The sequence below is a fragment of the Neolamprologus brichardi genome, chromosome 6 (assembly GCF_056152115.1).
Source record: "Neolamprologus brichardi isolate AB-2024 chromosome 6, ASM5615211v1, whole genome shotgun sequence".
NCBI classification, from domain to species: Eukaryota; Metazoa; Chordata; class Actinopteri; order Cichliformes; family Cichlidae; genus Neolamprologus; species Neolamprologus brichardi.
Genome location: NC_142109.1, coordinates 37,085,155 through 37,149,962, shown reverse-complemented (window position 1 = coordinate 37,149,962; position 64,808 = coordinate 37,085,155). Strand labels below are relative to the sequence as shown.

At 42.9% G+C, this 64,808-nt stretch overlaps 3 protein-coding genes across 7 annotated transcripts in view; 2 read left to right on the top strand and 1 right to left on the bottom strand.

The window, feature by feature from the left end:
• The first annotated feature begins 4,881 nt into the window (after window positions 1-4,881).
• Window positions 4,882-17,938, top strand: LOC148102661 (NLR family CARD domain-containing protein 3-like). 2 transcript variants are annotated; one of them, XM_087842255.1, is made up of 7 exons: window positions 4,882-5,155; window positions 5,249-5,305; window positions 8,764-10,612; window positions 13,971-14,144; window positions 14,716-14,889; window positions 15,075-15,121; window positions 17,394-17,938. In XM_087842255.1, exons 1-7 carry the CDS (start codon window positions 4,882-4,884, stop codon window positions 17,936-17,938), a joined length of 3,120 nt encoding a protein of 1,039 aa, XP_087698381.1. The 2 variants fall into 2 exon arrangements, with proteins under 2 accessions (XP_087698381.1, XP_087698382.1); XM_087842256.1 differs by lacking the exon at window positions 5,249-5,305.
• An 11,748-nt stretch (window positions 17,939-29,686) lies between these two features.
• LOC148102660 (NLR family CARD domain-containing protein 3-like) lies at window positions 29,687-44,662 on the top strand. 3 transcript variants are annotated; one of them, XM_087842257.1, is made up of 7 exons: window positions 29,714-29,987; window positions 30,081-30,137; window positions 36,016-37,864; window positions 40,498-40,671; window positions 41,227-41,400; window positions 41,588-41,634; window positions 43,934-44,662. In XM_087842257.1, the coding sequence occupies exons 1-7, from the start codon at window positions 29,714-29,716 to the stop codon at window positions 44,485-44,487; spliced, it is 3,129 nt and encodes a 1,042-aa protein (XP_087698383.1). In that variant the 3' UTR covers window positions 44,488-44,662. The 3 variants fall into 3 exon arrangements, with proteins under 3 accessions (XP_087698385.1, XP_087698383.1, XP_087698384.1); XM_087842259.1 differs by lacking the exon at window positions 30,081-30,137 and having other exon boundaries at window positions 29,687-29,987; XM_087842258.1 differs by lacking the exons at window positions 29,714-29,987; window positions 30,081-30,137; window positions 40,498-40,671 and having other exon boundaries at window positions 36,066-37,864.
• An 11,347-nt stretch (window positions 44,663-56,009) lies between these two features.
• LOC102781611 (NLR family CARD domain-containing protein 3-like) overlaps window positions 56,010-64,808 on the bottom strand; it is a 16,976-nt gene continuing 8,177 nt past the window's right edge. The window contains exons 5-9 of one of the 2 annotated variants that reach the window (XM_087842251.1): window positions 62,591-62,764; window positions 60,319-60,492; window positions 59,072-59,118; window positions 57,353-57,400; window positions 56,010-56,606 (exon numbers count right to left, since the gene is read on the bottom strand). In XM_087842251.1, coding sequence (XP_087698377.1) covers window positions 56,077-56,606; window positions 57,353-57,400; window positions 59,072-59,118; window positions 60,319-60,492; window positions 62,591-62,764 — 973 coding nt within the window. In that variant the 3' untranslated portion in view covers window positions 56,010-56,076. The remainder of the gene's footprint in view (window positions 56,607-57,352; window positions 57,401-59,071; window positions 59,119-60,318; window positions 60,493-62,590; window positions 62,765-64,808) is intronic. The other variant, XM_087842250.1, reaches the window with a different exon arrangement.

The following is a 64,808-nucleotide window of genomic DNA, read 5'->3' as shown; positions in this document are numbered from 1 at the left end:
ATCATAAAAATTAACTGTCATTTCCTCGGTACCAAAGCCAAGGGGAGATCTTATAACTTTTTTAAAAGCAACAGAAAATTGTTCTGTTGTAGATGGGTTAAAAACACGACAACGACGTGTTGAAATAAGAGGTGTAAAATGGCGGAGAGATAAAAGTATATCAAACACAACAGGACAGTGATCAGAAAAAACAGCATCACATATTTCCATGTTTAGGACCGGTAACCATAAAGACAGCACAAGATCCAATGTATGACCCTGTTTCTGGGTCGGCCCAGACACAAGTTGAGCAAGACTGAAGGAGTCTATCAAACTTAAAAAGTCTCTGGCCAGCGAATTGGAGGGACAACACACATGAATATTAAAATCTCCAACGATTAAGATTTGATCGTAGCTTGGCACAGTTCCAGCTAAGAAGTTTGAAAAGTCTTAAAATCCTTGTGATATTTTGGAGGTCTGTATACAGCTGCAACGAGTGTCGGGCGGGGATGCCCCAATTCAAACGCCAGAAGTTCAAAACTAGAATACGAGTCAGTTAAGAGTTGTTTGCAAGAGAGCTTCTTCCTAAAAAAACCACGCCCAGTCACCCTCGGCACATTAAGATACTCACAGTCATGCGGTAAAAGTTCAGTAAAACAACTGGACTCACCAACTCTCTGCCAAGTTTCCGTTAAAAGCATTAGATCCAGTTCCCGATCAGTAAAGAAGTCCTTAAGAATAAACGTTTTGTTTGCTAGCGATCGAGCATTAACAAGACTTAATCTCAGTGGTACAGGTGGCTCAGCGGCCGATGTGGGTGCCCGACCTATCGGCCGTAGATTCTGAGGGTTTACTCCACCTAAGCGAAGACGGGGGGGACGCTGGCGCGGGGTTATTGTCGGAAGCCCGACAACAGGTGTCAGGCAGGTGTAAGCCATGTCCAGAGAGTGCCAGTAGTTGACGCGGTTAAATCCAGTCGGGATAGGGTGAGGTATTTTTTGAAATCGTGTCCAGGTAGCCTTCATTCTCACCAATAAGCCACTGCGTTTCCCACGGCGTCTACGGCACCCTCTCAGTTGAGGTAGTGCCGGAACGGAACAGAGACAAGCTGGAACTCCTGACAGGAGCGGAGGGGAGAAGGTTCCCTGATATCCACGATTGCAATAAGGAGTTTTTAACTGAGAGGATCTTAGAGCCAGCAGCATTTGGCAATCATATACAAGCAGAGAGTTAGCATGTTTTAAAACAAAGTAAAAATAAAACACTAGTACAAACAGAATCAGACGGCAAGCCGTACACACTGGCACCATCTTGAAAGTAGTAATCAGTCCTGAATATTGCATACTCTGTATATATTCCCACGGTGACAGTGTTGTAACTACTTGCACTTTATATTCTGACTACAGCCACTCATAAGCTACATATGCACTTGTTTTACTTTACTGTTTTCTATCTCAGAGTGAAGTCTATTCTTTATTTTAGTTTTTATTTAGTCGTGTGAGAGGAACCGAGAAGTGAGAGTTTCATTGCTCTGCGTAACCACTTGTGTTTTGCGGTGTATATGAAAATAAACATCTTGAATCTTGAATGTTGAAGCTGAAGAGCAGGACAACCAATCATCAAATCAACATTTGATGATTGGTTGTCCTGCTTGGTTTGCAACTGGTTTGCAACTCTTTCAACATTTCATGAATGTTGAAAGAGTTGCAAATAGATGATCTGAATGTGACCAAACTGAGGAAAAACAAAGGTTGATGAGCTCATTTTTGTTCATGTGAGATTTGTGTGCTCAGTGTTTGTATATGATTTCAGTTCACCCAGTTTTCTGCCTTTCCTGTCTTTGTGTTCGCAGGTTCTCTTTGAGGTTTGTGACTTCTGTTTGTTGCAGTGGTGGTCGTAGTAACGGGACATGCGATTTTGTATGTAGCAGAGGTATGACCATATTTCATGCTCGTTGGCTGCAGGAAGAGGAAATGTTTATGTGTACATTTCCTGATTTGGTAATAGCACTTCTGCACCCTTTGTTTCTCACTTCTGCTGCTCAGCTCATAAACCCTGAAAGATTCAGCTGCAGGAGCATCAACGAAAGCTTCAGTCCACGTAAGTCTAAAAGACATTTCTTTTTGTTTGACAGAACAACACTGAAAATTTTATCTAACCAATCTGACACTGAGATAAAAGCAGTACCATGAGCAGGACATACACAGCAACAGGTGTCACAGGGAGAACTGGAAAAGGAAGGTTTTGTGGTTTGGATGGTTTGTGTTCTGAAGTCATAGAAGCTCCAAGATGAGCTTATCATAGGAGCCAAAGTAGCAGAACAGTCTACACATTTACATATTATTATACTGTGTAGAAAAATAGCTGTAATTAGCAAACAGTTCAAATACTTTTTTATACCCTTGGATTAAAACAGAGTCTGCACTTCATTCACACCCTGTTCAACTCCACTCAGGTCCAAATAATTACAGACAGGTCATATGCACATATGTATATTGCACTACTCAGTTTTGCACTTTGTATATGTATAAAAACACATATAAAACATTCCCCTCTTGCCTCTATGAGCGGTCGTTATTCTCCAAGCTCGGGTCCTCTACCACAGGCCTGGGAGCTTGAGGGTCCTGCAGTACCTTAGCTGTTCCCAGGACTGCACTCTTCTGGACAGAGATCTCCGATGTTGTTCCCGGGATCTGCTGGAGCCACTCGCCTAGCTTAGGAGTCACTGATCCGTGCAATTATATATACAGGATCTCACAAAAGTGAGTACACCCCACACATTTCTGTAAATATATTATATCTTTTCATGCTGCGATAAATGCACTGCCCAAGTGTCTCCTCTCCCCACTGCCTTTCAGCAGCAAGCAGGTCATCAGAGGAGGCCGTTGTCTACAATATTGCCAAAGAGTACCAAAGCACTTTAAGCACTTTTTCAGGAACTTATCTTTCTTGTAGAAATGTGCTCCACATAAAGAACTTTGTGTTGACAAGGTTGTTAGTTAATCGTTTACAAATCGATGTTGTCTGTATGGACAGCACTTAAAAAGAATAAGTGAACATGTAAAACAGCGTGGTTAAGCAATGCGGTTGAAAAACTTGAACACCTAAGAAAAAAGGCAACCTCCGGATACGATGATGAGCACGTTCAGTCGACTTCTCTGGTCGACCACGGCGAGGTCCTGTTAAACTGCTGTGTGGCCACCATGCTGCAGCTTGTTTTCAGCGTGGTGGCGTCATTCTTACAGCCTCGGCCATCTTTATGTAGAGTATCAGTTCTTCTTTTCAAATCCTCAGAGAGTTCTTTGCCATGTTAAACTTCCAGTGACCAGTATGGCTGTATCCCAATTCAGGGTCTGCAGCCTTAACAGTCCACAAGGGCCGCGTACTCAAAGACTGCTAAGGCCGGAAGTGCGAGGCTTGTGAAATGGGACGGTGTAGCCTCCGTCGGCCCAGGTTGCCTAGCAACCATGATAGTAACAGCTGGAAACGTTTCATACAGCTTTGTTTGACAGAAATGAAGGAGAACATCTTTTGTTCGTTTGTTTGTTTGTTTCTACATGAGCTTTGATCATTCTCTGATTAAGCTCAGCTATTGAACGGTGTAAATTTTAAAGTAAAGGCTTTAAAACCAAGTTAGTACAAACGTCACTAATGTCACATAACTTTGCCGACATGTGGCCAACAGGAATGTTTTAATGTTCTTCGTTATTAAACATTTGCACATAAATAAGTGACATAATATTCAGTACTTACTTAAAGTTTACTCTTCATCCGCTGTTTATTTTCGGCAAAATTATCCACACCCACCGCCGCGCTATGCATTCTGGGATATGTTGGGCCACGAAGTCTACACCGCCACGTCCTTAAAAATCAGGGAAATGAAGGACGCATTTGAGGGCCGCATTTCGAGCAGCCTTCGAATTGGGACAGCCTTCGTCGCGTCGCTGTGACGTAATCGGCCTTAAAATGCGGCCTTTAAGGCTGCAGACCCTGAATTGGGATACAGCCCATAAGAGAGCAGTAACACCAAATTCAACACACCTGTTCCACATTTGCACCCGAGACCTTTTAACACTAATGAGTCACATGACACCAGGGAGGGAAATGGCTAATTGGGAACAGTTTGGATTTTTACTTAGAGGTGCACTCACTCACTTTTGTTGCCAGCAGTTTAGGCATGAATGGCTGTGTATTGAATTATTTAGAGGGCACAGTAAATACAAGCTGTACATTGACTACTTTGCATTATAGTTTTTATTTTCAGCTTTTGCTGACAGAGCGGGTAAAAGTATGTCCATATCTGAGTATATATCCATCCATCATCTGCTTGTCCTTTTCAGGGTTGTGGGGGGTCTGGAGCCTATCCCAGCTGTCTTAGGGTGAGAGGCTGGGTACACCCTGGACAGGTTGCCAGTTGGCTTTCATCCCTGTTAAACTTAACAGCTTTACCTTTAGCTAGAAGACACAATGTGTGACAAACTTCACATTGCAAACACTGAGGCTGTTGTAATTTGGTGCATTATAAGTAAAACTGAACCGACTCACTGCCAGCAGAGCAAGCCGAGCTGTCACTGTGGCAGGACAGGGATTGAAGTGCCTGTCAGGACAAATACTCCACGCTCCCATGTGCATAGTTGTGAAGGGATTTCAAGGCTGTATAAGCAAACTCGATGAATACGTTATAGACGCATAAAATAAACTGTTTTATCGCATATTATTTTAAGCAAAAATGGACTTCAGAAACCAAGAACTAGGAAATCTAAGTAATAATGAGCACGAACTAAAATCATCTGTGAAATCCAAAAGACAGAACCATGAGTCCACACCACCAAAATTAAAACTCAAAATGTTTATTCGAACACCAACAACAAATATATTCTCCTCCTTTAGCAGGGATCAGGGATGACGTCAGAGGACCTGTTAAGTACTCTGGAGGATTTGGGAGATGAAGAGTTTAACAAATTCAAGTGGCTCCTACATCAAGCTGACGTCCTTCAAAGCTTCCCAACCATCAAAAAGAGTCGATTGGAGACAACAAACAGGTGGGACACTGTCGACCTGATGGTGCAAACCTACAGGCTTCCTGGAGCTGTGGAGGTGGCTAAGAAGATTTTAGAGAGGATAAGCAGGAATGACCTGCTGCAGAGTCTGAGTGCCAGCAGCTCAGGACGAGAAGGTAAGTTACAAGAAAACCAAACATGACGTCACTGCAGTCTGAAAATGTTTCGCAGGTTAAATCAGTCTAACGCTCAAAATCACTGCATGTCAGTGGACGTCAGCAACTGTGGGGAGACTTCACAGAAGAGAGGATTTCCTCAGACTGAAGGCAAGTAGCCATGATTTTATTCCATTTTATTTTACTTGTTTGTAGAGTTTGTCATTTTGACGAATAACAAAATAGACTAACATACATTAATCATTTGCTTGTTTTCTTATCTTGGTCTCATAGATTTAGTATTTATTGTGTACTCTTTAGCTTCTGTCATAAATCACCCCTGACATTTGTCTCCGCCCACTCCACCCTGCCTGGACTGTCCTCTTCTCCTCTTGTGCACACTCTGTTGCTTTGGATGGTTGACCCAAAGTACTTAAACTCATCCACCTTCACTACCTCTGCTCCTTCATGTTGACCTCTGCACCAGCCTCATCCACACATGCCTGTCTTACTTCTACTGATTTTCATTCCCCTGCTCTCCAGATCATACCTCCACCTCTCCATGCTCTACTCCACCTGCAATCAAGAAGCTCAGAGCTGATCCCTGATGTAATCCCACCCCCACCTTGAACCCACCTGTTAATCTTACCACACACCTCACCTGTCCTCACATGTCCTGCACCACCTCCACACACTTCTCTAACCCTCCTGACTTCCTCGTGCAGAACCACACCTCTTTTCTCAGCAGCCAATCACATGCTTTCTCTGATCCACAAAGAAAGTGAAGCTCCTTCTGAGCTTCTCTAAACGTCTCCGTCAACACTCTCAGAGCAAACGTCACATTTGTAGAGCTCTTTGTCAGCATGAAGCCACACTGCTGCTCACTGATCTTCACCCCTTCTTAACCAAGCCTCAACAACTCTTTCTCATATCTTCATGGTGGGGCTCATCAGCTTTATCCCTCTGTAGTTACTGCAACTCTGCACATCACCTTTGTTCGAGAAAATCAGTACCAGCACATTTCTTCTTCTTTGGCTCTCGGAGGAGGCGGACGCACTTTTTCTCCTCTCCCTTATCTTCCCTGCTCATGTCCTTGTCTTGTCTCATGTTATTTATTACTTTTCCCTGGAACACTCTCTCACAGTCTGTTCTCTAAAACCTAAAAGAGGAATTATGGATTGGATCAACTGGTCCCTGAATGCAATTGACACCCCTTTCTCAACAAGAAGTTTGGGCTTGGGTGAGCCTGAGTGCTGAAGATATCTACCTATTCGGAACCATGGTAACAGGGTTCTGGCTGATCGGAGCTGGCTTGGCCCTGACTTAAGAATTAAGAAAGCGGAACCCCCACAAGGCTGCCCCCTGGGATTAGAATGATGGGAGAGGCGTGAGTTTCTCAAAATGGGCTCATTGAGTCGGCATGGATAAGATCTTGGAGAGGCTACGGCTGCTGTGAATACTCAGAATAAGATCTCTGACTGCAAACTGGATACATCTCGGAAAGGGCTAGCTCGGAATAACATCTCTGAGCGCAAATTGGATGACATCTCGGGGAGGCACACTGCCGTGAGTTCTCAGAATCGGCTCCTTGAGCACAAGAAATGACAATATCACAGAACGCAAGTATGGCGAAGCTCGCGGCTCTCCAACGGGAGATTGAGAGACCAGTGTTGGACTGTAGAACTGCTTTGAAATTCATATGAGCTGTTCGCACTAAAGTAAAAACTACCATCATAATGTGGCTATCCCTTTGGCGCCAGCTGCAAGGCCGGAGCTGAACAAAACACCCTGATAACGACTGTGTTGAGTCTGTTCCTTCCCATTCCATGCAAGGCCACCTGGGTTGGCTGGACGACTGTTTACTTAGCCTGGCAGGGCGGAGGACACTGTCTCAGCTGAACTATAGACACACACACACATACATATACTGATACTGATAAGCACTCACCGACGCATCACCCTCCCTACCCCGGATCCAACGCCACCTCCAACGCTTACCTCCCCTCTGATGTGGACATCGGGTCAGTTGGAGGTGCAGTCGAAGATTGCAGTGGTCCCAGATCAGATGTTCACACTGGAACTCTTTCCCATGTTGCTGTCTGTGTTTATTGTGCTATGGTGTGTTGATATCTGTGCATTCCTGTATTATCCTTCTGTGTTACACATTTCGATGTTTTTTTCCTCGCTACCTAGCCTGACCTGTCTCCCCAATGTGATGTTTGTGTATTGTATGTACGGTCGGCAAGGTCTGTCATCTCGGTTGTGGGCAAAAGACCTGCAACTGACAAATAAAGGCTATCTCACCATTATCTCTTTATCTCATCTCATCTTCTCCATTCTTCAGGCAAGACTGCTTTAAACTCTGTGGATAAAGAATCCACTGCCCTTTCTTCTAGACATTTCCATACCTCCACTCGTTGTCAGGGTCCTGGGTCCCCTGACCCAGCATGTTTAGTTCTTTGTGCTTTTTGTATTATTGTACTTGTGTGAGTTATTCTATGGTTTCTAGTTTCGATCCCTTGCCCTTCATGTTTCTCTGTGTCCCCTCTGTTCTGTGTAAGTCTGTGTCTGCATGTTTGAGTTTACCTCTATGTCTTTCGGTTCTTAGAGTCCTCTACCTTATGGTTTGTCTCTGTGTTTCTTAGTTGCTGTCTCCACCGTGTCAAGTTCGCGTCTCTATGTCGTACTTCCTGTTTTACTTTGAAGGTCCGTGTCTTATGTGAATGCGTCCTGCTTTCCTTGTCTCGTCAGTCCTGATTTCTCCCAGCTGTGCCCTCCTTCTGTGTCTCATTCCCCTCGTTACTTTCCAGTGTATTTAAACCCTGTGTTTCTCTGAGTCAGTGTCGTGTTACCTGCTGCACACGCTTCCCAGCCTGGTCTGTCTCTTACCATTGGGTACAAGTCCTTTTCTCCATCCTTAGTGTCCAACCTCACATGCAGCTCACCCTAAGCCTTTGCCACCTCTCTCTGTCTCAACCCCTTCCTGAACTCTGCAACTCTTTTTTTATTTAACATCCAGCATTTGATCTTTGCTTCTCCTTCACTCACTAGATATCCGTCATCCACCATCCAAACCTCCCCTAACACCACCTTGCAGGATCTCTTTCACATTTAGATGAAATCCACCACTTCATCCAGGTTTCACCAGGCTTCCTCTTTCTCCTCTAAACTCCAACCTGTGAGGCATACAAACTGACAACAATCAACACAGCCCCTTCCATTTCCAGCTTCAAACTCATGATCCTCTCTTTACCTCCACAAAACTATTCACATACTCTTCCTTCAAGATTACACCTATTCCAGTTTTCTTCCTTCTACACCAAAGTGGAACATCTGGAATTTACCTCCAGTGTTAGCCTAATCTGAAAAGTAGAGAGGATGTCACAAAGTAGGAGCAAGTTATGTAGGAAAATGGCTTGGCAGCTCTGCCACCATTGTACTTTTGGAAACCACAAGTAAGCCTGTTTCTCAAAGTACTCTAGTGGAATAGTGAAAGGTCTTTGCGATATAATGGGTCCTGATTATTGAAGACTTTTTATGTGCACGGAAAGATTGAAATAACTTAAATTCTAGAATTGTTTAATGGTAGATATACACCTTACACTTTCCATGTTGCATATTTGACACAGATGTGATGGTTCCAGTACCAGAGCCTCACCCCATCACATCTTACCAACAGATGCTCCAATCAAACTTCCAGGACAAGTTTATGTGCGCACAAGAAGGTTGGGCAGAAGATAAACAGCGTCTGGTTGATATCTACACAGAGCTGTACATCACAGCTGGGTATGATGTACATATCAACACACAGCATGAGGTTTGGCAGATTGAGAAAGTATGGAAGCCAGCAGAACCAGACAAACCTATTAGACCCACAGACATGTTCAAACATCCCTCTGGAAAATACAGACCCATCAAAACAGTGATGACCAATGGAATCGCAGGAATTGGAAAAACTTTCCTTGTTCACAAGTTTGTTTTGGACTGGGCTGAACAAAGATCCAATCAAGATGTGCATCTGATTTTCCCCTTCACCTTCCGTCAGCTGAATCCTCTGAAGGGAGAAAAGTTCAGTTTGGCAGAGCTCATTCATGAATGCATCCCAGAAACTGTAGGCATCCCACAGGAGGCTCTTAATTACATCTTTACAGATGTTCAGTCATCAGGAATCACCAACTATGACAAGAGTAAATTCAAACTTCTGTTTGTGTTTGATGGGCTGGATGAGAGCCGCCTTCATCTCGACCTTCATTCTGAAGACATTCACTCTGTCGATGTCACAAAGGCAACTAAAACAGATGTCCTGCTGAGGAAACTCATCAATGGGAAACTGCTACGCTCAGCTCGCATCTGGGTAACCACACGGCCTGCAGCGGCCAGTCAGATCCCTCGAGAGTTTATCAGCAGTACAACAGAGGTCAGGGGGTTCACCGACCCACAGAAAGAGGAGTACTTCAGGAAGAGAGTCAAAGGTAAGGAGGAGGCTGACAAACTCATCTCCCATATCGTGACATCACGAAGCCTCCACATCATGTGCCACATCCCAGTCTTCTGCTGGATCACTGCAACAGTTCTGGAGGATGTGCTGGAAACCAGAGAGGGAGGAGAGCTGCCCAAGACTCTGACTGAGATGTACGCAGAGTTCCTGGTGTTTCAGATTGATCGGACAAAAGAAAAGTATGGCCCAGAGAAGAGCATTCAATACATTAAGTCATTAGCAAAACTGGCCTTTGAGCAGCTGGAAAAGGGCAACCTGATCTTCTATGAGAAAGATCTGAGACAGAGCGGCATTGATTTCAGTGAAGCCTCGGTGTGCTCAGGAGTGTTCACAGAGATCTTCAAAGAAGATCGAGGAAGGAAAGGGAAAGACAAGATGTTCAGCTTCGTCCATCTGAGCGTTCAGGAGTTTCTGGCTGCTCTTTATGTGAGGATGTCGCTTATAAATAGCAACAAAAATGTGATGCTTTCACCACCACTGTCTCTGAAAATCCTTCGACTGCTTTTAAGTAAAACATCTTCAAAGAAGATCCACAGGATTTCGATTGACAGGGCCTTACAGAGTCCAAACGGACACCTGGACTTATTCCTTCGCTTCCTCTTGGGTCTTTCACTGCAGACCAATCAGGATAAACTACAGGACCTGCTAATGAAAATAGACAGTAGTTCAGAGACCATTCAGAAAACAGTCCAATATATCAAGAAGAAAATCAGTGAGAATGTGTCTGCAGAGAGGAGCATTAATCTGTTCCACTGTTTGAACGAACTGAAGGACTGTTCTCTAGTGGAGGAGATCCAACAGTATCTGAGTTCTGGACGTCTGTCCACAGATATACTCACTCCAGCTCAGTGGTCAGCTCTGGGCTTCATCTTACTATCATCAGAAGAAGATCTAGATGTGTTTGACCTGAAGAAATACTCTGCTTCAGAGGAAGCTCTTCTCAGGTTACTTCCAGTGGTGAAAGCCTCCAAAAAAGCTCTGTAGGTGCACAGATACAAAAGATTATATTGAAAAATAATTGGAACTCCAGACTCTATGATCCTACAGTAGGTGTAACTACCAAACCATTTTGGGTAGTGTTAGATTTAGCTTACCTCATGCTTAACATGTACAGATGCAGGAACCCAAGAATTTTACCTTTACGGGCAATCCGTTTGGCGCACTTGGTGTCCTGCTTTAGGATTTCAGTTTGAATATACCATATTTTTTCCACTTATCCAGGGCTGGGATGCAGGGGGCAACAGCCTAAGCAGACAAGCCCAGACCTCCCTCTCCCCAACCACCTCCTCCAGCTTGTCAAGGGAAGCAAAAAGGCATTCTCTGGCCAGCCGAGAGATATAATCTCTTCAGCATGTCCTCGGCCTGCCCTGGGGTCTCCTGCTGGTGGGAAATGCCTAGAACACCTCACCCAGGAGGCATCCTTGTCAGATCCCCGAACCCTGACCGGTAATTCAAGAGCTTCGCTTTTAGTCTTAGCTCTTCACCACAGTAGACCAATACAGTGTCTACATCACTGCAGCCGCAGCACCAATCCGTCTGTCAATCTGCTGCTCATTCTTTATTAAGACTCAAATGGTAAATGGTAAATGGCCTGTATTTGTATAGCGCTTTTACTAGTCCCGCCTAGGGACCCCAAAGCGCTTTACACATCCAGTCATCCACCCATTCACTCTCACATTCACACACTGGTGGAGGCAAGCTACAGTTGTAGCCACAGCTGCCCTGGGGCAGACTGACAGAAGCGAGGCTGCCATATCGCGCCATCGGCCCTTCTGGCCAACACCAGTAGGCGGTAGGTGAAGTGTCTTGCCCAAGGACACAACGACCGAGACTGTCCGAGCCGGGGCTCAAACCGGCAACCTTCCGATTACAAGGCGAACTCCCAACTCTTGAGCCACGATCGCCCCAAGACTCAAGATACTTAAACTCCTGTACTTGGGGCAGTAACTTGTCCCTGATTCGTAATGGGCACTCTACCCTTTTCCTGCTGAGGACCATGGGCTCAAACTTGCAAGCCATAACCCACCACCTGATGAAGCCAACAGAACCACATTATCAGAGATGAGATTCTGAGGCTGCCCAAGTGGAAGCCTTCTCTCACTTGGCTATGCCTAGAAATTCTGTCCATAAAAGTTATCAACAGAACCGCTGACAAAGGGTACCTGCTGGGAACAAGTCCGACTTACTGCTTACTTACTCCAGGTCCAGAAAACACATGTAGACTGGCTGGGTGAACTCCCATGCACATTCAACTATCCTTGAGAGGGCAAAGAGCTGGTTCAGTGCTCCGTGACTGGGATGAGTTGTTTAACTGCCTTAGTGACCTCACCCCTGGTGATGGACGAGTTGTCCCCATCATCCCAAGATTATGCTTTCTCCAAAGAAGACATATCAGTGGGATCAAGGAGGTCCACAAAGTTTTCCTTCCACCATTTGACAATCTACTTATAATAATAATGGATTGCATTTATCACTTTTCTAGACACTCAAAGCACTTTACAATTCCACTATTTATTCACACACTGGTGGAGGAAAACCACAATTATAGTCACAGCTGCCCTGGGGCAGACTGACAGAAGCGAGGCTGCCATATCGCACCATTGGCCCCTCTGGCCAACACCAGTAGGCGGTAGGTGAAGTGTCTCGCCCAAGGACACAGGACCAGGACAGACAGATATGGGGATCGAACCGGCAATCTTCCTGTTACAAGATGAGCTTCCCAACCCCCTGAACCACAGTCGCCCACTTAGACGAAGTCGGCAGCACTCCACTTGTATTACACACAGATCAGGTGGTGCACCACTTTCCCCTCCTGAGCCCCCCGATGGCTTGCCAGAATTTCGAGGCAATCGAAAAGGCTTTTTTGATGGCTTATAAAAACTCCTCTGAGGTTTCATTTCAGCCAGTGCCAGAGTCATGTTCTCGGTACCTATCCTCTCGGTACCTACTGACTGCCTCCAAATTTCCACAGGCTAATCAAGCCCGATAGGACTCCTTCAGCCGGGGTTCCCTTCACTACCATCCCTTGTCCACCATCAGGTTTGGGGGTCACCACCTTGACAGGCACCAATCACCTTGCAACCGCAGCTCAGTGCAGCAGATTCAGCAATGAAGGTGCTGAACATGGTCCATTCAGACTCAATGTCCCCAGTCTCCCTCAGAAAGCTACCAAATCTCTGCCAGAGGTGGGACTTGAAGATCTTGTGGACAGGGGCCTCTTCTAGGCATTCCCAGTGCACCCTTACTACATGTTTAGGTGCTTCAGCAGAGCTCAGCACCTCTCTTTACCCAAGGGTACAGAACGTATGGCCGTAGGCCTGATGATACAATTACAAAATTGATCATTGACCTGTGGCCTATGGTATCCTGGTGCCACGAGTACTTCTGGACACCCTTATGTTTAAACATGGTGTTTGTTATTGCGAAACTGTGGTTTACGCAGAAGTCCAATAACATAGCACCATTCGGTCTCACTGTTGTTGCCCATATGAGTGGGGAAATTTCCCAGTGAGATGACAGAGTCCCCAGGTAGAGCACCCTCAAGCACCCCACCCACTCCAAGAAGGCTGGGTACTCAAAACTGTCGTCTGGTGAATAAGTACAGATGAATAACAAATCCTCTCGTCCACTGGGAAAAACTCCAACATACAGGTGCAAGTCGAGGGGATACTGAGATACCCACCCCAGCCTACCGCCTCTGACCAATGGTAACACCAGACTGAGAGAGAGTCCAGTCCCTCTCCAGGAGACTGGTTCTGGAGCTCAAGCTGTGTTTTGAGGTGAACCCGACTATATCTTGCCGGTGCCTCTCAACCTAGCATAGGCTCCTTTACCATCAGAGGGGTAACGCTAGTCTTGGTAGCCGAGGATCAGTCTGCCAGGATCTCTACGCCTGGCCGCCGCCCAGCACACATTTCACCCAACTCCTCTGGTGCCTCGTGTCGGTGGTGGGCCTACAGGGGGTGGGCCAATGCCCCGGCTTTGGGCTGAGCCCGGCCAGGCTGCAATTCATTTAGGGGTCTATTCATCAAAGGCTTTGTTTATAGTTTTGTATTGAAATTAAACAATCATGAAATGGTTCAACAAACCAGCATGTAGTCATGCTAAAAATAAAGTACAACAGTTAATTCTAAAGTTTTATATTTTAAAGCATAAATATTGAATATTGATACTTCTAATGAATAGGTGCAAAATACAAGTTTAACACTTGGAATTAACCTTTTATCTGCTGGGAAAAATTAGGGAACAGATATCACTGGGCCACAAAACTTCTTTCCACTCAATATGGATCTGATTGTATTTGATGTACAGGTCAATTTATCACTAACTCTCCTCCAGGTTGAGTGGCTGTAATCTGTCAAAAAGAAGCTGCGAAGCTCTGTCCTCAGTTGTCAGCTCACAGTCATCTAATCTGAGAGAGTTGGACCTGAGTAACAATGACCTAGAAGATTCAGGAGTTAAACTCCTTTCTGCTGGACTGGCAAGTCTACAGTGTAGGCTGGAAACTCTCAGGTCTGTATTAAATGTTGCTTTACATACAGTTAATTCAATTCTATTTCTATAATAAAAACACTTGAGCATTCTTTAAACTAAAAGGTAAACACCCTACACTAAGAGCAATTAATGTCTCTTTAATGATAATTCTTATATGGTGTAAGACTGTATCTTAAAATAACAAGAATTTTAATTCAGTTGAGCACCTCATTATTACAGACTGGTTTTTTCTTTGTTTTTTCTTTGTTTTTTAAGTAAACAAGTCCACATAAAAGCATACTAAAGTAATACTAGCATACTACAATTCTCTCTGGCTTTGGTTGAGCACCCTTTTCCTAGCTGTTTTGCTCAATGTGGCAAGCCATTGCAGAAATTTACTTGTGTTTGCTAACATGCCCTAACATGTGTTTTCCATTAAATCAATATCAGTCTCAATAATAAATGGTAATTTGACATATTAAAAATGTTAGCAATGAGCTGATTTCAGCATACAGCATAAAACAGTGTAAAACAATGGCAGACCAAAGCAAATCATCTTTAAGTGTTTTGGCTATTTGTTGTCTATCATTCTATGTGCTATTTGACCCAGGCTGTCCGGCTGTATCGTCACAGAGGACGGCTGTACTTATTTAGCTTCAGCTCTAAAATCCAACCACTTCCGTTTGAGAGAACTGGACCTGAGCTACAATGTTCTGGACGACTCATCAGTAAAGCTGTTCTCTGCTGGAGTGGAGGACTCCGACTGGAGACTAGACACTCTCAGGTATGAAGAGAAGACATGAGCACAGAAACACTTTCTGTGGCGTATTGACAAACAGGGGAAGTGTTTCAGAGTATGTTCTAGTTGCAACCCAAACTAAAAAAATCTAGATGTACATTTCCTTCTGTTAATAATGGCAGACGTGTAAGTGGAAAGAATTTTTTTCTTCCTTTTTCTTCCTCTCCAAGGCTGGAACATGGTGGGCAGCAGAGACTAAAACCCGGCCTGAGGAAGTGTGAGTGTGTTTACTGCGTCTGGTATTGTTCCGGTTTATTTTAAAAATGCTGCTATTCTCCCACTTTTAAAAAAACCTCAGCTAGACCCCTCTCTTTGGAGCAGCTACAGACCTATCTCTAAATTACCGTTAATTGCTAAGCTTCTAGAAAAGGTTGTGGCTAAGCAATTTATAGTGGCTCTGGACAAACATAACATTTGTGATAAGTTTCAGTCCGGCTTCACATGTGACACCATTGCTATTTCAGCTACACTGGCTTCCTGTTGAATTTAGAGTACATTTTAAGATCCTGGTCTTGACATTTAGAGCCTTGCATGGACTGGCACCAGCCTACATCTCCGATCTGCTACAGCCCGATGTCCCCAGCAGGTCCCTGAGGTCATCTGATCAGGGCTTACTTGCTATAAAACAGACTAAGATGAGAACTAAGGGTGACAGAGCTTTTGCCACTGTGGCCCCGAGACTGTGGACTCTCTCCCTCATGCATTAAGAACTGTGGACTCAGTAGTTGTTTTTTAAAAGAAAACAACTCAAAACTCACAGTTTTAAAACTGTTTTTGGTTGAATTTCTGGCTGTTTTATATTGTCTGTTTTACCCTTTTATTATTTGTTATCTTATGTGCAGCACTTTGTGACTGTCTAGAAAGGTGCTATAGAAATAAATTTTATTATTATTATTATTATTACTTCATAATGAGATAGCAAAGGCATGTTGAAAGGTAATTCAGTTCAATTTCCTTAAAAGAGAAAATACCACCGAACCACAACAACTGTATTTAATACACAAAGGTAAAGACCCTACAGTATTCCGGAGAAAACTTCAACAATCAAGTGAAGCAAAGAGAACCAAAAAGCAAAGATGAGATCTTGAGGCCATCAAGTCAAATATGCGTCACTCTTTAGCTGCACCCTAAAGTGCTGTCCAAAATTCTGAACAGAATTGGGAACAAGTTTGACTTGTTGGTGCCAATGCAAACCAAGTTTTATGATTTTATGGGAAGTGAATAGTCTGTAACCCCCTAAAGGACGCCTCAAGTAATGCTACCAAATGCCTTCATCAAGTCCATAAAAGACATGTAGACTGGTAGGGTAAACTTTCACAGTATTCAGTATTCTACAACAAGGATTAGGATGACTCCAAGGCTTGACTAACTGTCCTCTCTAGGACTCTGGGTTAGGGCTTACCAGAAAGCGGACAAATGTGGTCCTTCTGATGTTGAATAGGTACTGGAACATGGTGAAGAGTGGAACAACCACCCCAATCTGCAGGTCAAGAGCTACTGTCCCTGACTTCCATGTGATGCTGCATAAAATCCATTTAGAAACTTCGGACAAATTTCATCTACCCGAAGAACCTGGCCATCAAACATTATTTGATTAGAAATCTATACTCCATCTCCTCAATACTGCTTCCTCTATATCGTGTGTCAACAGTATTCAGGATATCCTCAAAATACTTTCTTCACTACCGACTACCAATTCAGGTCTTCTGAATTATACTTCATATCGTCCCTCAATGGGGACCAAAGACTGAATAAAATTTACCCTGATTTGAATTAGAACCTTTTTTTAATCCATGTTGTTTCACAGTGAAATTGCAACTGTATTCATGTACCCCAAAAAGCTGACCATCTGGACATAGTATTTTCATCGGTTCTTCACTCATCCTGACTGCAGGCTTCCCCAACCTTATAAACAGTACTTTTGCACAATGACTGAAATTAGCAATGAACAATGGGCTGTGAGGCCTTGATCATTAATATGCAAATTGTCATGACCATTGATCAAAGACTGCAATCACAGCATTGTATGATGGTAAAAGATGTATCCTTAGGCCCCCTCCTCGATTCAGAGATGGTCTTTCCCTTGTCTTTCACCATCTTACAATGCTGTGATTGCAGCCATCCCCCAACTCTCTGTGAATGTTACTTATGGACATTTGGAGTTTCAGTAAATGTACTGTTTATATGATTGAAACCTGCAGCCAGCTGACACTGAAGAAGTCACCTGGATGATGACGAAAGTTTCTCCCACTGAAAACGTCCAGATGAACAGAATCAACCTTTGGAGATTTACTTACCTGGATGTTTGAGCATGCATCAAGAAATATATGAATGTAGAAGTGATCAAGTCAGTATTTCTACAGAGTACTGGACAAAAGAAAATAGCCAAACTTTATTGTTGCCAAATTTATATCAGGTAAAATTGTGGTTTTATAGATGGAGCACTGATAGCACCGTGTGAAATAATAAAGGATTCTTCTCTCTTTCAGATTCCTGTGAACTCACACTGGACCCCAACACAGCAAACAGAAACCTCATCTTGTTCGACAACAACACTAAAGTGGCATTTGTGGATGATGAGCAGCCATATCCTGATCACCCAGAGAGGTTTAATGACTGGAAACAGATTCTGTGTAGAAATGGGCTGACTGGTCGCTGTTACTGGGAGGTTGAGTGGGAAGGTTGGGTTTACATAGCAGTGAGTTACAGAGGAATCAGGAGGACAGGAGCCAGCAAAGACTGCTGGTTTGGATGGAACAATCAGTCGTGGAGTCTGAGATGCTCTGAAGATGGTTACTTTGCTTGGCACAATAGCACTAGAACAGACCTCTCTACCTCTTCCTCCTCCTCCACCTCCTCCACCTCAAACAGAGTAGCAATGTATGTAGACTGTCCTGCTGGGACTCTGTCCTTCTACAGAGTCTCCTCAAACTCCCTGATCCATCTCCACACCTTCAGCACCACATTCACTGAGACTCTTTATCCTGGATTTGGGCTATTTAGATCTTCCTCATTGTCTCTGTGTTCACTTTAGGACGAAGACTTGCAGAAACAATGACACAGATTTATCAAATCAAATCATTTTATTTATATAGCACTTTTCACAGGATAAAAACCACAAAGTGCTTCACAGTAATATAAAACAGAAATACATAAAATACATTAATAATAAAACACAGCACAAAATCTAATTCAGGCAAATACTTTACATTAAAAAATCCTTTTTCCAACCAGCACCAATAATTTTGCTTTAGACCAGAAGATTCCACACACTGACTGTGAGTAACACTTTAGACTGACCATTATTAACAAATGGAAAAGGAATAATTTCTACAATGTTGGTTGTACTAAAGATGGTTGAATGGAGGCAGGCAGCTTGAAGTGAGTTTTACAAAGTAATCTGTTCTCTAGCTTATGTCCTTTGCATAGGTCTATATTACCATAATGCAAATGCTTTGTATCATATTTATCTGTTCCCATTCATTTTACAACCAGTGACAGAATTTGTTGACAATAAATTTCATTTCCTGTGTGATTCAGCAATAAAATGATCATTGCTCCAATGTTTTCAGTTTATTTCAATTTTATTTATATAGCACCAAATCATACGAGTTGCCTCAAGGTGCTTTATATTGTAAGGTAGACACTACAATAATACATACAGAGAAAAACCCAACAATCATATGAGTAAGCACTTTGGAAACAGTGGGAAAGAAAATTTTCCTCTTAACAGTGAGAATCCTCCAGCAGAACCAGGTTTGACGACCACCTGCTACGACCAGTAGAGGGAAGGAAGACAGGACAAAGACATGCTGTGGAGAGCCAGAGATTAACAATAACAATAATAATGATAAGGCTATTACAGTTTGAAGCCTAATCTTGAAAGTAGAGATAGTGTCTGTCTCCTGAATCCAAACTGGAAGCTGGTTCCACAGAAGAGGGGCCTGAAAACTGAAGGCTCTGCCTCCCATTCTACTTTTAAATACTCTAGGAACAACACATATAAATAAATATATATATATATATATATATATATATATATATATATATATATATATATATTTTTTTTTTTTTTTTTTTTTTCTTCTTTTCTTTTCTTTTCTTTTTCCCCACTCGCCCCTGTGGTATAAATATAACACTCAGAAGAACTCATCATCACAAAATGAGCTGAATGAAAACAAAGAACAACAAGATGGCAGAAGAGAAGTGACGGACACATTACTAGCATTTTTAGTTATTTTCCAACGGCTGGCCAAGGCTGTGAGTCTTTGCTTGGCAGTTCCTCAGGTGTGGACAGCCTGCTGTGCTTCTTAGGCACCTTCGACACTGCACCTTTCTGCAGCTCAGATAGTTGGCTAACTCCCCTCTGCGCTACCTCGATCTTGGCCTCTAGTCTCCTAGACGTACTCTCCTTATTGCTGTTTATCTTACAGCCAAGTGTCCCACTGATCACTGCTGCCATGATGTAGATCAGCTGGTTGGTTGCGCAGTAGGCATTGTCCATAGTGCTGAATTCACTGCTTCTAGTAGAGTTCACCTCGTCTTCGTAACCGGCTATGGATGGTCCAAAGAACAAATAGTACAATTATACCTAAAATTGCATTTACATGGTGTAGTGCAGGCCGAATGAAAGTCAAACTAATTTGTTTCAAAAGCTAAGAGTGTAAACAAGTGTGTTTTTAAACAAGATTTGAACGATTGAATTGACTCTGAAGTACAGATTTCGACTGGGAGATTATTGCAGAGTCTAGGAGCAGCGACGGCAAATGCACGATCACCTCTGGTTTGATTGATAAAAGCTGTTTTTTAGCACAGTGGATCCACTAAAGTTAAAAGATTAAAACTAATAAAACAAGTTTTAAAAGGAGACTTTTTCATTTGATTACGTTTTATATGATGATTATGCAGAAAAAGTAGAATTGGACTGAAAGATCTATCGCTTTATCACCTATTCAGGTTGTAATTCATGTTTTTAAAAAGTAACTAAGTAACTAATTACTTTTGAAAATAAGTAATCAGTAAAGTAATGGGATTAGTAATCAGTAATTAGTTACTGATTACTTTTTTCAAGTAACTTGACCAACACTGGTGGTGGGACATTAACACTGACTCGTTTACCTTCAAGGTAGCTTCAACGACAAACCCTACACCTGTAATTAGAAGTATCTTCAACCTCTTGGGACCAGCATCGCTGTGACGATCAAAAGCAGATTCTTGTTTCGTAAAATGTCAAATGGAGTCCAAGACTGGGATGCTTCTCTCCCTCAAGAGGAAATGGACACATGGTAAACATGGAAAATGTCCCTCCAAGATCTGAGTAGCCACAGAGTACACTGAACTGTGTGTCTTTAGTGACACCTCAAGCTGGGCTGTTGCAGTGGCATACTTGAAAACAGTCAATGCCGATGGACAATGCAAAGTGGGATTTGTGCTTGGAAAAGCAAAACTTGTACCACAACCAGAACCATGATGCTAGCGATATAATTTGCATATCAAAGGATTGGTAAAACGACTGTTTATCATTAGTAGCAGCTAAGAATAACTGTCATGCATGTTTTCTAGCAGTAGCCATTTCTTTTGGTGCATTTATTTCACATGTCAAGGAGCTAAAGCATCTTTTATTTCCTTGTTTGTTTTTAGTTTCACTTTTTCATCGAGCTAATCAAGCCACAGTTGTAAAGAGTTGTAAGCTGTGGAGAAGATCGTAATAAAGGAGCAAGACACTCAGTTTCCAGGCTCATGAAAATTGAGTTTGGCTTGCTGTTGACCTGCGTTAACATACACAGTGTATCCAACACGTACTGATAACAGTACAGGCACACAGCATCATAAAGGACCACACCCACCCACAGCAAGAACAGTCCACAGGCCATCAGGCTACCGAATCACTGTCATAGGCTACGTTCACACTGCAGGCAAAAGCACATCAAATCCGACTTCTTTGACCCTCTGCGACCATCTATCCGATCATGGTGTGACAGTGTGAACGGCAAGAATCCGATATTTTCAAATCTGATCTGGGTCACTTTCGTATGTGGTGCTGAATCCGATACATATCTGATGTTTTAGAAAGCGACTGCTGTTTGATGGTCATGTCGCATTAAATCCTTTGAAGCAGCGCTCCTCTAAAACAGGAATAAGGATCATTATTAGGTTATTTACATTATTATGTAAATAACAAAATAACTTAAAGCAAAAACTGGGAAACGTAAAGTCCGAAGTCTTTATATTAAGGTCATCAGTCAAACAATACTGTTGCTCTGGGTCTAAACAGAGCGCGTTGTGTGTGACGTCTTCTTTTGCGCATGCGGCCGCTTTGAGCGTTCACACTAGAGCGCGTTTGCTGTCGCATTTTATTTGTAGTGTGAACGAGCAGACAAAAAAATCGGATTTGATCAAAAAATCGGAATTGAGCATCAAGACCTGCAGAGTGAACGTAGCTTTATTGTCAAACTGTGAGTGTCTTTGACCTGTAAATTTGCAGTTTTATACATTTGCATATAACAAATGTTACGTTCCCCTGAGGGGTCTAGGCGGTGAGGGGGAAGTAACAAAAAGGGTCAGAAAAAGGAGTCAAGGAGGCAAAAGGGTTAAATTAAATAGTTTTATTAAAGTAGCTCAACTAAAAGAGACGGACAAGCCGCTATTACCATTTAAGGAAAACAAACAAAACTCAAGCGTTGGTCAATAAAGTAAAAAGTAAGTCAAAAAAAGAGAGCAGCTCACTAGCTGCAACCACACAAACACACAGCTCGCTAGCTGCAACCACACAAACACACAGCTCGCTAGCTGCAACCACACAGCTCGCTAGCTGCAACCACACAGCTCGCTAGCTGCAACCACACTAATGGCACTCTGGCCCAGAGCTCACCTTTCTCTGGGCTTAAATCTCCTTAATTACTGACGAGAGTCAGCTGCACAGAAGGGAAAGGTGGCAGCTCAGGCAGGAGAGGTGGTGCGACACGCCCACACAGGCACCTTCAGGAGGACGCCCTGCTAGGGCCGTAACACAATTTTCTAAATATAAACATTTTAATATTGCATACTCTGTATATATTCCCACGGTGACAGTGTTGTAACTACTTGCACTTTATATTCTGACTACAGCCACTCATAAGCTACATATGCACTTTTTATGTAGTTGTGTGAGAGGAACCGAGAAGTGAGAGTTTCATTGCTCTGCGTAACCACTTATGTTTTGCGGTGTCTATGAAAATAAACATCTTGAATCTTGAATGTTGAAGCTGAAGAGCAGGACAACCAATCATCAAATCAACATTTGATGATTGGTTGTCCTGCTTGGTTTGCAACTGGTTTGCAACTCTTTCAACATTCATCAAATCAACATTTGATGAATGTTGAAAGAGTTGCAAATAGATGATCTGAATGTGACCAAACTGAGGAAAAACAAAGGCTGATGAGCTCATTTTTGTTCATGTGAGATTTGTGCGCTCAGTGTTTGTATATGATTTCAGTTCACCCAGTTTTCTCCCTTTCCTGTCTTTGTGTTCGCAGGTTCTCTTTGAGGTTTGTGACTTCTGTTTGTTGCAGTGGTGGTCGTAGTAACAGGACATGCGATTTTGTATGTAGCAGAGGTATGACCATATTTCATGCTCGTTGGCTGCAGGAAGAGGAAATGTTTATGTGTACATTTCCTGATTTGGTAATAGCACTTCTGCACCCTTTGTTTCTCACTTCTGCTGCTCAGCTCATAAACCCTGAAAGATTCAGCTGCAGGAGCATCAACGAAAGCTTCAGTCCACGTAAGTCTAAAAGACATTTCTTTTTGTTTGACAGAACAACACTGAAAATTTTATCTAACCAATCTGACACTGAGATAAAAGCAGTACCATGAGCAGGACATACACAGCAACAGGTGTCACAGGGAGAACTGGAAAAGGAAGGTTTTGTGGTTTGGATGGTTTGTGTTCTGAAGTCATAGAAGCTCCAAGATGAGCTTATCATAGGAACCAAAGTAGCAGAACAGTCTACACATTTACATATTATTATACTGTGTAGAAAAATAGCTGTAATTAGCAAACAGTTCAAATACTTTTTTATACCCTTGAATTAAAACAGAGTCTGCACTTCATTCACACCCTGCACTCAGAAAAATTATGGTTCTTAAATGGTTCTTCAGATGTCTTCATGGTTCTTTAAAGAACCATCATACGCCAAAGAACCTTTTTATTTTGTGGATGGTTCTTCAGCTATTACAAATGGTTCTTTAAAGAACAAAAGGTTCTTCATCCTTAGCAATCTAAGTTTGATGGTGTAAATGGCATAAATATTTATTCACTATAACGAGGCTGTGAATTATACTGTGTGTTTTCTTTGTGTGCATGTGTGTGCGAAGGGGGAGGGCGGGATACCTGGCAATTACCCTTTAAGAGGAGATGGTAGGAAACTGAATATTCAAATAAAAGTTAGAAATATTTGCTTACTGGTTATACTGCTTATGCTTATACTGGTGGCAGGGGTGGGGGGTGAAAGCCTAAAGACCCTAACCCCCCACCCCCCCCCACCCCCCCCCACCCCCCCACACACACCCCTAACCCTGCAAACCCATTATGAATGTGGTGAGTTAACAAACAGTAGACACAATACACACATTCAAATACTGTACTTTAGTTTTAAATTTTAATAAAGCATTACTATTTTCTACTCCAAGGCATTACTTTTGAGATTATTATATATTTTTGAAAATATAGCATAATGATAATACTAGTTATTGTAAACTTTACAAACCACCCAGCAGTATGTAAAGTCAAATTATAAAATACAAGTAAATAACAATTGCAGAACAGAATGTCAGTGTAATGAACACACACTTCGTTTTGACAAAGCGCACTGCTTAGGTAAATGATCTGAGTAGTTGTTCATCACTGAGCAATTTGTTAATATGTGTTTCGAGCCAAATAAATGACAGGGAGAGAGAGTGACGTCAGAACACGTCATACTATAACCTCCCGGGAGCGGACGGAGGGGGTCAGTCGTTGGGATGCGCATGCGCAGACAGAGTGCGCGAGCGGCGGGCCTTGACCTTTCGGGGGAAAAAACTCTTTCTCACGGACGGTGACAGCAAAACGGATAACAGTCTTTAGTACCTGCTGGACTTTGAAGCTCTGGATTCTGGAACTGTTGGAAAAGGTAAAACATTTTCATTAAAACCTTATTACTGTTTTGTTTTTGTTACTCGTCATTGTAGCTTGCTGTTAATGTTGTGCTAACAGTAGCGATTAGCTAGATACATTAGCTGTTGACGTCAGCGCAGTTTAGTATCCGGTGTACAGAAACTGTTTTCCTAACAAAACCGCTGTTATAATTAAGTGAAGGTGCTCCCAGCTAATTTGAACCTTTGGCTTCTAAAATATGTGGTTCAATTGCGTGCTGCGTACATAACCTAATGTCAGCTAGACCGAAATTAAAATTTAATATATTGTTAAAGTCACTAAAATGGCGCCTGAAGCCTGTTGTGGCGTGAGCTCTGAGCCGTACATTAAATACTCACATGAACCTGTACTTTGAATTCTGTAGGAGCTGTATAAAACACAGCTATGCATAAGTGTTTTGAATGAATAATTAGATTAGATAACTCTTTATTGTCTAATCTAATTATATAGAAATGTGAATAGAAATGAATAGAAATGTGACATGAGAAGGTGTGTCTTTGACTGTTCCTGCATAACTTATTTTCGGACTAGTTGACAAGTTATGCTCCGGTCATTTGATGTTTCCAAGATAGATGTTCTTTTGTAATATAGTTAATTTTTCTTTGTATATTTCATTTATCCACCATCATACATCATACATACAAGCTAAGAAGAGGTCGTTATACTAACAAGAGGTATCAACGCTGGGCCAAAGTTCAGCACGTGGTTAAAGTTTGTAATCCAGCCGGGGTGTAAATATCACTCAGCAGCCAGAGCTGAAGCAGGCAGCATCAACACATAAATCTACCCAGCTTAAATCACAAGACCACCTCTGACCAAAAAGCTGTAGATTTTTCTCGTTTGCACAAATTAATCCAGATTCACATTAATTGTGTTCACAGCTCCAACAAAATGAGGAAGAGGAGGGAGAAACACAATTAGGTTGAATTACAATTGGATGGAAGTCGAGGACAAGAAGAAGGAAGCTTAGGATGAGGAGGAAGAGAAGCAGCAGGAGCATCTTTAGGGATCCCTATGATGTCATTGAGGTTTGTTTCATTAATATGGTCCTCTCACAAAGAAAGATGACTTGTTTTAGTTCACCTACTTCCTGTATTAAATAGTGATGTGCAAAATGTTGTGAAAAACCACAGAGCAGGCACATATAGTGCATCTGCAGGTAAATGAACATCAAATCTCTAAAACAGACTGAAATCTGTATATTTATCACCCTTATGATAAAACTCATGTCAGCCATTGGTTTATGAACTTTGTATTTTGAAGCCTCAACATTTGCTTTATTGCTGTTGCTATGTTGGGACCATATTAAGATGAGGGATCAGAATCTGGAGTCATGCACACTGTTGTTTCATTTAGTGTGAATCCATAAGATTCATACAGCAGATCAAAGTTGTGCCTTGAAAACAGGAAAGTCGTCTGCATAGAGGAGAACTTTAATAGCAGGCTTGTACAAAGTGAGGCTTTGTGCTCACATTTGCTGCAAACACTCGTTTTACTTCTGTCACCCTGTTTTGATGCAGAATTCACTTGAAATCAGGCAAGAACTGGACTTATTTTTTATAATGTGTTCTTGTGAATTGATTGTGTATCGCATATGTTTGATTTGACTTTCTGCGAGACAACAGTCGTCCGCTGGCCAAAAAAGTTTTCCAAATACCTCCACGTTATCAAGCCTGGATTTAGAAAAGAATAGCAAAAAAATCTGCACCTCCTGCTTCAGATGCAATTTGTGTTTCTGTGTTCAGAGGCGAGAGGGGAGACCTCGGCTCATCCAGCTGGAGAGCCTGACCAGGAGGAATCGAACATTAACTCAGCTCTTCCAGGGCACCCTGCAGACTCGGCTGTTGGCATCGACGAGGGATGACATGAACGCCAAACTGGAGTCCATCACAGGTCAACTGCAGGTATGCGAGTCAGACCTGAGGACGGTTTCACTTTTCTCTCTTCTTTATAATTGACTCTTTTCTCTCTCTCAGCTCCTTGTCTCAGAGTGGGAGGGATTTGAAGCACAAAGGGAGGAGCTTGTCGTTTGGTTGGCTGATATGGATGTCCGCCTAAGTGAGGTTGACCAGCTGACAGGAAACACCAGTGAAAACCTGAAACAACTGCAGGTGTGGGCTTGTTTTGATATGACATATATTTGATATGAAACATACGTCAGATACATTATCCTAAACTGGACTAACAAAGGACCATGAGTACAACATGAAACGTACATTACATAGCGTAAGGCTGAATTTCATTGATCATTTTAATCATAAACTTGTTGAAATATTTTTACTGAACATGCAAACATCTGCTGATGAAAATGTGTTTATTTATTGGTCTGTTATGAAGCTATTGCTATTTCTAATGCGTTTGATCACTTTCTGATGTTTTATTAATTAAACAATACATGTATTAATTGTTGTGTTATCTGTACATATAGTATTTATATATATTTATTTATAGTATAGCAAATATATTTAATTATTACTGTTTAAAACACTAATATGTGACATGTATTAGTAGTGATGTTGTGCTGATGGTTAAAAAGACTTTTTGTCTTTTGGTAACTACAAAATGACAATAAACCATTAATATATGTCTACGCTGTGCTCGTATTTATTTTACCCTACTCAAATTCAATTTATGATGCATTTTATTTTGAAAGATTTAAAATGTTTTTTTAAAGAATCATTTGAAGGACCAAAGGTTCTTTGAAAAACCATTAAAGGTGCCCCAAAGAACCATTTCTTGATGGTTCTTTGGGGCACCTTTAAAGGTTCTTCAATGAACCACTGAAAGAAATGGTTCTTCAAAGAACCATTGTTTGAAAGGTTCTTTGTGGCACCAAAAAAGGTTCTTCTATGGCATCAGTCTAAAGAAGCACTTTTGGTTCCAGTTGGCACCTTTATTTTTCTGAGTGTGTTCAACTCCACTCAGGTCCAAATAATTACCGACAGGTCATATGCACATATGTATATTGCACTACTCAGTTTTGCACTTTGTACATGTATAAAACATCCCCCTCTTGCCTCTATGAGCGGTCGTTATTCTCCAAGCTCGGATCCTCTACCAGAGGCCTGGGAGCTTGAGGGTCCTGCAGTACCTTAGCTGTTCCCGGGACTGCGCTCTTCTGGACAGAGATCTCTGATGTTGTTCCCGGGATCTGCTGGAGCCACTCGCCTAGCTTAGGAGTCACTGATCCGTGCAATTATATATACAGGATCTCACAAAAGTGAGTACACCCCACACATTTCTGTAAATATATTATATCTTTTCATGCTACGATAAATGCACTGCCCAAGTGTCTCCTCTCCCCGCTGCCTTTCAGCGGCAAGCAGGTCATCAGAGGAGGCCGTTGTCTACAATATTGCCAAAGAGTACCAAAGCACTTTAAGCACTTTTTCAGGAACTTATCTTTCTTGTAGAAATGTGCTCCACATAAAGAACTTTGTGTTGACAAGGTTGTTAGTTAATCGTTTACAAATCGAAGTTGTCTGTATGCACAGCACTTAAAAAAAATAAGTGAACATGTAAAACAGCGTGGTTAAGCAATGCGGTTGAAAAACTTGAACACCTAAGAAAAAAGGCAACCTCCGGATATGATGCTGAGCACGTTCAGTCGACTTCTCTGGTCGACCACGGCGAGGTCCTGTTAAACTGCTGTGTGGCCACCGTGCTGCAGCTTGTTTTCAGCGTGGTGGCGTCATTCTTACAGCCTCGGCCATCTTTATGTAGAGTATCAGTTCTTCTTTTCAAATCCTCAGAGAGTTCTTTGCCATGTTAAACTTGCAGTGACCAGTATGGCTGTATCCCAATTCAGGGTCTGCAGCCTTAACGGTCCACAAGGGCCGCGTACTCAAAGACCGCTAAGGCCGGAAGTGCGAGTCTTGTGAAATGGGACGGTGTAGCCTCCGTCGGCCCAGGTTGTCTAGCAACCATGATACTAACAGCTGGAAACGTTTCATACAGCTTTGTTTGACAGAAATGAAGGAGAACATCTTTTGTTCGTTTGTTTGTTTGTTTCTACATGAGCTTTGATCATTCTCTGATTAAGCTCAGCTATTGAACGGCGTATATTTTAAAGTAAAGGCTTTAAAACCAAGTTAGTACAAACGTCACTAATGTCACATAACTTTGCCGACATGTGGCCAACAGGAATGTTTTAATGTTCTTTGTTATTAAACATTTGCACATAAATAAGTGACATAATATTCAGTACTTACTTAAAGTTTACTCTTCATCCGCTGTTTATTTTCGGCAAAATTATCCACACCCACCGCCGCGCTATGCATTCTGGGATATGTTGGGCCACGAAGTCTACACCGCCACGTCCTTAAAATTCAGGGAAATGAAGGACGCATTTGAGGGCCGCACACAGCAGCCTTTGAATTGGGACAGCCTTCGTCGTGTCGCTGTGACATAATCGGCCTTAAAATGCGGCCTTTAAGGATGCAGACCCTGAATTGGGATACAGCCTATAAGAGAGCAGTAACACCAAATTCAACACACCTGTTCCACATTTGCACCTGAGACCATTTAACACTAACGAGTCACATGACACCAGGGAGGGAAATGGCTAATTGGGAACAGTTTGGATTTTTACTTAGAGGTGCACTCACTCACTTTTGTTGCCAGCAGTTTAGGCATGAATGGCTGTGTATTGAATTATTTAGAGGGGACAGTAAATACAAGCTGTACATTGACTACTTTGCATTATAGTTTTTATTTTCAGCTTTTGCTGACAGAGCGGGTAAAAGTATGTCCATATCTGAGTATATATCCATCCATCCATCATCTGCTTATCCTTTTCATGGTTGTGGGGGGTCTGGAGCCTATCCCAGCTGTCTTAGGGTGAGGGGCTGGGTACACCCTGGACAGGTTGCCAGTTGGCTCTCATCCCTGTTAAACTTAACAGCTTTACCTTTAGCTAGAAGACACAATGTGTGACAAACTTCACATTGCAAACACTGAGGCTGTTGTAATTTGGTGCATTATAAGTAAAACTGAACCGACTCACTGCCAGCAGAGCAAGCCGAGCTGTCACTGTGGCAGGACAGGGATTGAAGTGCCTGTCAGGACAAATGCTCCACGCTCCCATGTGCATAGTTGTGAAGGGATTTCAAGGCTGTATAAGCAAACTCGATGAATACGTTATAGACACATAAAATAAACTGTTTTATCGCATATTATTTTAAGCAAAAGTGGACTTCAGAAACCAAGAACTAGGAAATCTAAGTAATAATGAGCACGAACTAAAATCATCTGTGAAATCCAAAAGACAGAACCATGAGTCCACACCACCAAAATTAAAACTCAAAATGTTTATTCTCTTTTTTTTTTTTTTTTTTTTTTTTTTTTTTGTTTTTTTTTGCCTGTCCCGTTTGGCTCTTTTGCCATCAGAATTATTGTCTAAAGGCGAAGAAAGATGCCCAACGGATTTTCTTTACCAAATTGACCATCCCAGCTTTGCCGTAATGGTCCATTTGATTCACCTTTTATTCTTTATTTTATTTTCATTTGCTGAATACGGGACAGACTTGACTGGGGGAAAGAAAAGGGAGAAAGAAAGAGGGAAAGAAAAACAGTTGAGAAGAGGTTTATTCTCAACCAACAACAAGCATATTCTCCTCCTTTAGCAGGGATCAGGGATGACGTCAGAGGACCTGTTAAGTACTCTGGAGGATTTGGGAGATGAAGAGTTTAACAAATTCAAGTGGCTCCTACATCAAGCTGACGTCCTTCAAAGCTTCCCAACCATCAAAAAGAGTCGATTGGAGACAACAAACAGGTGGGACACTGTCGACCTGATGGTGCAAACCTACAGGCTTCCTGGAGCTGTGGAGGTGGCTAAGAAGATTTTAGAGAGGATAAGCAGGAATGACCTGCTGCAGAGTCTGAGTGCCAGCAGCTCAGGACGAGAAGGTAAGTTACAAGAAAACCAAACATGACGTCACTGCAGTCTGAAAATGTTTCGCAGGTTAAATCAGTCTAACGCTCAAAATCACTGCATGTCAGTGGACGTCAGCAACTGTGGGGAGACTTCACAGAAGAGAGGATTTCCTCAGACTGAAGGCAAGTAGCCATGATTTTATTCCATTTTATTTTACTTGTTTGTAGAGTTTGTCATTTTGACGAATAACAAAATAGACTAACATACATTAATCATTTGCTTGTTTTCTTATCTTGGTCTCATAGATTTAGTATTTATTGTGTACTCTTTAGCTTCTGTCATAAATCACCCCTGACATTTGTCTCCGCCCACTCCACCCTGCCTGGACTGTCCTCTTCTCCTCTTGTGCACACTCTGTTGCTTTGGATGGTTGACCCAAAGTACTTAAACTCATCCACCTTCACTACCTCTGCTCCTTCATGTTGACCTCTGCACCAGCCTCATCCACACATGCCTGTCTTACTTCTACTGATTTTCATTCCCCTGCTCTCCAGATCATACCTCCACCTCTCCATGCTCTACTCCACCTGCAATCAAGAAGCTCAGAGCTGATCCCTGATGTAATCCCACCCCCACCTTGAACCCACCTGTTAATCTTACCACACACCTCACCTGTCCTCACATGTCCTGCACCACCTCCACACACTTCTCTAACCCTCCTGACTTCCTCGTGCAGAACCACACCTCTTTTCTCAGCAGCCAATCACATGCTTTCTCTGATCCACAAAGAAAGTGAAGCTCCTTCTGAGCTTCTCTAAACGTCTCCGTCAACACTCTCAGAGCAAACGTCACATTTGTAGAGCTCTTTGTCAGCATGAAGCCACACTGCTGCTCACTGATCTTCACCCCTTCTTAACCAAGCCTCAACAACTCTTTCTCATATCTTCATGGTGGGGCTCATCAGCTTTATCCCTCTGTAGTTACTGCAACTCTGCACATCACCTTTGTTCGAGAAAATCAGTACCAGCACATTTCTTCTTCTTTGGCTCTCGGAGGAGGCGGACGCACTTTTTCTCCTCTCCCTTATCTTCCCTGCTCATGTCCTTGTCTTGTCTCATGTTATTTATTACTTTTCCCTGGAACACTCTCTCACAGTCTGTTCTCTAAAACCTAAAAGAGGAATTATGGATTGGATCAACTGGTCCCTGAATGCAATTGACACCCCTTTCTCAACAAGAAGTTTGGGCTTGGGTGAGCCTGAGTGCTGAAGATATCTACCTATTCGGAACCATGGTAACAGGGTTCTGGCTGATCGGAGCTGGCTTGGCCCTGACTTAAGAATTAAGAAAGCGGAACCCCCACAAGGCTGCCCCCTGGGATTAGAATGATGGGAGAGGCGTGAGTTTCTCAAAATGGGCTCATTGAGTCGGCATGGATAAGATCTTGGAGAGGCTACGGCTGCTGTGAATACTCAGAATAAGATCTCTGACTGCAAACTGGATACATCTCGGAAAGGGCTAGCTCGGAATAACATCTCTGAGCGCAAATTGGATGACATCTCGGGGAGGCACACTGCCGTGAGTTCTCAGAATCGGCTCCTTGAGCACAAGAAATGACAATATCACAGAACGCAAGTATGGCGAAGCTCGCGGCTCTCCAACGGGAGATTGAGAGACCAGTGTTGGACTGTAGAACTGCTTTGAAATTCATATGAGCTGTTCGCACTAAAGTAAAAACTACCATCATAATGTGGCTATCCCTTTGGCGCCAGCTGCAAGGCCGGAGCTGAACAAAACACCCTGATAACGACTGTGTTGAGTCTGTTCCTTCCCATTCCATGCAAGGCCACCTGGGTTGGCTGGACGACTGTTTACTTAGCCTGGCAGGGCGGAGGACACTGTCTCAGCTGAACTATAGACACACACACACATACATATACTGATACTGATAAGCACTCACCGACGCATCACCCTCCCTACCCCGGATCCAACGCCACCTCCAACGCTTACCTCCCCTCTGATGTGGACATCGGGTCAGTTGGAGGTGCAGTCGAAGATTGCAGTGGTCCCAGATCAGATGTTCACACTGGAACTCTTTCCCATGTTGCTGTCTGTGTTTATTGTGCTATGGTGTGTTGATATCTGTGCATTCCTGTATTATCCTTCTGTGTTACACATTTCGATGTTTTTTTCCTCGCTACCTAGCCTGACCTGTCTCCCCAATGTGATGTTTGTGTATTGTATGTACGGTCGGCAAGGTCTGTCATCTCGGTTGTGGGCAAAAGACCTGCAACTGACAAATAAAGGCTATCTCACCATTATCTCTTTATCTCATCTCATCTTCTCCATTCTTCAGGCAAGACTGCTTTAAACTCTGTGGATAAAGAATCCACTGCCCTTTCTTCTAGACATTTCCATACCTCCACTCGTTGTCAGGGTCCTGGGTCCCCTGACCCAGCATGTTTAGTTCTTTGTGCTTTTTGTATTATTGTACTTGTGTGAGTTATTCTATGGTTTCTAGTTTCGATCCCTTGCCCTTCATGTTTCTCTGTGTCCCCTCTGTTCTGTGTAAGTCTGTGTCTGCATGTTTGAGTTTACCTCTATGTCTTTCGGTTCTTAGAGTCCTCTACCTTATGGTTTGTCTCTGTGTTTCTTAGTTGCTGTCTCCACCGTGTCAAGTTCGCGTCTCTATGTCGTACTTCCTGTTTTACTTTGAAGGTCCGTGTCTTATGTGAATGCGTCCTGCTTTCCTTGTCTCGTCAGTCCTGATTTCTCCCAGCTGTGCCCTCCTTCTGTGTCTCATTCCCCTCGTTACTTTCCAGTGTATTTAAACCCTGTGTTTCTCTGAGTCAGTGTCGCGTCGTCCCTCATGCTGTGTGGATCTCCCTTGCCTGCATTTTGGGTCCAACTCCTGCCTGCGGCACAGCGATTCATGACAGAACGATGCGACCACAACATGGACCCAGCAGACTTACCTGGGGAGAGCGATCTGATACGTGTCCAACGCCTAGTCGAGTGGATAACCCACACTTCTAATACAAGGGCAAAGATTGTGGGGATAAATGCTATCGAAGCAATCCTCGAAGGAAATTCCCATCTCCGCCAGGTCAGAGGATGTTTGGACTTATTGGCCAATTTGAATGAAGCCCAGGAGGCGGCGCGAGCTCGGGAAATATCGGACTTGGCCCAGCAGCAACAGACAACAGCCACCCCGGAGCAGCCGCGTCAGCCTCACCGGCTGGATGTGGTTTTGCCCGGCCCGTCGGAGCCGTCTGCGGGGAAGAAACGACGATCGCACCGCTGGCGCACCACCCCACAGCCGGACGTTCGGACTTCTACATCGCCGGCTGTAGTGAGTGAAGAGTCTTTTTCTGTGTCAAACCGTGGGACTATTCGTTCAGGGGTTGTGCTTTGTGCTATGGATAGTAATGTGAACAGCTTATTAGCTGCCCAGCCTCCTGGAGCTCTCTTAGCTGCCCAGCCTCCTGGAGCTCTCTTAGCTGCCCAGCTACGAGCTGCGTCTCCTATGTCCCCGCTAGCACAGTCATTAACTCCACCACAAGCTCCATTTTCACCTCTACCATCACTTCAGTCTCCCTCAGTTTGGTCTGCCGCTCAGTCGCCCTTAGCTCCATCATCCACACTACCACCTGTTTCTCTTCCACCACAACCATCACTACACTCAGCCATTCAGGCTGCTACTCAGTCAGTCATTCAACCCATAGCCCTGCCATTAATGCACTCTGTAGCTGAGCCATTAGCCGCCCGGCCCACAGCCAAGTCAGCCACTCCTCCACCCATTACACCTCCACCACAACCCCCAGTGCAGTCTCCAGTGTCCCCAGTGCAGTCTCCAGTGTCCCCAGTGCAGTCTCCCTTAGCACAGTCATCTGCTCAACCACCAGCTCCGCTTTCTCCCCAACTGTCACTACTACGTCTAGTTCAGTTTCCTGTGCAGTCACCCCTAGTTCATTCCCCTGTGAAGTCATCAGCTTCACCACCTACTCCACTCTCACCACCACCGTTACTACAGACATCAGTTCAGCCCCGTGCCAGTGCAGACGCCCTCAAATCAGTCTCCCGTGCAGTCATCTACTTCACCACCATTAGTAGCTCAGCTCCCCGTCTTTCCAGTAGTTCAGCTCACACCTGAACCACTGCAACCTCAACATCCACGCCGCCTACAGCATCAGCTTTTGCTTCCGCCATGCCTGGTCCGGCCGCCGAGCCTTCGTCCACCACGCCTGGTCCAGCCTCTGAGCCTTCGTCCTCCACGCTTGGTCCAGCGATTGTTACACCCCCGTCCAAGGTACGTTCAGCACCTCGGCATCGTCGGCCAGTTTCTGGGCCTCTAGCCGGACGTCATCGCTGTCGTGGGCAGCCCCCGGACCGCCTGAGTCGCCGCCGTTGCCCTCCGCACGGTCGGCCCCCTGAACTGTCTGTACGTCGTCGCCGCCGTTGCTTTCCGCACGGCCGGCCCCCTGAACTGTCTCTACGTCGTCGCCACCGTTGCTTTCCGCGCGGCCGGCCTCGAGACCAGCTCTGTCCCCTGTGCCACCCACCTGGTCGGCCCCCCGACCGTTTGACTTCTGAACTCTTGTGCCGGCGACCTCCGGGTCGGCCCCCTGAACTGTTGGGGGGGGGGTACTGTCAGGGTCAGACTGCTTTAAACTCTGTGGATAAAGAGTCCACTGCCCTTTCTTCTAGACATTTCCATACCTCCACTCGTTGTCAGGGACCTGGGTCCCCTGACCCAGCATGTTTAGTTCTTTGTGCTTTTTGTATTATTGTACTTGTGTGAGTTATTCTATGGTTTCTAGTTTTGATCCCTTGCCCTTCATGTTTCTCTGTGTCCCCTCTGTTCTGTGTAAGTCTGTGTCTGCATGTTTGAGTTTACCTCTATGTCTTTCGGTTCTTAGAGTCCTCTACCTTATGGTTTGTCTCTGTGTTTCTTAGTTGCTGTCTCCACCGTGTCAAGTTTGTGTCTCTATGTCGTACTTCCTGTTTTACTTTGAAGGTCCGTGTCTTATGTGAATGCGTCCTGCTTTCCTTGTCTCGTCAGTCCTGATTTCTCCCAGCTGTGCCCTCCTTCTGTGTCTCATTCCCCTCGTTACTTCCCAGTGTATTTAAACCCTGTGTTTCTCTGAGTCAGTGTCGCGTCGTCCCTCATGCTGTGTGGATCTCCCTTGCCTGCATTTTGGGTCCAACTCCTGCCTGCGGCACAGCGATTCATGACACTCGTCTTCTTTACTAATCCTGCTTACTAACTGCCCTCCATCCATCCTCCTCAGTGTTCTCCTTCCATATTTCCTGCACAGTCGTATTACTCATAGGTACATTTCCATCCTTAATCACCTTTACCTGCTGCACACGCTTCCCAGCCTGGTCTGTCTCTTACCATTGGGTACAAGTCCTTTTCTCCATCCTTAGTGTCCAACCTCACATGCAGCTCACCATAAGCCTTTGCCACCTCTCTCTGTCTCAACCCCTTCCTGAACTCTGCAACTCTTTTTTAACACCACCTTTCAGGATCTCTTTCACATTTAGATGAAATCCACCACTTCATCCAGGTTTCACCAGGCTTCCTCTTTCTCCTCTAAACTCCAACTTGTGAGGCATACAAACTGACAACAATCGACACAGCCCCTTCCATTTCCAGCTTCAAACTCATGATCCTCTCTTTACCTCCACAAAACTATTCACAGACTCTTCCTTCAAGATTACACCTATTCCAGTTTTCTTCCTTCTACACCAAAGTAGAACATCTGGAATTTACCTCCAGTGTTAGCCTAATCTGAAAAGTAGAGAGGATGTCACAAAGTAGGAGCAAGTTATGTAGGAAAATGGCTTGGCAGCTCTGCCACCATTGTACTTTTGGAAACCACAAGTAAGCCTGTTTCTCAAAGTACTCTAGTGGAATAGTGAAAGGTCTTTGCGATATAGTGGGTCCTGATTATTGAAGACTTTTTATGTGCATGGAAAGATTGAAATAACTTAATTTCTAGATTTGTTTAATGGTAGATATACACCTTACACTTTCCATGTTGCATATTTGACACAGATGTGACGGTTCCAGTACCAGAGCCTCGCCCCATCACATCTTACCAACAGATGCTTCAATCAAACTTCCAGGACAAGTTTATGTGCGCACAAGAAGGTTGGGCAGAAGATAAACAGCGTCTGGTTGATATCTACACAGAGCTGTACATCACAGCTGGGTATGATGTACATATCAACACACAGCATGAGGTTTGGCAGATTGAAAAGGCATGGAAGCCAGCAGAGCCAGAGAAACCTATTAGACCCACAGACATGTTTAAACATCCCTCTGGAAAATACAGACCCATCAAAATAGTGATGACCAATGGAATCGCAGGAATTGGAAAAACTTTCCTTGTTCACAAGTTTGTTTTGGACTGGGCTGAACAAAGATCCAATCAAGATGTACATCTGATTTTCCCCTTCACCTTCCGTCAGCTGAATCCTCTGAAGGGAGAAAAGTTCAGTTTGGCAGAGCTCATTCATGAATGCATCCCAGAAACTGTAGGCATCCCACAGGAGGCTCTTAATTACATCTTTACAGATGTTCAGTCATCAGGAATCACCAACTATGACAAGAGTAAATTCAAACTTCTGTTTGTGTTTGATGGGCTGGATGAGAGCCGCCTTCATCTCGACCTTCATTCTGAAGACATTCGCTCTGTCGATGTAACAAAGGCAACTAAAACAGATGTCCTGCTGAGGAAACTCATCAATGGGAAACTGCTACGCTCTGCTCGCATCTGGGTAACCACACGGCCTGCAGCAGCCAATCAGATCCCTCGAGAGTTTATCACCAGTACGACAGAGGTCAGGGGGTTCACCGACCCACAGAAAGAGGAGTACTTCAGGAAGAGAGTCAATGGTAAGGAGGAGGCTGACAAACTCATCTCCCATATCGTGACATCACGAAGCCTCCACATCATGTGCCACATCCCAGTCTTCTGCTGGATCACTGCAACAGTTCTGGAGGATGTGCTGGAAACCAGAGAGGGAGGAGAGCTGCCCAAGACTCTGACTGAGATGTACGCAGAGTTCCTGGTGTTTCAGATTGACCGGACAAAAGAAAAGTATGGCCCAGAGAAGAGCATTCAATACATTAAGTCATTAGCAAAACTGGCCTTTGAGCAGCTGGAAAAGGGCAACCTGATCTTCTATGAGAAAGATCTGAGACAGAGCGGCATTGATTTCAGTGAAGCCTCGGTGTGCTCAGGAGTGTTCACAGAGATCTTCAAAGAAGATCGAGGAAGGAAAGGGAAAGACAAGATGTTCAGCTTCGTCCATCTGAGCGTTCAGGAGTTTCTGGCCACTCTTTATGTGAGCATGTCGCTTATAAATAGCAACAAAAATGTGATGCTTTCACCACAGCCCTCAATGCGCAATCTTCAACTGCTTTTAAGTAAAACATCTTCAAAGAAGATCCACAGGATTTCGATTGACAGGGCCTTACAGAGTCCAAACGGACACCTGGACTTATTCCTTCGCTTCCTCTTGGGTCTTTCACTGCAGACCAATCAGGATAAACTACAGGACGTGCTGAGAAAAACAGGCTGTAGTTCAGAGACCATTCAGAAAACAGTCCAATATATCAAGAAGAAAATCAGTGAGAATGTGTCTGCAGAGAGGAGCATTAATCTGTTCCACTGTTTGAACGAACTGAAGGACTGTTCTCTAGTGGAGGAGATCCAACAGTATCTGAGTTCTGGACGTCTGTCCACAGATATACTCACTCCAGCTCAGTGGTCAGCTCTGGGCTTCATCTTACTATCATCAGAAGAAGATCTAGATGTGTTTGACCTGAAGAAATACTCTCCTTCAGAGGAAGCTCTTCTCAGGTTACTTCCAGTGGTGAAAGCCTCCAAAAAAGCTCTGTAGGTGCACAGATACAAAAGATTATATTGAAAAATAATTGGAACTCCAAACTCTATGATCCTACAGTAGGTGTAACTACCAAACCATTTTGGGTAGTGTTAGATTTAGCTTACCTCATGCTTAATATGTACAGATGCAGGAACCCAAGAATTTTACCTTTACGAGTAATCCGTTTGACGCACTTGGTGTCCTGCTTTAGGATTTCAGTTTGAATATACCATATTTTTTCCACTTATCCAGGGTTGGGATGCAGGGGGCAACAGCCTAAGCAGACAAGCCCAGACCTCCCTCTCCCCAACCACCTCCTCCAGCTTGTCAAGGGGAGCACAAAGGCATTCTCTGGCCAGCCGAGAGATATAATCTCTTCAGCATGTCCTCGGCCTGCCCTGGGGTCTCCTGCTGATGGGAAGTGCCTAGAACACCTCACCCAGGAGGCATCCTTGTCAGATCCCCGAACCCTGACCGGTAATTCAAGAGCTTCGCTTTTACTCTTAGCTCTCTCTTCACCACAGTAGACCAATACAGTGTCTACATCACTGCAGCCGCAGCACCAATCCGTCTGTCAATCTGCTGCTCATTCTTTATTAAGACTCAAGATACTTAAACTCCTCTACTTGGGGCAGTAACTTTTCCCTGAGTTGTCCCCATCGTCCCAAGATTATGCTTTCTCCAAAGAAGACATGTCAGTGGGATCAAGGAGGTCCACAAAATTTTCCTTCCACCATTTGACAATCTACTTATAATAATAATGGATTGCATTTATATAGCACTTTTCTAGACACTCAAAGTGCTTTACAATTCCACTATTTATTCACACACTGGTGGAGGAAAACCACAATTATAGTCACAGCTGCCCTGGGACAGACTGACAGAAGCGAGGCTGCCATATCGCGCCATTGGCCCCTCTGGCCAACACCAGTAGGTGGTAGGGTGAAGTGTCTCGCCCAAGGACACAACGACCAGGACAGACAGAGATGGGGATTGAACTGGCAACCTTCCTGTTACAAGATGAGCTTCCCAACCCCCTGAACCACAGTCGCCCACTTAGACGAAGTCGGCAGCACTCCACTTGTATTACACACAGATCAGGTAGTGCACCGCTTTCCCCTCCTGAGACCCCCGATGGCTTGCCAGAATTTCGAGGCAATCAAAAAGGCTTTTTTGATGGCTTATAAAAACTCCTCTGAGGTTTTATTTCAGCCAGTGCCAGAATCATGTTCTCGGTACCTATCCTCTCGGTACCTACTGACTGCCTCCAAATTCCCACAGGCTAATCAAGCCCGATAGGACTCCTTCAGCCGGGGTTCCCTTCACTACCATCCCTTGTCCACCATCAGGTTTGGGGGTCACCACCTTGACAGGCACCAATCACCTTGCAACCGCAGCTCAGTGCAGCAGATCCAGCAATGGAGGTGCTGAACATGGTCCATTCAGACTGTCCCCAGTCTCCCTCAGAAAGCTACCAAATCTCTGCCAGAGGTGGGACTTGAAGATCTTGTGGACAGGGGCCTCTTTTAGGCATTCCCAGTGCACCCTTACTACATGTTTAGGTGCTTCAGCAGAGCTCAGAACCTTTCTTTACCCAAGGGTCCAGAACGTATGGCCGTAGACCTGATGATACAATTACAAAATTGATCATTGACCTGTGGCCTATGGTATCCTGGTGCCACGAGTACTTCTGGACACCCTTATGTTTAAACATGGTGTTTGTTATTGCGAAACTGTGGTTTACGCAGAAGTCCAATAACACAGCACCATTCGGTCTCACTGTTGTTGCCCATATGAGTGGGGGAATTTCCCAGTGAGATGACCGAGTCCCCACGTAGAGCACCCTCAAGCACCCCACCCACTCCAAGAAGGCTGGGTACTCAAAACTGTCATTTGGTGAATAAGTACAGACGAATAACAAATCCTCTCGTCCACTGGGAAAAACTCCAACATACAGGTGCAAGTCGAGGGGATACTGAGATACCCACCCCAGCCTACCGCCTCTCACCAATGGTAACACCAGACTGAGAGAGAGTCCAGTCCCTCTCCAGGAGACTGGTTCTGGAGCTCAAGCTGTGTTTTGAGGTGAGCCCGACTATATCTTGCCGGTGCCTCTCAACCTAGCATAGGCTCCTTTACCATCAGAGGGGTAACGCTAGTCTTGGTAGCCAAGGATCAGTCTGCTGGGATCTCTATGCCTGGCCGCCGCCCAGCACACATTTCACCCAACCCCTCTGGTGCCTCGTGTCGGTGGTGGGCCTACAGGGGGTGGGCCAATGCCCTGACTTTGGGCTGAGCCTGGCCAGGCTGCAATTCATTTAGGGGTCTATTCATCAAAGGCTTTGTTTATAGTTTTGTATTGAAATTAAACAATCATGAAATGGTTCAACAAACCAACATGCAGTCATGCTAAAAATAAAGTACATCAGTTAATTCTAAAGTTTTATATTTTAGAGCATAAATGTTGAATATTGATACTTCTAATGAATAGGTGCCAAATAAAAGTTTAACACCTGGAATTAACCTTTTATCTGCTGGGAAAAATTAGGGAACAGATATCACTGGGCCACAAAACTTCTTTCCACTCAATATGGATCTGATTGTATTTGATGTACAGGTCAATTTATCACTAACTCTCCTCCAGGTTGAGTGGCTGTAATCTGTCAAAAAGAAGCTGTGAAGCTCTGGCCTCAGTTGTCAGCTCACAGTCATCTAATCTGAGAGAGTTGGACCTGAGTAACAATGACCTAGAAGATTCAGGAGTTAAACTCCTTTCTGCTGGACTGGCAAGTCTACAGTGTAGACTGGAAACTCTCAGGTCTGTATTAAATGTTGCTTTACATACAGTTAATTCAATTTTATTTCTATAATAAAAACACTTGAGCATTCTTTAAACTAAAAGGTAAATACCATACACTAATAGCAATCAATGTCTCTTTAATGATAATTCTTATATGATGTAAGACTGTATCTTAAAATAACAAGAATTTTAATTCAGTTGAGCACCTCGTTATTACAGACTGTTTTTTTTTTTTTAAGTAAACAAGTCGACATAAAAGCATACTAAAGTAACAATAGCATACTACACTTCTCTCTGGCTTTGGTTGAGCACCCTTTTCCTAGCTGTTTTGCTCAATGTGGCAAGCCATTGCAGAAATTTACTTGTGTTTGCTAACATGCCCTAACATGTGTTTTCCATTAAATCAATATCAGTCTCAATAATAAATGGTAATTTGACATATTAAAAATGTTAGCAATGAGCTAATTTCAGCATACAGCATAAAACAGTGTAAAACAATGGCAGACCAAAGCAAATCATCTTTAAGTGTTTTGGCTATTTGTTGTCTATCATTCTATGTGCTATTTGACCCAGGCTGTCCGGCTGTATCGTCACAGAGGACGGCTGTACTTATTTAGCTTCAGCTCTAAAATCCAACCACTTCCGTTTGAGAGAACTGGACCTGAGCTACAATGTTCTGGACGACTCATCAGTAAAGCTGTTCTCTGCTGGAGTGGAGGACTCCGACTGGAGACTAGACACTCTCAGGTATGAAGAGAAGACATGAGCACAGAAACACTTTCTGTGGCGTATTGACAAACAGGGGAAGTGTTTCAGAGTATGTTCTTGTTTCAACCCAAACTAAAAAAAATCTAGATGTACATTTCCTTCTGTTAATAATGGCAGACGTGTAAGTGAAAAGAATTTTTTTCTTCCTTTTTCTTCCTTTTCCAAGGCTGGAACATGGTGGGCAGCAGAGACTAAAACCTGGCATGAGGAAGTGTGAGTGTGTTTACTGCGTCTGGTATTGTTCCGGTTTATTTTAAAAATGCTGCTATTCTCCCACTTTTAAAAAAACCTCAGCTAGACCCCTCTCTTTGGAGCAGCTACAGACCTACCTAAATTACAGTTAATTGCTAAGCTTCTGAAAAGGTTGTGGCTAAGCAACTTATAGTGGCTCTGGACAAACATAACATTTGTGATAAGTTTCAGTCCGGCTTCACATGTAACATCATTGCTATTTCAGCTACACTGGCTTCCTGTTGAACTTAGAGTACATTTTAAGATCCTGGTCTTGACATTTAGAGCCTTGCATGGACTGGCACCACCCTACATCTCCGATCTGCTACAGCCCGATGTCCCCAACAGGTCCCTGAGGTCATCTGATCAGGGCTTACTTGCCATAAAACAGACTAAGATGAGAACTAAGGGTGACAGAGCTTTTGCCTCTGTGGCCCTGAGACTCTGAACTCTCTCCCTGATACATTAAGAACTGTGGACTGAGTAGTTGTTTTTAACAAAACAACTCAAAACTCATCTTTTTAAAACTGTTTTTGGTTGAATTTCTGGCTGTTTTATATTGTCTGTTTTACCCTTTTATTATTTGTTATCTTATGTGCAGCACTTTGTGACTGTCTAGAAAGGTGCTATAGAAATAAAATTTTATTATTATTATTATTACTATTATTATTATTATTATTTCATAATGAGATAGCAAAGGCATGTTGAAAGGTAATTCAGTTCAATTTCATTAAAAAAGAAAATACCACCGAACCACAACAACTGTGTTTTATACACAAAGGTAAAGACCCTACAGTATTCCGGAGAAAACTTCAACAATCAAGTGAAGCAAAGAGAACCAAAAAGCAAAGATGAGATCTTGAGGCCATCAAGTCAAATATGCGTCACTCTTTAGCTGCACCCTGAAGTGCTGTCCAAAATTCTGAACAGAATTGGGAACAAGTTTGACTTGTTGGTGCCAATGCAAACCAAGTTTTATGATTTTATGGGAAGTGAATAGTCTGTAACCCCCTAAAGGACGCCTCAAGTAATGCTACCAAATGCCTTTATGAAGTCCATAAAAGACATGTAGACTAGTTGGGTAAACTTCCACAGTATTCAGTATTCTACAACAAGGATTAGGATGACTCCAAGGCTTGACTAACTGTCCTCTCTAGGACTCTGGGTTAGGGCTTACCAGAAAGCGGAAGAATGTGGTCCCTCTGATGTTGAATAGGTACTGGAACATGGTGAAGAGTGGAACAACCACCCCAATCTGCAGGTCAAGAGCTACTGTCCCTGACTTCCATGTGATGCTGCAGAGGTGTGACAGCTGCATAAAATCCATTTAGAAACTTCGGACAAATTTCATCTACCCGAAGAACCTGGCCATCAAACATTATTTGATTAGAAATCTATACTCCATCTCCTCAATACTGCTTCCTCTATATCGTGTGTCAACAGTATTCAGGATATCCTCAAAATACTTTCTTCACTACCGACTACCAATTCAGGTCTTCTGAATTATACTTCATATCGTCCCTCAATGGGGACCAAAGACTGAATAAAATTTACCCTGATTTGAATTAGAACCTTTTTTTAATCCATGTTGTTTCACAGTGAAATTGCAACTGTATTCATGTACCCCAAAAAGCTGACCATCTGGACGTAGTGTGTTCATCGGTTCGTCACTCATCCTGACTGCAGGCTTCCCCAACCTTATAAACAGTACTTTTGCACAATGACTTAAATCAGCAATGAACACTGGGCTGTGAGGTCTTGATCATTAATATGCAAATTGTCATGACCATTGATCAAAGACTGCAATCACAGCATTGTATGATGGTAAAAGATGTATCCTTAGGCCCCCTCCTCGATTCAGAGATGGTCTTTCCCTTGTCTTTCACCATCTTACAATGCTGTGATTGCAGCCATCCCCCAACTCTCATGGACATTGATCAGTGGTTGTTGATAGTTTCAGTAAATGTACTGTTTATATGATTGAAACCTGCAGCCAGCTGACACTGAAGAAGTCACCTGGATGATGACGAAAGTTTCTCCCACTGAAAACGTCCAGATGAACAGAATCAACCTTTTGGGATTTACTTACCTGGATGATTGAGCGTGCATCAAGAAATATATGAATGTAGAAGTGATCAAGTCAGTATTTCTACAGAGTACTGGACAAAAGAAAATAGCCAAACTTTATTGTTGCCAAATTTATATCAGGTAAAATTGTGGTTTTATAGATGGAGTACTGATAGCACCGTGTCAAATAATAAAGGATTCTTCTTTCTCTCAGATTCCTGTGAACTCACACTGGACCCAAACACAGCAAACAGAAACCTCATCTTGTTCGACAACAACACTAAAGTGGCATTTGTGGATGATGAGCAGCCATATCCTGATCACCCAGAGAGGTTTAATGACTGGAAACAGATTCTGTGTAGAAATGGGCTGACTGGTCGCTGTTACTGGGAGGTTGAGTGGGAAGGTTGGGTTTACATAGCAGTGAGTTACAGAGGAATCAGGAGGACAGGAGCCAGCAAAGGCTGCTGGTTTGGATGGAATAATCAGTCGTGGAGTCTGAGATGCTCTGAAGATGGTTACTTTGCTTGGCACAATAACACTAGAACAGACCTCTCTACCTCTTCCTCCTCTTCCACCTCCTCCACCTCCTCCACCTCAAACAGAGTAGCAGTGTATGTAGACTGTCCTGCTGGGACTCTGTCCTTCTACAGAGTCTCCTCAAACTCCTTGATCCATCTCCACACCTTCAGCACCACATTCACTGAGACTCTTTATCCTGGATTTAGGGTATTTTCATCTTCCTCATTGTCTCTGTGTTCACTTTAGGACGAAGACTTGCAGAAACAATGACACAGATTTATTCAGGCAAATACTTTACATTAAAAAAATCATTTTTCCAAACAGCACCAATAATTTTGCTTTAGACCAGAAGATTCCACACACTGACTGTGAGTAACACTTTAGACTGACCATTATTAACAAATGGAAAAGGAATAATTTCTACAATGTTGGTTGTACTAAAGATGGTTGAATGGAGGCAGGAAGCTTGAAGTGAGTTTTACAAAGTAATCTGTTCTCTAGCTTATGTCCTTTGCATAGGTCTATATTACCATAATGCAAATGCTTTGTATCATATTTATCTGTTTCCATTCATTTTACAACCAGTGACAGAATTTGTTGACAATAAATTTCATTTCCTGTGTGATTCAGCAATAAAATGATCATTGCTCAAATGTTTTCAGTTTATTTCAATTTTATTTATATAGTACCAAATCACACGAGTTGCCTCAAGGTGCTTTATATTGTAAGGTAGACCCTTCAATAATACATACAGAGAAAAACCCAACAATCATATGACCCCATATGAACAAGCACTTTGGAAACAGTGAGAAAGAAAATTTTCCTCTTAACAGTGAGAATCCTCCAGCAGAACCAGGTTTGACGACCACCTGCTACGACCAGTTGCGGTGAGGGAAGGAAGACAGGACAAAGACATGCTGTGGAGAGCCAGAGATTAACAATAACAATAATAATGATACAGTTTGAAGCCTAATCTTGAAAGTAGAGATAGTGTCTGTCTCCTGAATCCAAACTGGAAGCTGGTTCCACAGAAGAGGGGCCTGAAAACTGAAGGCTCTGCCTCCCATTCTACTTTTAAATACTCGAGGAACAACATATATATAATTTTTTTTCTTCTTTTCTTTTCTTTTTTCTTTTTCCCCACTCGCCACTGCGGGCGTCAATACTTGAAGCTCGGGTCCTCTACCAGAGGCCTGGGAGCTTGAGAGTCCTGCAGTATCTTAGCTGTTCCCAGGACTGCGCTCTTCTGGACAGAGAGCTCCGATGTTGTTCCCGGGATCTGCTGGAGCCACTCGCCTAGCTTTGGAGTCACCGCACCTAGTGCTCCGATTACCACGGGGACCACCGTCACCTTCACCCTCCACATCTTCTCCAGCTCTTCTCTGAGCCCTTGGTATTTCTCCAGCTTCTCGTGTTCCTTCTTCCTGATGTTGCTGTCATTCGGAACCGCTACATCGATCACTACTGATCGTCGGTGGCGCTGTCACTTGGTGTTCGCTCGCTCGCTCTGTGGTATAGTATCGCTTCCTGTTCCTGCTCAAACACAGTGGTGTTTCTGAGTAGCTTATTTGCTTAGCAGTTTAATTAACAACTTTTAAATACATTCTTTTTTCACAGTATAATCTTCACGTGCTTCATCCAAAGCACACTTTCTGTGTACTCACTACCTAATTTATAGTATTCACTCACTGTCTCTGTACTGTTTCGCTAGCTTAGCTCGTAGCCGACCCGTTAGCACCATGGCTACTTCACCTGTCCTTTCTGCACTTTCTTGCTCATTGTGTCAGATGTTTAGTTACTCCTCGGCCTCCTTTAGCAGTAATGATATCTGTAACAAATGTAGCATATTTGCAGCTCTGGAGGCCAGGATTACTGAACTGGAGACTTGGCTTTGCACCCTTCTCTCACCCTCAGCTAGCCAGGCCCCTGTAGCTGGTGCAGCCGAAGATAGCGTAGGCCCCGCTAGCTGTTCCCCGGCAGACCCCAAGCAGCTGGGGAAAGACGGCTGGATAACGGTGAGGAGGAAGCGTAGTCCTAAACAGAAGCCCCAGGTACACCACCAACCCGTTCATTTGTCTAACCGTTTTTCCCCACTCGGTGACACACCCGCTGGGGGTCAAACTCTGGTAATTGGTGATTCTGTTCTCAGACATGTGAAGCTAGAGACACCGGCAACCATAGTCAATTGTCTTCCAGGGGCCAGAGCAGGCGACATTGAAGGAAATTTAAAACTGCTGGCTAAGGGTAAACGTAAATTTAGTAAAATCATAATTCACGTCGGCAGTAATGACACCCAGTTACGCCAATCGGAGGTCACTAAAATCAATATTGAATCGGTGTGCAACTTTGCCAAAACAATGTCGGACTCTGTAGTTTTCTCTGGTCCCCTCCCCAATCAGACCAGGAGTGACATGTTTAGCCGCATGTTCTCCTTAAATTGCTGGCTGTCTGAGTGGTGTCCCAGAAACGATGTGGGCTTCATAGATAATTGGCAAACCTTCTGGAGGAAACCTGGTCTTGTTAGGAGAGATGGCATCCATCCCACTTTGGATGGAGCAGCTCTCATTTCTAGAAATATGGACAAATTTATTAAACCCCTCAAAATATGACTATCCAGAGTTGGGACCAGGAAGCAGAGTTGCAGTCTTACACGCCTCTCTGCAGCTTCTCTCCTCCTGCTACCCCCCCAAAAACCCATCTCCATAGAGACTGTGTCTGCTTCCAAAAAGACAAAAAACAAACTAAAAACCAGCAACAAACAACTTAAACATTTACAAAGAAAGAACAATACAGTATCCACATCTGAACCAAAGAGTAAAACAGTGAAGTGTGGATTATTAAATATTAGGTCTCTCTCCTCCAAGTCTCTGTTAGTACATGACTTAATAATTGATCAACAAATTGATTTACTCTGCCTTACAGAAACCTGGTTGCAGCAGGATGATTATGTTAGTTTAAATGAATCAACACCCCCGAGTCATTCTAACTACCAGAAATCTCGAAGCACAGGTCGAGGGGGCGGTGTGGCAGCAATTTTTCACACCAGTCTATTAATTTATGAAAGACCAAGACAGACTTTTAATTCATTTGAAAGCCTGATGCTTAACATTGTCCACCCCAGCAGTGGAACTCAGAAACCAGTCTTACTTGTTATCATCTATCGTCCACCTGGGCCTTACACAGAGTTTCTGTCTGATTTCTCAGACTTTATATCTGATTTAGTTCTGAGCTCAGATAAAATAATTATTGTGGGTGATTTTAACATCCATGTAGATGCTAAAAATGACAGCCTCAACATGGCATTTAATCTGTTGTTAGACTCAATTGGTTTCTCTCAAAATGTAAAAGAACCCACCCACCACTTTAATCACACTCTAGATCTTGTTTTAACATATGGCATAGAAACTGAACATTTAACAGTGTTTCCTGAAAACCCTCTCCTGTCTGACCATTTCTTGATAACATTTACATTTATAATAATTGATTACGCAGCAGTGGAGAGTGGACTTTATCAAAGTAGATGTCTTTCTGAAAGCGCTGTAACTAAGTTTAAGAATATAATCCAGCCACTGTTATCATCGTCAATGCCCTGTACCAACACAGAGCAGAGCAGCTATCTGAACGCTACCCCAAATGAGGTCGATTATCTTGTTAATAATTTCACCTCCTCACTACGTACGACTCTGGATACTGTAGCTCCAGTGAAAACTAAGGTCTCTAATCAGAAGTACCCGACCCCGTGGTATAATTCTCAAACACGTACCCTAAAGCAGATGACTCGTAATCTGGAGAGGAAATGGCGTGTCACAAATTTAAAGGATCATCATTTAGCCTGGAGAAATAGTTTGTTGCTTTATAAGAAAGCCCTCCGCAAAGCCAGAACAGCTTACTACTCATCACTGATTGAAGAAAATAAGAACAACCCCAGGTTTCTCTTCAGCACTGTAGCCAGGCTGACAAAAAGTCAGAGCTCTTTTGAGCCAACCATCCCTTTAACGTTAACTAGTGATGACTTCATGAACTTCTTCACAAATAAAATTTTTATCATTAGAGAAAAAATTACCAATAATCATCCCACAGATGTAATATTATCTACAGTTACTCTTAGTACCATTGATGTTAAGTTAGACTCTTTTTCTCCAATCGATCTTTCTGAGTTAACTTCAATAATTACTTCCTCCAAACCATCAACGTGTCTTTTAGACCCCATTCCTACAAAACTGCTCAAAGAAGTCTTGCCATTGATTAATTCTTCGATCTTATATATGATCAACCTATCTCTAATAATCAGCTATGTACCACAGGCCTTCAAGGTGGCTGCAGTTAAACCTTTACTCAAAAAGCCATCTCTAGACCCAGCAGTCTTAGCTAATTATAGGCCAATCTCCAACCTTCCTTTCATATCAAAAATCCTTGAAAGAGTAGTTGTCAAACAGCTAACAGATCATCTGCAGAGGAATGGTTTATTTGAAGAGTTTCAGTCAGGTTTCAGAGCTCATCACAGCACAGAAACAGCTTTAGTGAAGGTTACAAATGATCTTCTTATGGCCTCTGACAGTGGTCTCATCTCTGTGCTTGTCCTTCTTGACCTTAGTGCAGCGTTCGATACTGTTGACCATAATATTCTATTAGAGCGATTAGAACATGCTGTAGGTATTACAGGTATTGCACTGCAGTGGTTTGTATCATATCTATCTAATAGACTCCAATTTGTGCATGTAAATGGAGAGTCCTCTTCACACACTGAGGTTAATTATGGAGTTCCACAGGGTTCAGTGCTAGGACCAATTCTGTTTACATTATACATGCTTCCCCTAGGCAGCATCATTAGAAGACATAGCATACATTTTCACTGCTATGCAGATGACACCCAGCTCTATCTGTCCATGAAGCCAGATAACACACACCAATTAGTTAAACTGCAGGAATGTCTTAAAGACATAAAGACTTGGATGGCCACTAACTTTCTGCTTCTTAACTCAGATAAAACTGAGGTCATTGTACTCGGCGCTGAAAAGCTTAGAAATATGGTATCTAACCAGATTCTTACTCTGGATGGCATTACCTTGGCCTCCAGTAACACTGTGAGGAACCTTGGAGTCATTTTTGACCAGGATATGTCCTTCAACGCACATATTAAACAAATATGTAAGACTGCGTTCTTCCATTTGCGCAACATCTCTAAAATTAGAAATATCCTGTCTCAGAGTGACGCTGAAAAACTAGTTCATGCATTTATTACTTCCAGGCTGGACTACTGCAATTCATTATTATCAGGATGTCCAAAAAACTCACTGAAAAGCCTTCAGTTAATCCAAAATGCTGCAGCAAGAGTACTGACAGGGACTAGAAAGAGAGAGCATATTTCTCCTGTTTTGGCTTCCCTTCATTGGCTTCTTGTTAAATCCAGAATTGAATTCAAAATCCTGCTCCTCACAATAATGGTCTTAAATAATCAGGCCCCATCTTATCTTAATGACCTTGTAGTACCATATTACCCTATTAGAGCACTTCGCTCTCGCTCTGCAGGCCTACTTGTTGTTCCTAGAGTATTTAAAAGTAGAATGGGAGGGAGAGCCTTCAGTTTTCAGGCCCCTCTTCTGTGGAGCCAGCTTCCAGTTTGGATTCGGGAGACAGACACTATCTCTACTTTTAAGATTAGGCTTAAAACTTTCCTTTTTTCTAAAGCATATAGTTAGGGCTGGACCAGGTGACCCTGAATCCTCCCTTAGTTATGCTGCAATAGACGTAGGCTGCCGGGGGATTCCCATGATGCATTGAGTTTTTCCTTTCCAGTCACCTTTCTCGCTCACTATGTGTTAACAGACCTCTCTGCATTGAATCATATCTGTTATTAACCTCTGTCTCTCTTCCACAGCATGTCTTTATCCTGTCTTCCTTCTCTCACCCCAACCGGTCGCAGCAGATGGCCGCCCCTCCCTGAGCCTGGTTCTGCCGGAGGTTTCTTCCTGTTAAAAGGGAGTTTTTCCTTCCCACTGTCGCCAAAGTGCTTGCTCATAGGGGGGTCATATGATTGTTGGGTTTTTCTCTGTATCTATGAAGCGCCTTGAGGCGACATTTGTTGTGATTTGGCGCTATATAAATAAAATTGAATTGAATTGAATTGAATTGAACTACGGCCGTCTTCTCATGTGTGTCTAGCACCACTATGTCCGGTTGGTTAGCCACCACCACCCGGACATAGTGGTGCTAGACAAACCACTATATATATATATATATATATATATATATATATATATATATATATATATATATATATATTAGGGGTGCAACGATACTCGTATCGATATTGAACCGTTTATACAGTGCTTTCGGTTCGGTACGCATATGTATCAAACAATACAAAATTTTAAATTTATTTTATCAACTTTCCTTCTGACGATGCTGTCTGTGTTGAGCGCTCAGTGGATCTGCGCTCGACAGTTCAGCCTAGGCAGAGTAGTCGAACGCAGATTCACCGAGTGCAGGACAAGCTAGCAGACAGAAGTTAAGCTCTCCTTGCAACATGGCAAATTGAACCTCCCCCACCCTCATTCAGATCTGGCCTTTGGAACTATTTTGGTCTTCATGTGACGTATGACCCTGAAGGTAAGCGCGTCATGGACTAAAGTAAAACAGTATGTTGGATGTGCCAGCAATGCTCAATTACATGGGTGGGAACTAGCTCGTTAGCGCAGTTAGCTCGTTAACATGTTGGCCGTCCAGCCCCACGCACGGGGCAATCCGCGGTAGCTCGTTAACGGAGATTTGCCGTGTTGTGGCGTTAACGTCATTTCAGATTAACGCTGACAGCACTAGTGGGAACACAACGAATATGACTGCGCATTTACACCGACATCATCCTCGTGCAAAGACAAGTGGAAGCAGACAAAAACAACAAGCACGCATGCTACAAACTTTACCCGAGTCATTTAGACAGCCGTTAGCACATGATTCTCCTTATGGGGACCTGATATGTTTAATATGCTGCTGAGAATATAGCCCAGAAGAAGCGTATAGTATAGCTTTTATTTTGGAAAGAGACATTTCTCTGTAATAAACTCTCTTTTCCAAAGATGAGTGATTCCTCAATCAGGTAGATTTATTTTTTATTACTTTGTTGTTTCAGCAACATTAAATTTAAAAACTGTACTTTTGAGTTAAAATATATATTTATAATTTTAATAAATGACAAATTAAAAAAGCATGAACATTTTTTTGTATGGAAAAAATATCGAACCGTGACACCAAAGTATCGAACCGAACCGTGAATTTTGTGTATCATTGCACCCCTAATATATATATATATATATATATATATATATATATATATATATATATATATATATATATATATATATATATATATATATAGTGGTTTGTCTACTGTGCCTTTCTGTCCCATGTTTCAGGTTCCTATGTTCTGTCTCCCCAGTTGCTGTTAAGTTTACATGTCTAGAGTTCAGTCATTGTGTTTCCTGTTTTACTTTGAAGGTCCGTGTCTCATGTCAGTGTTTGCTTCCCTTGTCTCGTCCAGCCTGATTACTCCCAGCTGTGCTCTCCTTCTGTCTCTCCTGCCTGCACACAGCCGAAACATGACATTTACAGAACAATCAGCTGCTTTTCAATAAGATGCCACACAAATTATTTGTGCCACTCCAAAAACACAATTTCTGTCCACTATAAAGGAGAACATCACAGCCTGATACCTGCAGGTCTGACAGCAGCAGGTGTGTCACTCCTGTTTCTATCTGGAGACCGCAGTCACCTCATTGTTCTGACACACAACACAAAACTGTCCACAACACTACACACTAACTACACAAGACAACACATTAACTACACCAAACACGCTAAACGTCACAAATCTCTCACATCTCAAAACTCGCTCTTGTCATGGTTCCGGGACTTCTTTTTTTTTTTTTTTTAACTCAATTTTTATTATAATTTACAACATTGTCAATGTTCAGAAGTAGGACAGTTACAGGAACCGCAATGCAGAAATGTAGATTAAAATAAGAACTGCAATTAGGAAGCAGAAAACAAAAATGGAAAGCAAAACAAAACCCAAGCAAGCAAACAAACAGACAGACAACAACAAAAACAAAAACTTTATGTAATATTAAATAACATGTGACAAACTCAGCCATAAATGAACAAAATGAAACAGACCTATGCTAAATTATTGAAACAGTAAAGCATGTTAGGGTCGCCAACGTGCAGTAAACAATTCTCTCTGAATCCGCAGAGCAGATGTTATTTCCTCCATCTGGTAAATTTCTCTGACTTTATCAATCCACATATTATATGAAGGTGGGTCAAGATTCAGCCTTTTAATAGTGATACACTTTAGTGCTGCTGTGAGCAAGATTCTTAAGAGAAAAACCATTTGGTAAGACTCCTAAAATGGCTAGCTGTTGGTCTTTTGTTAATGGTTGCTGGAAAACTGTATTGAGAACTTTAAACATGTCATTCCAACGTGAGCAGAGTTTTGGGCATGACCAGAATATATGTGAGTGGGTTCCTAAATAAGTACCACAATTTTGCAAGCAGGTGTCAGGATTTGTAGGCTTCGTTATCTCCGGGGCTCTAAAATATCTCATGACCACCTTCGATTTAGATTCTCTCCAAAGCCCAGAATTAGTCACCAGATGGGCTTCACCGAACACCTCTTCCCAGGTGTCCTCTGAGATTTGAGTGCCAGTCTCAGCTTCCCACCTCGCCTTAATATCCAAAGTTGCATTTGTATTGAAACTCAGAAATGCGTTCTAAAAATTACTGATTAACTTTGGGGAGGAATTACTTTGAAATATTTTTAGGAATATTTCCTCGATGGCTGAGGCTCCAAAACTTGCCTCCATTCTTTACGTTTTGTCAAAAAGCTTCTTAGCTGCAGAAATCTAAAAAAGTCAGAAGAAGGAAGCTGAAACTGACCTCAACTGTTCAAATGAGCTCAGGTCCTCACAACATGACACAGTTTATGAAGCCCACTATGTGACCATGCTCTGAAGCCAGAGTCTTCCACAGTAGGAGAAAAACCCTGCAGGGAGGAGAGGCTTGATAACATTGAAATTTCTTTTGGACGACCAAATGATTGTTTGATTCTACGCCAAATCTTTAGTGTGACCCTCGTCCGTTCCCCCATGTGCACATTTTTAATTAAAATGTTAGAAAAAAGCAGGGAGTCCAACGATCTTTCGCACATTGTCTTCTCAATGTTTAGCCACCGAGTTTCAGACAAATCCCGCACCCATACAGTCAGCTCATCTGAGCTGCCCAGAAATAATATTTCAGGTTTGGAACAGCCAATCCCCCTGCAGGTTTGACCGTTTTAATGTCTGCAACTTGATCCTTGGGTCTTCTACCTGCTTTGTGTTTTCCTGTATTTTTGTCATTTGGCGTATTATGTTTTAGGTCCAGTGTTTATTCTAAAGGTCCCGAGGTTATTCTGTTTAGATGTCGTTTATTAGGTTTCCCCTCGTGTCTTTACCCCCTGTGTCTCACTCAGTGTATCTGTGAGTTCTTATGCCTTGTTTTCCCTCCTTGTGTTTTATTCCATGCCTGTCTGTTCTCTCTCTGTACTTCCTGTGTTACTCTGATAGTCTCCCATCAGTGTACGTGTTTGCTCCGGCCCTGTCTCGTTATGATTATCTGTATCAGCTGTGTTCCCTCGTTCATGGCCGTGTGTTTCTCTGTGTACTAGTTTATAGTTTCCCAGTTTAGTTGTATGGTTTTGCTCTCCAGCAGTAAAGCTGTGAATTTTGATTTCATTCCTGCCTCCCTGAGTTTGCGATTGGGTCGTCATCCTGCACACAGCCGCATTATGACAGCTCTCTCTCTTGCCGTCACTCCTAAAACTTCCTCTTCCTAAACAACCAAATGTCATGTTGCCATATCATTTTTTTTGATTGGTCGACATGGTGCATTTTTCCACCAACATGAAACGGTTGTTTTATTTTTGACTTTTTTTTTTTTTGCTCATAAGCAGAGAGTGCTTGCTGGTTTTACGTGACCACACTGAGTCGGGTTTTCTCTGTTCAGTACTGGGGATAAAAGAATCGGGTTTAATACTAACTAAAGTAGGTGAAGAAACAGGTGAGACACTTTCTAAATCAGCAGGTCGAGCAGGAACAGATGATGCAGCTGCTGAAGGAGAAAAGCATGATCGTCGCTCACCAGCCACACTTCCTCAGTAAAGAGTGTCAGGACAAAAAGCTGTTTCCTCTTCAGTAGCTGATTATGTTTCACTGCTTAGGACCAAACAGATGGAAAAACTTTCAGAGAGAGATGAAGACAAATCAACATGGATGTGAACATATTCAAATTCAAGCTAAAACTTGGCACATCGTCTTTAATGGACCTTTATCTAAAATCTGATTATTACCCAAAATGTGTCTTTGTTCTATTCTAAGATATAATAAAATCTATTTAAATGTTCAGTTTATCTTCAACAACAGGAACTTCATTAAGATCTTTATTATTCAATGAAAAATCAAAAAGCACAATTTTATATATAAAATAACTTGTATTTATTTGAAAAATATATTTAGATTCATATCCAGGTGCACATAGCTCGATGTGTTTAATAAGGAGAAAGTAACTAGCTTTATATTGATCTTGTTGTTGTTTACAGATAGTATATGCTGCTTTTGGCTTTCATACAAAATGTTCAGGTTAACCACCAAAAGGATCTGACGAGTTTAAAATATATATTTTTAAAAAGCAGGTTTGATGACCAGGTGTTAGGTTTCAATCACTGTCTAAAGTAGGGGTGGGCAATTCCAGGCCTCGAGGGCCGGTGTCCTGCAGGTTTTAGATCTCACCTTGGGTCAACACACCTGAATCACATGATGAGTTCGTTACCAGGCCTCTGGAGAACTTTGGCTGTATCCCAATTCAGGGTCTGCAGCCTTAAAGGCCGCATTTTAAGTGCGATTACGTCACACCGACGCGACGAAGGCTGTCCCAATGCGAAGGCTGCTCGAAATGCGGCCCTCAAATGCGTCCTTCATTTCCCTGAATTTTAAGGACGTGGCGGTGTAGACTTCGTGGCCCAACATATCCCAGAATGCATAGCGCGGCGGTGGGTGTGGATAATTTTGCCGAAAAACAACGGCGGATGAGGGGCGCCGGAAGAGTAAACTTTAAGTAAGTACTGAATATTATGTCACTTATTTATGTGCAAATGTTTAATAACGAAGATCATTAAAACATTACTGTTGGCCACATGTCGGCAAAGTCATGTGACATTAGTGACGTTTGTACTAACTTGGTTTTAAAGCCTTTACTTTAAAATATACGCCGTTCAATAGCTGAGCTTAATCTTACAGAGAATGATCAAAGCTCATGTAGAAACAAACAAACAAATGAACAAAAGATTTTTCTCCTTCATTTCTGTCAAACAAAGCTGTATGAAACGTTTCCAGCTGTTAGTATCATGGTTGCTAGGCAACCTGGGCAGCGCTACGGAGGCTAGACCGTCCCATTTCACAAGCCTCGCACTTCCGGCCTTAGCGGTCTTTGAGTACGCGGCCCTTGAGGACCGTTGAGGCTGCAGACCCTGAATTGGGATACAGCCTTCAGGACATGTTGAGGAGCTAATTTAATAATTTAAATCAGCTGTGTTGGTTCAAGGACACATCTAAAACCTGCAGGGACACCAGCCCTCGAGGCCTGGAGTTGCCCACCCCTGGTCTAAAGACATGCGTGTACCTGTTTGGCTGCTCAAATCACTCTATGTAAAACACATGTGATACAAACTGCTCGTGGAAGTCTGTCTATACAGCAGCCACAAACATCTCCGGTTTGGGGAAACGAGGAGATTTTATTCCACAGTTAACACAGAGACACTGTGGAACCGGCAAGCCAGAACCCAAATCCAGGATACAGCGGCTCGGTGAATGTGGTGGTGAAGGTGTGGAGGTGGAGGAGTGAGTCAGAGGTTGCTTTGTAGAAGGACAGCGTGCCTGCAGGCCAGTCCAAGTATACTGCTACTCTGTTAAAGATGAAGGAGAAGGGGACTGAGGAGAGCACAGTTCTTCTCCTGTCGTGCCAGACGGAGTAACCATCAACAGGAGAGCAGAAGATACTCCACGACTGGTTATTCCATCCAAACCAGCATTCGGCACCCTTTCCTCTCCTTCGGATTCCTTTGTAACTCACTGCTACATAAGCTCCTCCTCTCCACTCGACCTCCCAGTAACAGCGACCAGTCAGACCGTTTGTGCACAGCAGCTGACAGCAGTCAAACCTCTCTGGATGATCAGGGTATGGTTGCTTCCGCCTCAGCCCTTTCATCACCGTGTTGTAATACACCACGACATTCCTGTTCACCGTGTTTGTGTCCAGTGTGAGCTCGCAGGAATCTGAGGGAGAAAAAACACAGCAGGAGTTTATTATCTGTCACTTGGTAGCTTCACCTGCTGCTTGATGCAGCGACTGTTCACCAGGTAAAACCTGAATCCGTTTGGAGTTACCTGAAGACACACCAGCTGTTGATTTAAACGGCACAGTCGATGAATTGTTTCCCTTTTTTTTCAAAAACTTTATTGAGCAACAGTATACAGGAAGTGCATACAGTATGGAACATAATTAACATATCAGGGGGTGCAACATAAAAAGTTACATTCATTCAAATAATTTGTAATTAGTGCAAAAAGTAATTGTTTTTATAGCCTTTTTATTAAGTGATCCACTGATCAATTTTTATGTAAGATTATCATTATAGTTGTGTTTAAAACTAGGCTTACTGTATTTGCATTTGTGGAAATAAAATTTAGCTAAGATAACTAACAAATTTATTATAAAGTTCTTCTTTTTTTGCCTTCGAAACACACATGGGTTTCCATTACAACCCAGTGTAGGTGCTTGTTGTCATAGCGATGCATCTGCGCGTCCCGTGATGTAATCATTTTGCGACACAAACGCTACAACAAAGGTAGACGTGAAAGCTCAGGCTCGTTGATCACAGCATTGTTTTTGGGGCCATTTCCCTCGTTGTCAGGTTTCAGATGTTGTGGTTTTATTTTCGTGAACGAGACGCTCTCACGACTCATTGAGTGACATCATTGACCAGCCAATCACAGAGTCTAATGATGTCACATTTTAGTACCTGCTCGGGTCGCTTGGAACCCCGCCCACCAAAACTGAGTCATAGGTACTAATGGAAAAGATGCAATAAAATCAGTACATTACACTATAATACATTAAATCAATAAAGATATGGTTTTCATGCTGTACAGGGAGGAGAACAGCATTAAGCTACAAGAGGTGTTTTCTGTATACGTCTAATATGATTTGAACAGTTGTCACTGGTATAAAACATATTACACTCAGGAAGAAGCTGCACAACTACCTGACTGAGCTATGAATATGTGTAGGGTATATATACTTCTTCCACTCCTTTTCAAGCACCTGATGCACTAGAAGACAATATTTTCCTTCCTTTATATATGCTCTATCTTGTATATATGTACGCATATGCTTGAAATAAATGATCAATGAAAGCTCCGATTATTTTAGGAGTTTGTCAAAAAACAACAAACCAAAGGTTCCAGCTCAGCTGCTGGAGTGAAGGTGAAGCAGAGCTCACGCAGGTACAGCCTCCTGTGCCACCATTCACCTGACAATGTTTGATTTAATTTAAGGCAAACTTCAAGTTTTATTGAAATTGAATTTGTGGTTTTGTTTTGTTGGACACCTACAGACTCGGATTAATTTGGTTGTAGAGCGTCTCATCTGTATGTTTGCCACTTCACACTCAGCTGTGAACCAGTTTCAGCTGGGGGCCACCACCTGACCGTGCAGTCAGCAGGAAAATCTGCCCATAGAAATTATGAACAGTGTCAAAGGACAGAATCCCGGTGAAAATGAGTCCGACTCATTTCCAGTGATGCACACCAAGCTCGGGTGTGTAGCACAGGGACTGAACGGCTCCTAAACACAGAGGATAGAGATTTGGCTCCAGCGTTCTACAAAAAGGATTAAAATCGTTCCTCCTGAATCCAAAGTGTTACTAATGGATTCAATTCAATTTTTTTATATGGCACCAAATCACAACAACAATCGCCTCAAGGCACTTTATATAGTACAGTAGAGCCTACAATGATACAGAGAAAAACCCAACAATCATATGACCCCCTATGAGCAAGCACTTTGGCGACAGTGGGAAGGAAAAACTCCCTTTTAACAGGAAGAAACCTCCGGCAGAACCAGACTCAGGGAGGGGCGGGGCCATCTGCTGTGATTGGTTGGGGTGAGAGAAGGAAGACAGGATAAAGACATGCTGTGGAAGAGAGACAGAGATTAATAACAGATATGATTCAGTGCAGAGAGGTCTGTTAACACATAGTGAGTGAAGAAGAAACACCCAGTGCATCATGGGAATCCCCGGCAGCCTACGTCTACTGCAGCATAACTAAGGGAGGATCCAGGGTCACCTGGTCCAGCCCTAACTATATGCTTTAGCAGAAAGAAAAGTTTGAAGCCTAATCTTGAAAGTAGAGATAGTGTCTGTCTCCTGAATCCAAACTGGAAGCTGGTTCCACAGAAGAAGGGCCTGAAAACTGAAGGCTCTGCCTCCCATTCTACTTTTAAATACTCTAGGAACAACAAGTAGGCCTGCAGAGCGAGAGCGAAGTGCTCTAATAGGGTGATATGGTACTACAAGGTCATTAAGATAAGATGGGGCCTGATTTGGAGGTAGAAAGGGGTGTCTGGACTCCTCTGCTTAGGCTGCTGACCGCTGCAATCACACCGCAGAAGAAGAAGAAGATGGACGGATGAACTAACAGTTTTTTTTTCAGTATGATCAAAGTGAACAAACACTCACACTTCTTCAGTCTGGGTTTCAGTCTCTGCTTTCCACAATGTTCCAGCCTGGATGAAGAAAAAATCATTAAAAACACTCAGAAAAACTCATCATGAAGCTAAAAGATATATTGCTACTGTTTCCACTCCCACAGGCGACACTTGGGGACATGCAGTCTTTTTCTTAATGTCCAATAACAGCTTTAGCATGTCAGCACCCAGGAGAGGCTTTTGAATGCAAATGTTGAGCAGGTGCAGGCTGAGAAGCACTTGCAGATTAGCCTCTATGAGAATGTCTGAGTGCAATACATTTAACCAGCTGCTTTGCCATCACTCCACCTTAAAATGGGACAGGTCACCTTTTGTCCCTGCAGTTTGTACAACATCATGTGCAGTGCTAACAGTGCAACTCTACCCGTTAGCCAGGTAACCATCACAAAGCTATTAAATTTCATGTGGCAACCGAAGCGTTTTCACAGAAAATATATCAACAAGTACAGAAACTTCAGTAACTCCTCCTCCTGCCTCCCCTTTCTCTCCTCCACCTGCTGGCCTCCACCACTTGCTAATGTTACTGAATCTGTGGAAGCTCCGCGATGCCACCACACGAAGTAACGACTAACGAGCCTATCTAAATCCCAGTAACGAGTCACACGTTTCTGATTTTGGCATAATAACTAGTTACCGTGCTCGTTACCACAATAATAACGTAGTTACTGTAACGCGTTACTTAATAATGCATTAATCCCAACACTGGTGATGAAGTATGAAAAAGCAGTTACTAACTAATTTAGTAGAAAACACTTTTACCACTGACTATAGCGCATAGTTTTGGCTCCACCTCTTTTTATGCCACATTCTCTGGTGATTAATGCTCACTAAGTTTTTCAGGCTAAGGCTGATCACAGAGGTAGTCTGGGCACGGCTCCTTTCAGTTCCTACATGACTGAATACCAGAGCACAAACCAAGGTCCACAAAGACGTGGCCTGCACAGAGTCCTGACCTCAACCTGAAAGAACATCTTTGGGAGTAATTAGAGCAGAGACTATGAGCCAACACCAGTGTCTGACTTAACAAATGCACTTCTAGAGAAATGGTCAAAAATCCCCATAAACACACTTGTGGAAAGCCTTTCCAACAGAATTGAAGCTGGCAAATCTTTGTGTAAAATACTCCTTTGTGTTGACCAATCTGTTTATAGATGAAGCAAACTGGGGGTTCAACGCTCATTTTCATCTGTATTATAGCTGGTTATCTGTGGGTCACACCTGAGAGTGTCCAGTCTGCAGCTTGGCTCCTCCAGTACAGCAGACAAAAGCTTCATTCCTGAGTCTCCTGGATGATTGTAGCTCAGGTCTAGCTCTCTCAAGTGTGAGGGGTGGGACCTCAGAGTAGAGGACAAGGAAGTGCAGCCTTCCTCTGTGATTAGACAGCCTGACAATCTAGAGACAAACACAAGGAATTATGTGTAATTCACTTACACACTGGCACATAACAACTGGAAAACAACACAAATATACAATTCAATTCAATTTTATTTATTTACATCTGCATGTGTAATTGGTAAATGGTAAATGGCCTGCATTTGTATAGCGCTTTACTCAGTCCCTAAGGACCCCAAAGCGCTTTACACTACATTCAGTCATCCACCCATTCACTCTCACATTCACACACTGGTGATGGTAGCTACATTGTAGCCACAGCTGCCCTGGGGCGCACTGACAGAGGCGAGGCTGCCGGACACTGGCGCCACCGGGCCCTCTGTGTATATATATGTCTGTGTCCGTGTGTGTGTATATGTCCAGAGTTCAGCTGAGACAGTGTCCTTCGCCCTGCTAGGCTAAGTAAACAGTCTTCCAGCCAACCCAGGTGGCCTTGCATAGGGGAGGAACAGTCTAAACACGTCGTTATCAGGGTGTTGTTGTTCAGCTCCGGCCTTGAGACCGCAGCTGGCGCCAAAGGGATAGCCGAACAACTCATGAGAATTTCAATGTTGTTCTTACAGTCCACACTGGTTTCTCAATCTCCCGTTGGACAGCCGTGAGCTTCTCCATGATGTTATCAACCTTACGCTCCGTGATGTTGTCATTCTTGTGCTCAAAGAGCCGATTCGGAGAACTCACGACCGCAGTAAGCTTCTCCAAGATGTGATCCAACTTGCAGTCAGAGATCTTATTCTGAGTATTCACAGCAGCCGTAAGCTTCTCCAAGATCTTATCCGTGCTGCACTCAATGAGCTCATTTTGAGAACTCAAGCCTCGTCCCATCGTTTCAATCCCAGCGGGCAGCCTTGTGGGGGTTTGAACAGCCGGTTCCGCTTTCTTAATTCTTTGATAAGTCAGGGCCAAGCCAGCTGCGATCAGCAAGAACCCTGTTATCATGGTTCCGAATAGGTAGATATCTTCAGCACTCAGGGTCACCCAAGCCCAGACTTCTCGTTGAGAAAAGGGTGTCAATTACATTCAGGGACCAGTTGATCAAATCCATAATTCCTCTTTGAGGTTTTAGAGAACAGACTGTGAGAGAGTGTTCCAGGGAAAAGTAATACAAAAAACATGAGACTAGACAAGGACATGAGAGGCTAAGCAGGGAAGATAAGGGAGAGGAGAGGAGAAAAGTGCGACCACCTTCGTCAAGAGCAAAAAGAGCAAAAAGAACCCCAGAAGAATCGTATAGTATAGCTTTTATTTTGGAAAGAGCCATTTCTCTGTAATACACTCTCTTTTTGAAAGATGAGTGATTTCTCAATCAGATAGATTTTTTATTATTATTATTTTGTTGTTTCAGCAACATTAAATTTAAAAACTGTACTTTTGCGTTAAAATATATATTTATAATTTTAATAAATTACAAATTTAAAAGGCATGAACATTATTTTGTATCGAAAAATATCGAACCGTGACACCAAAGTATCAAACCGTTAGGGTTAGGGTTAGATGCCCTAACCCTAACGGTTTGATATTTTGGTGTCATGGTTCGATATTTTTCGATACAAAATAACTGAACTGTGAATTTTGTGTATTGTTGCACCCCTAATATATGTATGTATGTATGTACATTTATTTATTTTTTTGTTTTTCACCCAATGACATGCATATCAGCTTCTAACTTTTATGTATGTTGTTTCTCTGGATTTTTGGTTAATATTCTTTCTCTTTCTCGAAATTCATCAGAGGATCAAATAATTATTTCCCCCACTGTATACAGTAAACAGCAATGGCTCAAAGATCGAACCCTGTGGCACTACTGTAATGCCAAGACCCCTTAGTGGTGGTATTTCTAACTTTATCCTGGCACACTAACAGTTCTCAGAGAAAAACACTGAATCAAGTTTTGTACATTGCAGATTAGAATTCAGATAACTTAATCACTGAGTGATTAACCGTATCAAAGGCCAGGTTCAGAAAAACAACAGTTTATCCCTGTTGAATTGTCCGCTGTTTATGGTCTCTGCAAGAATTGATCACTGTTACTACAAGCTTTGAATCAAGCTAATTAACATTTATATGGTTATCTGTTGAACCGAAGCTGAACTCTGACCTGAGAATCTCCAGTTTGCAGTGTGGATTCTCCAGTCCTGTGGCTAGCAAAGTCAGGCCTGAATCCTGCAGGTCATTGTTACTCATGTCGATCACTCTCAAAGTGGAGGGCTTTGAGCTGAGAACTGATGCCAGTGTTTTACAGCTTCCCTCTGTCAGATTACAGCCACTCAGTCTGGAAGCAATTAAAAAAAAACACTTTATAGATCATAACCATCATCTTCGTTTTCGCTATCTTTAAGGACTAATCCGTATCACTCAAAGCTTTCAAATTTTATTTTATTGTGTTCAGATTTCCCCCAACAGCAGTGATGAGTTTGTAGAAAATAGTTAGTCAATAAATAATAATATGCAGATCTTATCCTATGAAGTACACATGGAAACAAGTAATCCTCTTACATCAGTCAGGCAGTCTGAAGTTATTTAGGCCTACTGCTGCTTTCAGTCTCTCATGAGCTGCTGACCAGCACACACATGCTTTGATGACTAAATTAAGTGATGAGACTGAACAGATATAAGTATATTCAATTCAATTCAATTCAATTCAATTTTATTTATATAGCGCCAAATCACAACAAAAGTCGCCTCAAGGCGCTTCATAGATACAGAGAAAAACCCAACAATCATATGACCCCCTATGAGCAAGCACTTTGGCGACAGTGGGAAGGAAAAACTCCCTTTTAACAGGAAGAAACCTCCGGCAGAACCAGGCTCAGGGAGGGGCGGCCATCTGCTGTGACCGGTTGGGGTGAGAGAAGGAAGACAGGATGAAAGACATGCTGTGGAAGAGAGACAGAGATTAATAACAGATACGATTCAATACAGAGAGGTCTATTAACACATAGTGAGTGAGAAAGGTGACTGGAAAGGAAAAACTCAATGCATCATGGGAATCCCCCGGCAGCCTACATCTATTGCAGCATAACTAAGGGAGGATTCAGGGTCACCTGGTCCAGCCCTAACTATATGCCTTAGCAAAAAGGAAAGTTTTAAGCCTAATCTTAAAAGTAGAGATTGTGTCTGTCTCCCGAATCCAAACTGGAAGCTGGTTCCACAGAAGAGGGGCCTGAAAACTGAAGGCTCTCCCTCCCATTCTACTTTTAAATACTCTAGGAACAACAAGTAGGCCTGCAGAGCGGGAGCGAAGTGCTCTAATAGGGTGATATGGTACTACAAGGTCATTAAGATAAGATGGGGCCTGATTATTTAAGACCTTGTATGTGAGGAGCAGGATTTTGAATTCAATTCTGGATTTAACAGGAAGCCAATGAAGGGAAGCCAAAACAGGAGAAATATGCTCTCTCTTTCTAGTCCCTGTCAGTACTCTTGCTGCAGCATTTTGGATTAACTGAAGGCTTTTCAGTGAGTTTTTTGGACATCCTGATAATAATGAATTGCAGTAGTCCAGCCTGGAAGTAATAAATGCATGAACTAGTTTTTCAGCGTCACTCTGAGACAGGATATTTCTAATTTTAGAGATGTTGCGCAAATGGAAGAACGCAGTCTTACATATTTGTTTAATATGTGCGTTGAAGGACATATCCTGGTCAAAAATGACTCCAAGGTTCCTCACAGTGTTACTGGAGGCCAAGGTAATGCCATCCAGAGTAAGAATCTGGTTAGATACCATATTTCTAAGCTTTTCAGCGCCGAGTACAATGACCTCAGTTTTATCTGAGTTAAGAAGCAGAAAGTTAGTGGCCATCCAAGTTTTTATGTCTTTAAGACATTCCTGCAGTTTAACTAATTGGTGTGTGTTATCTGGCTTCATGGACAGATAGAGCTGGGTGTCATCTGCATAGCAGTGAAAATGTATGCTATGTCTTCTAATGATGCTGCCTAGGGGAAGCATGTATAATGTAAACAGAATTGGTCCTAGCACTGAACCCTGTGGAACTCCATAATTAACCTCAGTGTGTGAAGAGGACTCTCCATTTACATGCACAAACTGGAGTCTAGTAGATAGATATGATACAAACCACTGCAGTGCAATACCTGTAATACCCACAGCATGTTCTAATCGCTCTAATAGGATATTATGGTCAACAGTATCGAATGCTGCACTAAGGTCAAGAAGGACAAGCACAGAGATGAGTCCACTGTCAGAGGCCATAAGAAGATCATTTGTAACCTTCACTAAAGCTGTTTCTGTGCTGTGATGAACTCTGAAACCTGACTGAAACTCTTCAAATAAACCATTCCTCTGCAGATGATCTGTT

Excerpts from the sequence above, each read along its gene's own strand:
- LOC148102661 (XM_087842255.1), top strand. The coding sequence starts at position 4,882 with ATGACGTCAGAGGACCTGTTAAGTACTCTGGAGGATTTGGGAGATGAA. Across the intron at positions 5,156-5,248 it reads CAGCAGCTCAGGACGAGAAG|TGGACGTCAGCAACTGTGGG; the intron begins GTAAGTTACAAG and ends ACTGCATGTCAG. Across the intron at positions 14,890-15,074 it reads TGGAGACTAGACACTCTCAG|GCTGGAACATGGTGGGCAGC; the intron begins GTATGAAGAGAA and ends TTCCTCTCCAAG.
- LOC148102660 (XM_087842257.1), top strand. The coding sequence starts at position 29,714 with ATGACGTCAGAGGACCTGTTAAGTACTCTGGAGGATTTGGGAGATGAA. Across the intron at positions 37,865-40,497 it reads AAAGCCTCCAAAAAAGCTCT|GTTGAGTGGCTGTAATCTGT; the intron begins GTAGGTGCACAG and ends ACTCTCCTCCAG. Across the intron at positions 41,635-43,933 it reads AAAACCTGGCATGAGGAAGT|ATTCCTGTGAACTCACACTG; the intron begins GTGAGTGTGTTT and ends TCTTTCTCTCAG.